Genomic DNA, 72,089 nt, shown 5'->3' with positions numbered 1-72,089 from the left:
GACCAACCCACTTGGAACGTAACTTACCAGGGAAGAGACGAAGACGGGAGTTGAACAACAACACTTTCTGCCCTATTGTAAAAGTCTTGCCTCTAATCATCTTATCATGGAATGCCTTGGTCTTCTCTTTGTAAATTCTAGCATTCTCATAAGCTTCATGCCGTATTTCATCAAGTTCACATAATTGAAGCTTCCTATGAATTCCAGCTTGGTCCACATTCAAATTGAATGTTTTGATAGCCCAATGAGCTCTATGTTCTAATTCCACAGGGAGATGACATGGTTTACCATAAACAAGACGAAAAGGAGACATACCAAGGGGAGTTTTGTACGCTGTTCTATATGCCCAAAGAGCATCATCCAAACGCAAGCTCCAATCTTTTCTATTTGGCCCAACGGTCTTCTCCAAAATCTGTTTGATCTCTCTATTGGACACCTCGGCTTGGCCATTGGTTTGGGGATGGTAAGGTGTGGAAACCTTATGCGTCACATGGTACTTCTTGAGTAAGGCTTCAATGGTACGATTGCAAAAGTAAGACCCCCCATCACTGATTAGTACCCTAGGCATCCCAAATCTTGAAAAGATATTAGTTTTCACAAAATCTGCCACAACTTTAGAATCATTAGCTCGAGTGGATTTTGCTTCCACCCACTTTGAAACATAATCAACTGCAAGTAATATGTAGTTGAAACCAAAAGATGAAGGAAACGGACCCATAAAATCAATTCCCCACACATCAAAAATTTCAACAACAACAATGGGTACCTGCGGCAATTGATCTCTTTGGCCTATATTACCTGTCCTTTGGCATCGATCACAAGCTAAACAAAAGGTTCTTGCATCTTTAAACAAAGTAGGCCAATAAAAACCACATTCAAGAACTTTTAAAGCTGTCCTTTGGGTGCCAAAATGACCCCCACTAGCATAAGTGTGACAAAAACTTAAAATTGAATGAAAATCTGATTCATGCACACATCTTCTTATAATCTGACCTGGGCAATGTTTCCACAAGTATGGGTCATCCCAAACATAAAATCTAGCATCCTTTTTAAGTTTATCACGTTGGAATTTGTTTAGGGTGCTAGGAATTTGCCTAGATACCAAATAATTGACCAAATCGGCATACCAAGGGGTACTTACCTGAATGGACAGAAGTTGCTCATCCGGAAACGTTTCTAAAATGGGGATGGGCTCTTCCTCACGCACCATTCTACTTAGGTGGTCAGCCACCACGTTTTCACACCCTTTCTTGTCCCTAATTTCAATATCAAACTCTTGAAGTAGGACCATCCAACGAATGAGTCTTGGTTTGGCCTCCTTTTTGGTGAGAAGATACTTCAAGGCTGCATGGTCAGTGAAAACAATTACTTTAGTGCCAAGTAGATATGATCTAAACTTATCTAATGCAAATACAATTGCCAAAAGTTCTTTTTCAGTTGTAGAATAATTCAATTGAGCATCATTTAAAGTGCGTGAAGCATAATAAATAACATGTGGTTGCTTGTTTTTCCTTTGGCCCAAAACAGCTCCAAGTGCATAATCTGATGCATCACACATTAGTTCGAAGGGAATGGACCAATCTGGTGGAGTTATAATTGGTGCCGTGGTGAGGAGTTCTTTGAGATGGTTGAATGCTTTCTCACACGCCTCGTTGAACTCGAAAGGCACTTCCTTTTGGAGGAGACGGCATAGGGGCTATGCAATCTTGGAAAAGTCCTTGATAAATCGTCGATAGAATCCTGCATGACCAAGAAAAGAACGAACCTCTCTCACCGAAGTAGGAGAGGGTAAGTAGCGTACAAGATCTATTTTAGACTTATCAACTTCAATTCCTTTTTCAGAGATTATATGACCCAAGACAATACCTTGTTTAACCATAAAATGGCATTTCTCCCAATTTAACACAAGGTTTGTTTCAACACATCGTTTCAAGATTAAAGTGAGATTATCCAAGCAATTATCAAATGAACTACCAAATACACTAAAATCATCCATGAATATTTCAATAATCCTTTCAACATAATCAGAAAAGATGCTAACCATACACCTTTGAAACGTGGCCGGAGCATTGCACAAACCGAATGGCATGCGTCGATATGCAAACGTTCCAAAGGGACAAGTAAAAGTGGTATTTTCTTGATCATCCGGGGCAATAACAATTTGATTATAACCAGAGTATCCATCAAGAAAACAATAAAAGGAATAACCTGCTAACCTTTCAAGCATTTTATCCAAGAACGGCAATAGGAAGTGATCCTTCCTTGTGGTGGCATTTATCTTCCTATAATCAATGCATACTCTCCAACCGGTTTGAATGCGAGTAGGTACAAGCTCATTCTCAGCATTTTCCACAACCGTCACACCGGATTTCTTAGGCACACATTGGATAGGTGAAACCCACTTACTATCCGAGATTGGATAGATGACTCCACAATCTAGAAGTTTGATTATCTCCTTTTTCACAACTTCCATCATCGGAGGGTTAAGACGGCGTTGAGCCTCTCTAGTTGGTTTGGCCCCCTCCTCAAGAAATATGTGATGCATGCATGTTGTAGGGCTTATACCTTTGATATCGGCCAATGTCCATCCTAGGGCAGATTTGAACTCTTTCAAAACTTGAACTAGTTTCTCCTCTTCTTGTGCCGTGAGGGATGAGGAGATGATGGCAGGTAGGGTCTCATCTTCTCCCAAGAAAATGTACTTCAAATGGCTTGGTAGTGGTTTTAGTTCAAGGACGGGTGCCTGAATTATGGACGGAAGCAACTTGTTAGTCGAAATAGGAATTGACTCACGATTAGGACATTTACCATCATGCGTAGGCAACAACTCAAGGGCAGCAACCATCTCCCTAACTTCCTCACTAGGAGACACGGCATGGAGTGCTTTAGGTGTGCCGTGGGTTAACATAGGTGCTACCTCCTCATTGTTGCATTCCATGCCTCTTGTAATGACTTTTTCAAGCGCATCATCATTCAAATTGTCAAGATATCCCTGCGCCAAAGAGTCAATTATATCAATAGAGAAACATGAATGGTCCTCACTAGGGTACTTAATAGAATCAGAAAGATTGAAATTAACAACTTCCCCATCAAATTCCATGGACAAAGTTCCATTAAACACGTCAATCTTGGTCTGGGCCGTTTTCATGAATGGCCTTCCAAGGAGGATGGGTAATGAAGTGGCATGATCCGATTCATCCATGTCGAGAACATAGAAATCCGCCGGGAAGATTAAATGATTAACCTGCACTAAAACATCTTCCAAAACTCCCTTTGGATATGCATTAGATCTATCGGCCAATTGTATGATTACACCATCATTTTTCAACACTCCTAAATTCATAGATGCATAAATTGAGTATGGTATAACATTTATAGAGGCACCTAAGTCTAGCATGGCAGATTCAAAGCGAATATTACCAATGACACAAGGAATTGTAAAACTACCTGGATCTTTGCATTTTGGGGGTAGTTTTCGTTGCAAGATGGCGGAGACATTTTCACTTACCTTGACAACCTCCTTGGTCGAAATCCTCTTCCTAGTGGTGCACAACTCCTTTAAAAACTTGGCATAGCGTGGAACTTGCTTGATTGCATCCAAAAGGGGTATGTTAACTTGAACTTTCCTAAATGTCTCAAGAATGTCTTTTTCAGCTTCCTCCTTCTTTGTTTGCATGAACCTACTAGGAAAAGGAACATTCGAAGGAAAAACATTAGTAGGAACTGAATTTGACACATTCTTACCTTTATTGGACAGATTGGATGGTTTAGGGTCATTAGAAACTTGCGGCAAAGGGAGTTCCACCCTTGCTGTGGGTTTGGTTGTTTCCCCCTCTTCAAAGTGCAGTTTTTCATCCTCTTTGTGACCTATTTGTGATGAAGAACCTACCCCAACTTCTTTTCCACTTCTCAACAATATGGCTTTTGCACTTTCGAACCCTCCTTTTGGATTTGGAATGGTAGAACTAGGGAGTTGGCCTTGGTCTCGAAATTTCCCTACAAAATCTGCAATCTGCCCAATTTGTTTCTCCAAATGATCCACCCTTTTGTCATTGTTTTGCATTGCCTTGGCTTGATTTTCTTGCCCCTGAGACAAGTTAGTTAGTAATTTAAGAAGTGTATCATTGTCCAAAGTGTTACCTGAACTTGTTTGGGCAGATTGTGGAGGTGCTTGTGTGGGTGCGTATGGCTTGTTGTAGAAGCCCGGGGGTTGTTGCCTAAAGCCTCCTTGTGATTGGGGTTGTTGTGGCTCCCTCCACTTGAAGTTTGGGTGATCTCTCCAACCGGGATTGTAGGTGTTGGAATATGGATCGTTCCTTGGTTGATTTTGGCTTTGAAATCCAATTGCATTCGTGCTCTCCCATCCACCATTCTCAATAAGTTGAGGACACTTGTCAGAAACATGTCCTTGAATAAAACATACTCCACACACCATTGGTCCTTGGATCTTCATACCTTCGGCCATCTGAGACACAATAGAAGTAAGATTAGCTAATTGAGATTGAATATCGGATGAAGAGCTTACCTCATTAACTTGTGGCCGTGGGTTATCCCTTTGTCCCATGCCTTCGTATTGTTGTGCATTCAATGCACGAGTTGCAATGAGTGTCTTGGCTGCCATGGGTGTTTTATCTACCAAAGCTCCTCCCGCCGAGGCATCTAGCATTTGACGTTCGATTGGTAGAATGCCTTCATAGAAATATTGAAGGAGCAACTCTTCCTTCATTTGATGCTGTGGACAAGAAGCAACAAGTGATTTAAAACGTTCATAATAAGTAGGAAAGGATTCACCTTGCTTTTGTTGTATGCCACTTATTTGTTTCCTCAGGAGAATGATTCTTGAAGTGGGGAAAAATTTCTCCAAGAACGCTCGTTTCATACTTTCCCAAGATGTCACTGTCCCTGGTGCTAGCTCATATAACCAATCTTTAGCTTTGTCCATTAAAGAGAATGGAAAAGCCTTCATCTTTAAGATGCTACCATCGACATTGACAGGGGTCATGCTTGAACAAACCACTTCAAAATCCTTCAAGTGCTTGTTAGGGTCTTCCATGGACAGCCCATGGAACTTTGGGATGTGGTGCAACAAGCTAGACTTCAATTCAAACTCCTCGGTCTTGCCTTGAGCTGCCACGGGATATTGAATACATAAAGGTGCGGCATTGTCCATTCCCGAGGCCGAAAACTCCTTGATTGTTCGATTGTCGGCTGCTATGATGGGTACTTCCTCAAAAGTCTCTGCCGTGCCCCTTTCTTCCTCTTCTAAAACTTGTTCTTCAAGGTCAGGTTCAGGGCTAGGTGGGTTAGACTCTTGCTGGTTCTTTTGTCTTCTCAAAGTCCTCTCAAAATCGTCGTCAAAGTCCAAAATATTCTTATGAACAGGTTGGGAACTTCGAGTCATACACTAGTACCTAAAAACAATGAAACAAAAAAATCAGTAACTAAGATAGAAAACAAACGAAAAATAAATAAAAAGAAATAACGAGGGATTAACAAAGTTGCTAATCCCCGGCAACGGCGCCAAAATTTGATGCGAAAATTACTTAACACACAAATTAAACCCTCTTATTGACAATTGTAGTAGATATGTAAGTAGGGATCGTTCTTAAACCGGGGATTAGGAGGGATTGCTAAACACTCTAAACTGACTCAAAATCGTAAAAACAAAGTTTAAACACTCAACTAGACTCAAAGAATGCAAAACTAAACTATGAAACACCAAAACAAACCAAAAAACTCAAAACAGCAAACAAACACTCAAAACTGCCTTAAAAACACTTTCTGGGCAGTTTTGAACACTATACTCAAATCTGGACGAAATTAAGTTATCACTTGACTCCAAACACTTAAAAACATCAACTAAATTGATTTCTAACTAATCTAACACTTTAAATTAATGAGGGAATTGGTTTTGACGAAAATTAAGTAAATTAAGACAAGGACAAAGGAAACAGATTTTTTAGACTAAATTAGGTGAATTGATGAATGATGGGCTAACTAGAGGGTTCTTCTCCACACATGACACACTTGCATTCAAATTGATTTCCAATTGCTTTTTCAATAAATCATGAAACTCAATACCCCAAGTTAACCGTGAACAACACTTTTTTAACTTTCAAGTTTTCCTTAAGTTATTGAATTGGATGGGAATGCGCATACAACAACTCAAAACATTCTCTAAAAGTCCCTTACGTGAAAAGCACAATAAAGGTACAATCAAAGATCATTAAGTTTCATGAAAACTATAAGTATTGACAAGGCAATTGTTACTATGAAAAGCATGAAACTTTTGCCAAAAATTCACTTAACGCGATCGTCGATAAACGACCTCCACTACTAGCAAATATAAGGTTATAACTATTAGGTGAAATTCCCTTATATTTTAGCTTCAAATCCCTGCATGAAAAACTAAGTGGCCACCTTAATCAACACACAAGAATGAGTTATCAATCAAACAGTTAAGCAAATTGAATTCACAACTTATGAAATAACAATTGGATGTAATCAATTCATCTTGCAAGCATAATCATGGTATTGAATAGCCCCCTAGCCAAAAGGCTTAGTTCCTCATGTTCACAAAACAAAGGAAAATAGGTTTATACATTGTAAATATAAGAAAGAGAACACCTAAATACTCCAACGATCCAATGTTGAATAGCTAGAATCTTCAAGCAATCTTCTTCCTCTCCTTTGCTACGGCACAAGAGGTTCTGGTGAGTTTAGGGGGTTATGGATGATGTAGAATGATGGATTTGGGTTTGGGATGGATGTAGGGGACGGCAAGGGTTGGTTTTGGGCAGAAAATATGGAGAATGGTGAAATATGGATGTGTTAGAGGGATGTGATGATTTTCTGGCGTGAATGGTGAATGAATGAAACTTTGTGGTTGCAACAAGGATGTTTATTTATAGGATTTCAGGAATTAAAACCCTAGGTTATTTAGGTAAACAGAAATTAAGTCCAAAGCTTCTCGAAATAAGAAATCAAATCAGAAATTAAAAGGAAATTGGTTAATAGGTGCGGCAATGGCATAAAACACAAAAGGAATGTGTTTTAATGCAAGGAAATAGGAAAAAACCATTTCCCTTGCACGGCAAGGGTTTGTAAGAAAAGGAATGCTTTTTATTTCTGAAATTAGGCAAGAATTTTGGAATAGAAAAGGGTATGTGAGTTATGGCTGAGATTGGTATGAAAAAGGAATGTGTTTAAATGGTTTAAAACAGGAAACAAGGCCCTTCCTTGCACGGCAAGGAAGGGAAACACAAAGGGGACACACGGCAATGACTTTAGGTTTGCAAGGGACATTGTTTTATGACCTAGAATAGGTAGGAGCCTTTGATATTGCTGAAATATGGAGTCCTTAAAGATTAGGAAAGATTAAACCAAAATAGGAAACCTTGGCTTACTTTCCTACTTCAAGTAGGAAACCTTCTTTGACTAGGATTCCTCATTTGATTAGGAATCGTCTTGTGATTAGGAATCCTCTTGTGATTAGGAATCCTAACTCAATTTGGTCTTCAATTTCGTCCATTTCTTTTGCTCCAAACATAAGCTATCCATTCCAAGTCCAATTTTGCTCCAAAATGCACCATTTTGCTTCCTTAGCCATATGAACCTAAAAACACACAAAAGAAGCATAAAGGACTAAAATAACTAAGGAAACACAACGTAAGTGCACGAGAACAAGCCAATTAAGTCGCATAAATATGCTCCTATCAAATATTACATATGCTTTAACTGATGAAGAGTGGATCTTGGCTATGCAGGAAGAGCTGAATCAGTTTGAGAGGAATGCAGTCTGGTCCTTTGTTGATCATCCATCAGACACTAATGTTATTGGCACAAAATGGATTTACAAGAACAAGTCTGATGAGTCAGGAAATGTAATTAGAAATAAGGCCTGGCTTGTTGCTCAAGGATACTCTCAACTTGAAGGTGTTAATTTTGATGAAACCTTCGCTCTTGTTGCTCGTCTTGAATCTATCAGACTTCTTTGTGATATTACATGCCATTTAAAGTTCAAGCTATTTCAAATGGATGTCAAAACTGCATTCCTTAATGGATATCTTAATGAAGAAGTCTACGTGGAACAACCTAAAGGCTTTGAAGATCTTCACAATCCTAATGATGTGTATAAACTTAGAAAGGCTCTTTATGGTCTCAAGCAAGCTCCGCGTGCTTGGTTTGAAATGTTATTGTAAACACGAAAAATTCTTGAAACAAGAAACAAGAATACGTGTACAAAATATATTTTTGTGCTTAATGATTTTGGGGTTACAATCTTTTTGTAATTTGATCCTCTGATTCTATCTTCGTAGGGTGTAGGTTTGTGGATGAGCTGTTGATCCAAAGGGCCGTCGGGGCTTGATCTAGGGATGAACAGTTGATGAACAGATCTTCGAGGGCTTTTGGGCTTGATCTTGAAGACTGGGTGTATGGATTTCTTCAAGGGCTTTTGGGCTTGATCTTGAAGGTTGATGGATGAGCGGATCTTCAAGGGCTTTTGGGCTTAATCTTGAAGAATGATTGGATGTGTGGATTTGTTGAGGTTGTTGATCCAAAGGGCCGTTGGGGCTTGATCTTAGGATGAACGGATGATGAACACTTTCTTCAAGGGGCCGTCGGGGCTTGATCTTGAGTCGGTGGAAGTTCTTCAAGGGCCGTTGGGGCTTGACCTTTGAAGGAGGGTTTGACGAAGAACGAAGAGTGTTTTCTTGATCCTTCGGGATTTGCTTGAGAGCTTTAGAGTTTCAAGGCTTCAAGGTTTTGGTGTGATGTGAATTCCCTTCTTTCTTTCTCTTCTTCCTTCTTTCTCTTCTTCCTCTCTTTTTCCTTTCTTTCCCCCCCCAAAATGAATGCCTTGGCTTCCTATTTATAGAATTCCAAAACTTGATTTTTGGATTTAAATAATCAGATGAAATAAATCATTTCTGCCAGGTATTGACATGTGTCCTATTTGATGACCTTTCCAATTTATTTCGATTTTTCGTTGAGTCACACGCTACATGTAAAATTTATGTGACACGTGAGCGTTGAAATTTTAATTATTGGTCAACATTCATTTCACCGAAATTTTGATGTCTACAAATGCCCCCACTTCAAGGCGCGTCGTAGACATGTGCTTGTCACGTGTAGAAGATGCGTTTTGAAGTCCCTTAATGTAGATGTCAACCCAAGGGCCGTCGAGGCTTGATCTTGAGTTCGACTGGAAATTTCTTCAAGGGCCATCGAGGCTTGATCTTGAGTTCGACTGGAAGATTTTCTGGTTTCCTCCAATCGTTGATTTTCCACAAGCTTAATCTTGAACTGGGCTGGAGATTTCTTCAAGGGCCATCGAGGCTTGATCTTGAGTTCGACTGGAAGATTTTCTGGTTTCCTCCAATCGTTGATTTTCCTTTGTGCTACTCTTGAACTGGGCAGCAGGATTCTTTTGGTCTCCCCCGAAGGTCTGAGCTTACTCCTTTTATCTGTTTCTTTGTTCAATCTCTCCAATTCGTATTGAAGAGGGTTAGAGGATAGCTCAGCATATGCAGTTGTTGCTTGTCTCCACATGCTTCAATGTATCATTTTCACTTGCTTTACTTGCTCCCCTTTGCAGAAGTGGTCCCTTCTCTGGAAGTGTATCAACCGTTGAAGATGACTACTCGAGAGCAACGCAAGGTAAGCAACCAGGGAATAGATTCCAGGCAGTCGGTTCCAGATCGGAAAACTGACTCCAAGTGCCGGCTGATTGCTTCTTTCACTTTGCCATGCAAGTAAGAACAAGGACAAAGGAAAAGATAGGGAAAAAGCATGATATGAGATACCTTTGCTTTCAAAGAAGCAGCGAATGAATCAGCACATATATTTGTTGTGCTTGTCTCCACATGCTTCGATGTATCATTTTCACTTGCCTTACTTGCTCCCTTTGCAGAAGTGGTATTTCCTTATGCAGGTTTGGCATATTCTCTTGTAGTATTTGTCCTCTGATGCAGGAGTTGAATGCAAACCTTGCATTTGAATGGACCATCACTTCTTGGTGGCAGCACAAGTTTGAGTGGAGGTTCCGACATATTGCTTTCTCTGTCCTTGTCCTGGCAGGTGAGAACAAGGGCAAAGGAAAAGACAGGGAAAAAGCATGATATGAGATACCTTTGCTTTCACCCTTGATGATATGAGATACCTTTGCTTTGGAAGAAGCGGCGAATGAATCAGCACATGTATTTGTTGTGCTTGTCTCCACATGCTTCGATCTACCGTTTCCTTCTGGCTCATCTGTACTCCAGGTATCTGGTATCTTCTTTGGGGAAGAAGAAAAAATTGAGTATTTCGAGAGGCTTTGCTGGGAGTGCGCCCTCAGAGGTGAGGAAGAATTGAGCATTTTTTTTTTTTTTTTGCAGGTCTGCCTTGCCATAAAAGATGAAGGTCGACATATATAGGGATTTCTCAATAGCAAGTGGTGGTACTGTTCTTTTACCCTTGTCGACCAACGTCTCTTCGATATCTGAACGACGCCTCTTCGATTTCTGAACGACGCCTCTTCGATTTCTGAACGAGCGCCACTTTTGACAAAGTTGCACGCGTTTTTCTGAAAAGCAGAGAAAGCGTTGCCGAACTTTGCGCTTGTCGGCAAAAGATGTGTAGTTGCGATGATGGCCTCCACGTGTTTTCAACTTTGTCAGATATCTTTTGACAAAGTTGAACGCATTTTCTGAAAAGCCGAGAGAGCGTCGCCGAAATTTACGCAGGAAATTCCGGTTTTTTGAATCGGTGGTCGTGTCGCCTTGGCTTTTTATAGAGGTATCGATCACCTCCATCATGCACACTTTGAAAATTTCCCATTTGTGAAAATCGTCTCCGGCCCTTTGAGAATTAACTCCATCCACCCCTTCTCTTTGAACACTTTTGAAAAATGGCAAACCCATCGAACCTTAGCTTAGACTTGAGTCTCAGCAGTGATACGGGCGCGCCGCGTCAAGGTAACGTATGGCGCCCTTCTTTCTTATCTTCTAACGGTCCTCTTACAGGTGAAGACTCCGTGATGCAGGACGCCACAACAACTACAATAGTAGCTAGGAACCTCCTCACTCCAAAAGATAGTAGGCTGCTGTCAGGACGGTCCGATGAGTTGGCCGTTCAAGAGTCCCTCGTTCTTAGTGTTCAGTGTGCGAGCTCTGTGTCCAACATGGGCCAACGCCTGCTTGCTCGGTCTCGTCAGGTGGAATCATTGATGGCAGAGGTGGAAAATCTTAAGCAGGAGATCAAACAGCTTAAGTACGAGAATAGAAGTTTGCACGTGCTTGCAAATAACTATTCGTCGGGCATGAAAAGGAAGCTTGATGAGCTGCAAGAATCTGAAGGTCGAATTCAAAGTGACCGTCAAAAGCTTGCGGCTTATCTCCAGAGGCACCTTTTTCCTGGGTCATCTAGCGTCCCACCCAGTATTGAGGCCTGGAATGCTCTAGCTTCAATGTCTCCCGCTCCGATGCCTTCCGCTTCTAGAGTTTTGCCAAGTAATGGGGCTTCACGTGAACATCATTTGTGAAAGCTCCATCTTTTTTTTTTTTTTTTTTTTTTTTTTTTTTTTTTTTGTACACACTTGTAATTTCTTGGAGATTAATGGACATGCTTTATTTTATTCAGTGTATTGTGCTAAATACAGATAAAACATATACATCACCGTCCATCATCATTCCTTTTTATTTTATTTTATTATTTTATTTTTTATTTTTATTTTTTTACTTTGCTTTGCTTTCGGTGGCACTGATCCACCATTCATTTATATATATATATATATATATATATATATATTTCAGATGGTGCCAGAAGCACCATCATTGTTTTTATTATATATATATATATATATATATATATATATATATATATATATTTATTATTATTATTATTATTATTATTTTATTTTATTTTATTTTATTTTTTTGGATGGTGCTGTCCATCCAGATTCCATCATTTTTTTTTTCTTTATATGGTGATCTGCAAGGCTGAGTTTGTGGGTGAAAACCCAGGCCGAGTTCGAGAGAAGACGGAGGAGATCTTTGGGTGTGAGTTGACAAACTTTGATTTTGTCAATCACATTCAAAGGCAGCAGCAGAGGCAAGCAGACGGATGAGATCTTTGGGTGTGAGTTGACAAACTTTGATTTTGTTGATCAAATTCAAAGGCAGCAGCCATGGCGGAGGTGCAGAAACAGAGGCAAGAAGACGGATGAGATCTTTGGGTGTGAGTTGACAAACTTTGGTTTTGTTGATCACATTCAAAGGCAGCAGCCATGGCGGAGGTGCAGAAGCAGCCAGATCTTGAGGCAGAGTGTAAGGCGTCGAGTTTGAAGACCGGCTAGTCGTTTGACAGCGGTCAATGAAGCTCTTCGTTGATTTTGATCATGGTGGCCGGAGTGAGGAGCTTGAGGTTTGTTGGCAGCGTGAGGAGACAGAGGAAGAAGCTCCACCATCACCATTGAGCACAGCCTCACAGACCACCGATTTTCCACGACCTTCGATCCAGTTCACCGCAGCGGGCTTCCTTCAGAGGGAAAGGAGAAGCTGGAGGAATTGCAGCACAAATATGAGTGTACAAATTCCGGCGACAGTGGAGTGCCACCCAAAATTCACCATTTTCGTTAGTTCTGACATTGTCTGGAAATCCCCGCAGCACTGCAAATACTTCTGAAGTTCCTGCTTTTTTACTTTTCAACCAGTACTTGCGTAATCTGCCCACGGCTCCTTTACAAAAGAGAAAGAAGGAACCATCCTTGCTCAGGGACAGACCATTTGGAAATCGGATATTCCTCTGAAGAACAGTTGTTTCCTTTGTGGTTGGGTTGTATTTTAGAACCCTCCCAGTGTCCTCCCCGGAGAAAACCAATTGCATGAAGTTCCTCCTCTGGTACATGGTGCTACTATCTGTAAAGTAAATATTCCCTTCTTCATCAATGTCAAGATCATTAGTAAACCTTAGCGGCACCCCTTCTGCCTCTGTCGTAAGTGAAGTTGCCAGACCACCTTCTGGCCCCACCTTCAATAGACCAAGATATGCATCTGCGATGTATAAATCACCTGTTTTCTTGTCAAAGCGTAGCCCCAGAGGCCTTCCGCAGATGTGCTCATTCTTCAAGTAACTCAAAGGTGATGGCTTTGGGCTACATATATCTGACCTGTGAGGCGAAGTATAGGCGAAATCAGTCCAAGCTTGGCCATTCCAGAACAAGACTCTGCCATCAGCAACGCCGGTGTAAGGTCCGCGGCCAAGCGGGTCAAAGGTGACACTCTCAGGGCCTTGCACTTGGTTAAGGAACTTAATCTCCGATTTCTGCAGGAGGTTCTCGGTGTCTTTGTCTTCCGGAACCAAGGACCACGGCGGCATGTCCACCTTATGGGCTTGGAAGTCCGGGAATTCCACAATTGTACTGTGCTTAAAAGGGTCGATTCCGCAGTAGACAGCCACCAAAAGGAACAGAGCCGCCAGTACTCTGCTGGGCTTCATCGTCTCCCACCTCCGGTAGCAGCTAGAGAGAGAAAGAGAGAGAGAGTGCTTGTGAGATGCAGGTTCTGGTCGCGCTGGAAGCCTTTATTGCAGATCTTACACACGAAACGGTTCGTTGCGAGGAGAGTCGTCGGCGACAGCGCGATCACCTCCGCTTCGGGATCTGGCATTCCGGGAAGGTTTCACTTTTTCTTTTGCGGCGGCTCCGGATGAGTCATGGCTTCGTGAGCGGAGGACGTTAAACTGGCTTCGCCGCCAGAAGCCGTTGAAACCGTCAGTAACGGCGATGAGGAATTATCCAGCTCCCCCATGTTTGCTTCCGAATTTTTAAATCTCTGAGCTCAAAGCCTCTCAAACAAGCTAAAAAAAAAAAAAACTGACTACTTAAGGTTTCAGTTCTGATTGATTAAAATAAACAAAAACTTTCTGTTTGTTTCCAGGGGAAGTGAAAATTTTCCGGGAAAACCCGACAAAACTGCTCGAGCTAAATTAATGGACCTTTTGAACCGGTACACGGAGTCAACTCAGTCATCTAGGTCGCAGACGGAGAGCCAAAGTCCCATTAGGCGGCGCGCCTCCGCAGCTGGAAATGGAAGAGAGGGAGAGAGGAGTTCGGGGACCGGGTTGGATTCGGATAACTCGGTGAAGGCGGCGAGGATAGGCTCTCTCTCCGAATTCTTTAGGCCTTGAGCTGTGTTATGGAGAACTGCAAGTCGAAGGGACGGATGAAGGAGCACACGCAGATTGGGCTTTGAGAGCCGGGCCTGGCGGGAGAAGAAGTAGAGCTCCTTGCACAGCAAGCTCAAAACAATTGTGTGTTTGAGAAAAGATGGGCCTGGCATTTGGGTTCCTCTTTTTGTGGGTCTCAACTTCTGTTTTCTTTGATTTGGCACAAGTCTTAAGTGTAGAAGGACTCCCTCTAACATGTATAATTTTTTTTTTTTTTTTTTTTTTTGAGTAGAGAATATATATATATTTTTTTTAATACATAGTAACATATATATTTTTTTTTTCTTTTCTTTTGTAATAAAATTGACTTTCTTTAATGAAACATTTATTTATTTATTTTGATGTGACTGTACTTGAAGTTTTGAAGTTTCAAGTTGCCTACGTACTCTTCCAAAGAAGAGATCAAGTCATAACGTAGTTCAAATGAGTGATGGTTTTTTTTTTTTTTATGATGATTTTGCCGTACACAGTTTATGCTCTTGCGGGCCAGGAGTTTTTGGTGCCATTTGCAGTTTCAGCTCATGCAAGCAAGGAGCATCTTGGTGCCGTTTGCATTTTCAGCTCATGCAGGCAAGGAGCGTTTGTTGTCGCCTTTTATGCTCGTGCGGACAAGGAGGTTTGGTTGTCGCCTTTTAGGCTCGTGCGAACGAGGAGCGTTTTTTTTTTTTTGATGATTTTGTCAAACGATCTTAGAGAGGCATTCCTTGCAATCTTCATAGCAAGGAGTCTTGACTGAGTGATTGAAGAAGTCTTTGGGGAAGAAATCGCGCATCGTGATGGCAACGGACGATCTTTGTGTCATAACTTCATCATCCTCAACACTTTCATGTAGCTTTGAAGGTTGACGGTAGCTGCTTTGCCCCCTTTCCGACTGGTGAACTTGTGGAGGAGACCTATGTTTCTTGTGCATTTTCTTTGGAGTGACATAAGTCCATCCTTCAACTTCACTTGACTTGACTGACATGGTTTTGGAGCATGCCCCCAGCGGTTGAGGTGAAGATTTTGAGTTCAAAGAGCCAGAAGTGACAGTGGTATAGTTTGACTTCACCACATCATTAAGATCTAGCTCGATGATCCCTTTCTGAGCCAACTTCATGATGAGATCTTTTAGCACAAAGCACTTTTCCGTCGGATGACCAATGAAGCGGTGGAATTTACAGTACCTTGGACTGTCAATACGGTTCATATCTTCTGGCCGTTTGCACTCAGGTAGGTCGATCACCTTTTTGTCAAGCAAGTCTTTCAACATGGCAACCACGTCAGAGTCGGGGAATGGATAAGTCTTCTCCTCAAGCTCTTTCAAAGTGCGTTTACGTATCTCTTGATCACGAAAAGCTTCGGTTTGAATTGCCTTGCTTCATGTATGGATTTTGACTGGAGTTGTGTTGACCGTCATTGCTTCCTTGGTGGGTTTCCACGCAGCCTTATCCACCTTTGGCCCCAAAACTTTGTCATTCTTGTAGTCGGCGATCTGTTATTTCTTCCCATGACGGGTGATGCTTAACTCCATATCATGGGCGCGGGTGGCTAACTCCTCAAATGTTCGTGGTTTGATGCCTTGAAGGATGTAGTGTAGGTTTTAGAAAGCCGATCTTTGCAATCCAGACTTAAAGAACGCCATCTATTTATGTAGTCGACGACAGCTTCATCTTTCCACTGTTTCGTACTGGTCAGCTCTAACATGCTTACAGTACGACGAGTGCTGTAGAAACGGTTGAGGAATTCCCTTTCTAGCTGGTCCCAACTGTTGATAGACTCAGGTTCGAGGTTAGTGTACCAGTCAAAAGCGTTACTTTTCAGCGAACGCACGAACTGTTTGACGAGGTAGTCTCCCTCTGTCCCAGCATTGTTGCAAGTTTCAATGAAATGGGCGACATGTTGCTTCGGGTTGCCTTTTCCATCGAACTGCATGAATTTTGGGGGCTGATAACCCCTTGGCATCTTCAAAGCATCAATCTTCTTGGAGTAAGGCTTTGAGTACAGTGCGGAGTCATGCGAGCTTCCTTCGTACTGTGTCTTGATAGTGCTTGCAATCATCTCCTGTAGTTGCTGGATAGAGAGAGATCCCATGGACGCTGTTGCTTGGTCTAGCTTCGGCTTCTCTTCAACTTTCTCCGCTGGTGGCTCCTCTTCTTCGTCGCCTTCTTTTTTTAATAGGCCAATAATTGGGTCGACTTTCACGTCGGGCAGCGCATCTAGTTGGTTGACAAGTGCAGCAATCTGCAAGTCCTTCTCTTCCACAGTCCGTGTGAGCTTTGCGATTGCTTCATTCATCTGAGCTAGCTGCTCCTCGATTGAAGTTGCTCCAGTGGTCATGACTTGCATGGTTGTACTGCCGCTCGGATCAGTGTCGGAGAGTAGGGACTCTGAGTATTTCCTCGGGCTTTCGTCTTCTTTACCTTCTTAAACCGTGATGTAGAAAACATCTTGGATCTCCTCTTCAGTGCCGTTCTCTTAGGTTTGTTGGCATGAAGATTTGCCAGTGTGGACGATGATGCGCCTCCTTACCTTCAGTGGTCCTTTTGTGTCGACCTCTAGGATTGCTTGGCGCTTCATCCTTGAAGGAATCAAGCTTCGAGCGTCGTCTTTTTCTCCTAACCCATCGAGCTTTTCTTCCTTTGGTGTTGTCTTCCTCTTTCCAAAAGGCTTACCATTATCTTCAAATCTTTCTGAAGCTGATCGTTGCAGAGGAGAGATAGCTGTGTTGCTTTGTTTCTTAGGCTTTAACAACCTTTCAAAAACAAAGTTTTGGGATGTCGGCGCGTTAAGCCTCTTTAAGACAGAAGTTCGGTCTTGACCACCAATGCGATTAAGCACTGAAGTTCTGGAGCTTGAATGGCTCATCCTATCGAAGACCGACGTCCGAGGGGAGGGTTTAGGCTCTTCTTGGTCTTGTTCAATGCTCACGCTGATGTGTTGAGCGCTAGCTTTCTTCACTTTGCTTGAAATCTTCGCGGGTGCATTTGGTGTGAAGCCAAGTCCAGCTTTGTTGTTGTCAACTCCATAATCATGCTCCTTCAACTTCTTTTGAGTCTCGGTGAGGTCGCGATCTTTGTCGTTGACGGTGTTTGAAACCTTCTTTCCAAGATTTGAAGAGGAAGCAAAGTCATGCCTAGCCTTTGACATGAGTTCGTAGGCATTTGGGTTAAAGCCTTCTTCGGTCCTCTTAGTTGGAAGAGAGCTTGGTTTCACTTTGACGCCATGCTGTGCCTCCAGACGGTTGATGAGTCCAGCGGTTTGCAAGTTTTTCTCCTCTGCAGTCTTTATCAGCCTTGCAATTGTTTCCTTCATCTGAACCAGCTGTTTTTCAATGGAGGTAGTGCCGATAGTCATGACTTGTTCTTTGTTTGAAGCCATGGACTGTGCTTGAATATCTTGAACGGAGACAGAGATGAGAGGTAGAGATTGTCCCACTGGGCGTGCCAAGTTTGTAAACACGAAAAATTCCTGAAACAAGAAACAAGAATACGTGTACAAAATATATTTTTGTGTTTAATGATTTTGGGGTTACAATCTCTTTGTAATTTGATCCTCTGATTCTATCTTCGTAGGGTGTAGGTTTGTGGATGAGCTGTTGATCCAAAGGGCCGTCGGGGCTTGATCTAGGGATGAACAGTTGATGAACAGATCTTCGAGGGCTTTTGGGCTTGATCTTGAAGACTGGGTGTATGGATTTCTTCAAGGGCTTTTGGGCTTGATCTTGAAGGTTGATGGATGAACGGATCTTCAAGGGCTTTTGGGCTTAATCTTGAAGAACGATTGGATGTGTGGATTTGTTGAGGTTGTTGATCCAAAGGGCCGTTGGGGCTTGATCTTAGGATGAACGGATGATGAACACTTTCTTCAAGGGGCCGTCGGGGCTTGATCTTGAGTCGGTGGAAATTCTTCAAGGGCCGTTGGGGCTTGACCTTTGAAGGAGGGTTTGACGAAGAACGAAGAGTGTTTTCTTGATCCTTCGGGATTTGCTTGAAAGCTTTAGAGTTTCAAGGCTTCAAGGTTTTGGTGTGATGTGAATTCCCTTCTTTCTTTCTCTTCTTCCTTCTTTCTCTTCTTCCTCTCTTTTTCCTTTCTTTCTCCCCCCAAAATGAATGCCTTGGCTTCCTATTTATAGAATTCCAAAACTTGATTTTTGGATTTAAATAATCAGATGAAATAAATCATTTCTGCCAGGTATTGACACGTGTCCTATTTGATGACCTTTCCAATTTATTTCGATTTTTCGTTGAGTCACACGCTACATGTAAAATTTATGTGACACGTGAGCGTTGAAATTTTAATTATTGGTCAACATTCATTTCACCGAAATTTTGATGTCTACAGTTATCTTCCCATCTTCTTGCTTATGGTTACAGACGTGGCTTAGTTGCCAATATATTGTTTGTAAAGAAGGTGAAGTCTCATGTTGTGATTGCTCAAGTGTATGCTGATGATATTGTTGTTGGCTCCACCTCTGATTCTCTTATGAAGCAATTCATTAATATGATGACCAATGAGTTTGAAATGAGCCTTGTTGGTGAACTAAACCACTTTCTTGGAGTTTAAGTCAAACAAGAAAATGATGACATTTTCATCTTTTTAGCCAAATATGCTAAGAATTTAATGAAGAAATTTGGTCTTGAAGGGTCAAAAGCTGCTAGATCACCAATGAGTACTTATGCCAAAATCCACAAGGACTCCAGTGGCAAGGATGTTGATCAAACTTTGTATAGAAGCATGATTGGAAGCCTAATTTATTTGACTGCAAGTAGACCATATATTGCTTTTACAGTTGGGTCTGAGCTTAGTTTCAAAGTTGTCCTAAGGAGTCTCATCTATTGGCAGTTAAAAGGATTATCAAATATGTGGGTGGAACTACTGATTTTGGGCTACAATATACGCATGACACCAATAACAACTAGGTTGGATATAGTGATGCCGATTGGGCTGGGTGCATTGATGATCAAAAAAGTACTTCTGGGAGAGCTTTCTATGTTGGAAACAATTTGGTAGCTTGGCACAACAAGAAGTAAAACTCTGTCTCCTTGTCCACAACTGAGGCTAAATATGTTGTAGTTGGAAGCTATTGCACTCAATTAATGTGGATGAAGCAAATGCTTAGTGACTATGGTATCTCTCAATCCACCTTTCTTGTTTGTTGTCACAATATGGTGTTATTGATATTTCCAAGAACTCTGTCCAACATTCAAGAACCAAACATATTGATGTAAGGCATCATTTCATTAAAGATCTTGTGGAAGGTAAAATTCTTAACTTAACCTTTTTGCCGACTGAAAAATAGCTAGCTCACATATTCATTAAAGCCCTAGATAATCGAAGGTACGAAGATCTTTGATAGTCTATTGATCTTTGTGATATGAATTGAATAGGTTGTATAACCTACTTCCAAGAGTTGAATATTTTGTTGAGCCTCTATGCATGTTTTTGTGTAGACAGTTATCTCATCAGATAATCTCATTTTGCTCTCTGTATGCATCTCTTATCTGTCATACATTGTTAGAGATATGTGGATTAGCCTTGGATAATTTTTCATTGTGATGTCAAAGGTTTTCCCAATTATTTCAGATGGCCTCTGAAAAATATTTTTCCAATCATCCAAATCTAGTGGTGTTTTTTAATTTAATGTGCTTTGGTCCTAAGTGAGTGGTAGTAACTTACTCTATAATTTGGACCATGTCCCAACTCTCTTCTTTTTGTCCTCTCCCCAAAATCAAAACAAAAAAAATCAAATGGGAGAGTGTTTTATGAAAGGGGTCTTCAAAAGAAAGTATATATTATCAAATGGGAAAATCCCTTCATTTTGGCCTTCCATGCTATGTTATGTGTAATGCTTCAAGATCCCCCTATGTAGGTCATGTATCAAATTCTCTTAAATATCAATGGTGATTCATCAAATTTTCACCTTTATTCAAATGACCTTGGCATTTCTCAAATTGGTGCCTTATTCAAAGTTCCTCACCAAAGTTGGTTTTTCCTTCAAGGCTTATACCTTACTTTTTGCAAGTCTTGCCCATTGTCCATATTATGTAGGAAGTGTTGTTTCTTAAGGTCAATGGATTATTAAAAGCTTGGTTAACTTTGAAAATGCTTTTGAGATTAAATGCTTGGTTTTATGATTTCAAGAGGCTGTCACCAATCTTATACCCTTACCTTGTCACATCACAGTTGCATCATGAGCAAGTGTTCATCTCTGTATTACTGTCTTTGTATGCCCTTGAAGAGTTGTCTCTTGAGAATTGCATTGCATATTATTTTGCCAAACACTTGTCTTATCAATATCTCTTGGAAGTTTATCGATATTCAAACTATTTTTTCTTATCCCTCTCATGGCTTGTGCTTTAATTGTAGTTTATTTTTGCAAAGATTCAACTGTTATCTTGATTTTTATCATCTTAATGAGCTACATCCAATTATTTGGGTACATTTTTCTATGCTTATACTCAAATTTTTCTATTGAGTCACTGTCCCTTGTTAGATAAATGAAGTCATGATTCAGAATTATGGGGGAGTATGTTTAAATGAAAAGCATCAATTCTAGAGGAGTTCATTACCATTACATGGATCCTTTCTAAGGGAGTTGGATACTTACATGTGCTTATTTGTTGCTTCACTTTGCTTGGACATGCTCATATGATATATTGCCCATTCCTTATTCGTTGTGCTTTTGTTGTTCTTGCATTGTGATATGCTGCAAATTTGAAAATTGATGTGATACTTTGCTTTCTCCTTGTCTTACCATGACAAAATGGAGGAAAAAAATTTTAATTGTGTTTTATTACTTTGCAAGCTAGCCACCTATGATAAATTTCACTTGTTCTTGTCAAAATTTGTTGTTTTGCAAGATCCATTCCTTTGTTCATTTCTTGAGTACGGGTGAGTGAAATTAGCTTTAGGCTGGGGGTATTTTGTCAAGGAAAGCCAAAGGGGGAGATTGTGAAGTCTAGACTTTTAGGTTTGGCTTTCCTTGTCAACATTGTGAAGGCACCACATGCTCAATCTAGCTTTAGGATGTTCTCTGTTTATGGGTTGTGTCTACTATGAAGAAAACTAAAAGGATGGGACGCATCTCACTTCAAAAGGTTTATTCATGCATGTGCATTTCACGTCTACATTCCTGCTTCATTCGGACTAGCTTAGTTGTCTAGTTAGGCTTGCGAGTGGATTTCCAGCAAACTGAGCATGCAAATTAAGATTTTGCTCACATGGGCTGACTAACACCTTTTTACTAGCTTTTAGTTGTGGATCTACCCATATTGTTTTGTAGTGTGACACATGTCTCTTGTCCTTGCTAGCTAAAATGAAACATCCTTTTTGCTTATATCTTTGGCTAAGGTTTCTTTTCTCTCTTGGGGTTTTCAAATTATATTTTTTAGAGAGAGAAGTTAGAGAGAGATAGAGTAGTTATTCTTCCTCCTCCTCATTTATGAAATCCTAGTTGCAAAACCTTCCTTCATGCATTAAACACCCAATCATTGAAGAATAAGGTTGCACTGTCTTTGATTTTGCATTATATTTATGGTCAAGTGTTTCTAATTTCAAATCTTTAAAACTAACTCATTTTAGGATTCTCGTCGGTTTCTTCCTTCAATAGTTTACTGGAGAAACTTACTAGACATTTGAATCCAGATTTGCACATCATTGCCATATCATCATATGCATACTTCGTGTGTTGGGCCACAAGGTGAAGAGCTTAAAAGGAGCTGACTTTGTGAAGACTGAAAGAATCCATCTTATGTGAGGCAAGGTTGCATAAAGGTAAAGCTGCTCCATAGACTAGGTCTAGGAATTGAGTTTTGCATGGTACTTTGTAAGAACCTTGATTGTACTTGTGGATCAGACTCAGTGGAGAGTCATTGGTTTTTTAACCCATAGGTGGGTTTTTTCGACAAAAAATATCTTGTATTATTTATAGGGTGCCACATATCTCACATAACTACATTCTACATGTATTAGTTGAGTATTTAATTAGTATGTGCTTACAATCTTGCTCAATTGACACATTAATAACTTGGAACGAACTGAGGTTTTCCTTACTAGGGTAGCTTTTGCTATTTGAAATTGACTATTAAATCTTTGATTTATCGATTAACAATTCTATCTTAGTTGACTAGTGGGCTTGACTAGTTATGCTAACAAATTATCATTTTTATATATAGGATATTCTGCATGGTACCAATTTTAGGTATGGATCTGCTTCAGCAAAGGCTTACTGAACAGACCCTCCAACTTTGGCTGGAGCCTACCGAAACCCATGTTTGGGTCTGTCTCGATCAAAATCCAATTTTGAGTTTGTTTTTACAACATATGATAACATTAAGGCCTGTTAAGGTGTGGCATCATGCCTGAAGTGTGATCCTTGGCACCTAAGACCTAAAACTTCAAGAATAAAGGATACTATTCCCGAATCTCAACCCTACAGAATCTATTTTTTTTCTCGATGGAATAGATCATTGGTTATACACTTGTTCTTGCCCCTACAAATGTCGCTAAGGAGTACCATTCTTGTACTCAATTTGTGAGACTGATTTTGCTCCACCAAACACCATTAAAACAGCAAAATTTTGACTTGAATGACCTTGTTGGCCAAATCCTCTTAGTAACATTGGTTTACTTTGTGAACAATTTTCTATGTTCTTCGATTCTCATTTGGTGTTTGTTTTAATTATGGATATGTTATCGATATTGTCTTCGAAAATGAGGTAATTGAATCATGTTTCTTGTATACATGTGACCAAATTCAATTAAACAAGTGATTAGGTACGAATGTGGGAAAGTTAGTTGTCTGGATAAATGCGATACTAGGCACACTAACTTATACCTAAATCACATCTCTAGCAATGAATAAAAACGAAATAAATGATAGATAGCATCAATAGGTAGGATCTTGTGCCTAAGTGTCCCAAATGGATAGAAACGAAATAATTAAATAAATAGGATGAATAGGTACGAAACAAGACTCCCTAAGCTTTCCGATAATGGATAGATGGTGTGGATTCTCTATCTCAAAATTAAAGATTTTCTTACAAACTTGACTTTTGTAGTAGGAACTTGAACTGGTGTTGTTACCCTTGATATAGCGTCACCCTTGGATCGAGCTGACGCTCTGATACCAACTGATATAGGGTGTAATGGATAAAAATGAAGTAAAATGATAGATAGGATGAATAGGTAGGGTCCACTATCTCCTAGTGCGAAGAGAGACCTGAAAACCTTATAAAATTTAGTTCTAGTACCAGCCTATGACGTAGACACTAAAAACAAAAACTGAACAATCTCACAAAGAGAAAGGCACGAAATTGAAATAGAGAAATACTTTGAGTATTTTCATTAATAAAAAAAGTCCAACCTCCCCACCATCTAGCAAGAAGTGGGTTTTATCATAATTTGTAACTTATATTTAGAATTTAAAAGGACCTTAAACTTAATAACACTTAAAATTGAAAATTACATAAAGAAAGGCTATTATCAGCCATAAAAACATCATGGTTGTTATAAGCAGCCAAAAAAAGCTCCTAAGCTATTATTGAGTTTATTAAGTCCTACTTAATAATGTTAATCAATCAATTTATCCTAACGATCCATAAATGAACTAGCCATCATATCTACATCAGCCTACAAGCACACTTTGCCAAGTTGTGCCGCCGCAGTATATGAATATGGGTTCTCAAAGAAGGATGTGAATCTTTGTCAATCATGATTCTCCTTCACACTAGCTCTCTTAGAGCCCTTGCATGTGATCTTTATACCACTCATTTGCGGATTGTCACTTCAATGAGACAGTTTTTTCGTTGTTAAGGGGAGATAAGAACGTTAAAGTTCCTATAGAATGACGCGAATTTGTGTGGACGTTGCCCACTATGTCTCATCTCGATCCTCATACCTCACAAATGCAATGAGCAAGTGTGATGAATTCTAGCTTTCAAAATGTTTCTCCAGACATACTCCTATGATCTAGCTAAAGTGATGAGATCTGATAGGAGCATATTCATGCGACTTAAATGGCTTGTTCTCGTGCATTTACGTTATGTTTCTCTAGTTATTTTAGTTCTTTATGCTTCTTTTGTGTGTTTTCAGGTTCTAAGGGCTTAGGGAGCAAGAAAGTGCATTTTGAGGCTATTTGGAGCATTTTTGGGCATGGATTGGATAACTTATCCATGGAGCCAAAGTTTGGACGAAATTGAAGACTTGAAGTAGGAAAGTTAAATCCTAAAAAGACCTCATGTTTGAGCATCATTGAAAACTCCTACGCATTTTAGAACACAAAAACAACATTCCTAGCAACCTTAGGACATTGTCGTGTGTTTCCTTGTGTCTCCCTTCCTTGTGTCTCTCTTTGTTGCTATTTCGTTTCTGCCTTATTAGGTTGTTTAGTTGTTATTGTTTGTTTGTTTATTAATTGTGTGAGTCTATGATTGTAACATTGAGAAAATGTTTGGTTTATTGATAGGCACTGCTAAACAAGGAAAGATGGAGCCTTCACAAAAGGCGTTTACTTGAAGCCCCACTACTGGGCAAAATTCTAGAAGCAGGAGGCGTCGAAGCGGAAGGCATAGATGCGGGAGGCATAGAAGCGGGAGGCATCGGAGCAGGAGGCATCGGAGCTAGAGCATTCCAGGCCCCAATACTTGGCCAAACGCTGGACGAGCCAGGAAAAATATGCCTCTGGAAGTAAGCCGAAAGCCTTTGACGGTCAGTTTGACGGTCACTTTGCATCCGACCATTGGATTCTTGTAGCTCATCAAGCTTCCTCTTCATACCCGTCGAATAGTTGTTGGCAAGCACGTGCAAACTTCTATTCTCGTACTTAAGCAGTTTGATCTCCTGCTTGAGACTTTCCACCTCTGCCATCAATGATTCCACCTGACGGGAGCGGGCAAGCAGGCGTTGGCCCATGTTGGACACAGAACTCGCACACTGAACACTAAGTGCGAGGGACTCTTGAACGGCCAACTCATCGGACCGTCCTGACAGCAGCCTACTATCTTTTGGTGTGAGGAGGTTCCTAGCTACTATTGTAGCTGTTGTGGCGTCCTGCATCACAGAGTCTTCACCTGAAAGAGGACCGTTAGAAGAAAAAAAAGAAGGGCGCCATACATTACCTTGACGGGGCGCAACCGGATCGCTGCTGAGACTCAAATCTAAGCTAAGGTTCGATGAGTTTGCCATTTTTTTCAAAAGTGTTCAAAGAGAATGGGTGGATGGAGTTAAATTTCGAAGGGCCGGAGACGATTTTCAAGAATGGGAAATCTTCAGAGTGTGTTTGTGGCGGTGATCGATACCTCAATAAGAAGCCAAGGCGACGCGTCCACCGATTCAAAAAGCCGAAATTTCCGGCGTAATTTAGGCGACGCTTTCTCAGCTTTTCAGAAGACGTGTTCAACTTTGTCAAAAGAGTTCTTCTTTTCAGACAACACGTGGAGGCCATCATCGCAACTACACATCTTTAGCCGACAAGCGCAAAGTTCGGCGATGCTTTCTCAGCTTTTCAGAAGACGCGTGCAGCTTTGTCAAAAGGAGCCGCATCTGCACTACCACGTGTCGTTCAGAAAGCGAAGGGGCGTCGTTCAGAAATCGAAGGGGCGCCTGCTCAGAAATCGAAGAGGCGTGTTCAGAGATCGAAGAGGCGCCATTATTTCAAAAAGCCGGATTTGCGGGATCAAAACGTTTGTCGACAAAGGTAAAAAGTACCACCACTTGATATTATCTCTATATATGTCGACCTTCGTCTTTTATGGCAGGGCAAACCTGAAGAAAATGCCCAACTCTCCCTCACCTCTGAGGGAGCACTCCCAGCAAAGCCTTTCGAATTACTCAATTTTTTCTTCTTCCCCAAAGATGATACCAGATGTCTGGAGTACATATGACCCAGGAGGAAACAGCACAACAAATACATGTGCTGATTCATTCACCGCTTCTTCAAAAGCAAAGGTATCTCATATCATCAAGGTCAAAAGCAAAAGTATCTCATATCATGCTCTTTCCCTGTCTTTTTCTTTGTCCTTGTTCTTACTCACATGGCAAAGTAAAAGAAGCAATCAGCCGGCACTTGGAGTCAGTCTTCCGATCTGGAGCCAACTGCCTGGAATCTATTCCTGATTGCTTACCTAGCATTGCTCTCGAGTAGTCATCTTCAACGGTTGATACACTTCCAGAGAAGAGACCACTCCTGCAAAGATTGAACAAAGAAACAGATAAAAGGGATAAGCTCAGACCTTCGGGGAAGACCAAAAGAATCCTGCTGCCCAGTTCAAGAGTAGCACAAAGGAAAATCAACGATGGGCGGGAACCAGTTCGAGAGTAAGCCTGTGGAATCATCAAGATCAAGCCTCAATGCAATCAACAAAGAGAAGATGGAATTTACACTCCATAACCAGATTTGCGTCCCTAAACTCTTCTCTTTGTTAATTACATTCTGCCATGTTTAGTATGTTTAGTTGTTGTTTGTGTGTTTACTTATGTTTTGTATGAATCTATGCTTAAAACATTGAGGACAATGTTTGATTTAAGTGTGGGGGGGGGGGGGGGGGGGGGGGGGGCTAACTAATGTTGTTAATGCAAATTCGTGGGATTTTATCGCCCATAACTTCAAATGTTGTTCCTTACTGTTTTAAGGTGTTTTTAAGTTGTTTTAGAGTGTTTTAGTATGTTTTGTTTTTATAACTCCGAAAATACCATAAAAATTTGAAAAAATTGTTTTGAAAAGCCTAAAAAGAGTGTTTTGAGTCGTTTTTGTGTGTTTGTGTCTTAGGGTACCTTCCAACACAATAATGAGGATTTGGTTTGTAATTGCATGACTGTTAAAAAAAGTTATAAACATGGATGAAAGTTTGATTTACTCTTGGTATATGCTTGGTTATGGTTATAATGTATGACTTCACATGCAATCATAAAAGAAAAATTCGTTTTTGTAACATGCTTGAAGGAAGGAACTCAAACAAACGCTACAACCCTGAAAGACTTGAGCCTATAACGTTCTTTGGAGAGTATAATCTGTGATTTCTTGTTTTCTAAAGTCGTTGCATGATCTCATTATTCCTTGCTTGGTTACTACTTAGAATGCAATTGTATCATGATAGAACTAAATGCTAGAACTTATATCCGTTTCATTCAAAGCATGATATTGATTGCATAACATACAATAAGATGAAGTTGTTAGCAAAGCCAAAAAGCCTATCCCTTTTCACATGTATTGTAGGATTACCCCTTTTGAGCCTTTTCAAGCTTATTTTTCTTTGTTAACCCCTTGTTCTTAAAGGATAGTGAAGCATGACTTAGAATGAACTCCTTTTGATCAATATACTGCAGAAAATAAGTGTGGGGGAAGATAATAGGGCACGGCCAAAGAATGAAATAAAGAAAAAAATTGTTGAAAAGAAAAAAAAAAAAAAAAAAAAAAAAAAAAAAAAAAAAAAAAAAAAAAAAAAAAGAGTTGAAAAATAAGTGAGAATGATCTCACAAGCATTGGTTATTGAAACTAGGGTCCAAAAGAGTGAATTTGACCCTAGTTGTTGCATGAATCTTCCCTTGTGTTTAAAAGTTGATTTCTGCCATTAAAAGTGAGTTTAAGTGTCAATTTCATTACTTCGCTTTCTATTACCTTTGTTTCACTTTACCTTTCTTTGTTAAACCATTACCCTTAGCCCCGTTACAACCCTCAACTTCTATCTTGATGTTATGTATTCAATATGTGGAGTTTGGAATTGATATGAGCTTATGGAATCACTGGTTCTCATTCTAAGTAGTAGCATTCCATTCATGAGATCATATACATGTTAATAATTCCAGAAAATGCTTTCCTTGTTATAACATATGTGAGTGTTCGTCTACATGTTTACATCAATCTTCTCACATATACCTAGTGTAGGGAGTGTAGTCAGAAAATCTGTGTGAAAAACGAGTGCATATCTTGTAAGGATTTGAGCAAATTCTCTAAGGCATGTTACTACATTCAAAACATGGTTTTAAATGCTTAATTGCGAACTAGTATGTGGTAACTATGATTAAGAATGTACTTAAGGGTAAAGATGGCTAAATTCTGTGGGAATAATGATTTTTAACTTGTCATGTGCATTGGAAATCCCTGAAACGATTGTTGGAAGGTGTAGGTTGTGTTTTACGTGTTTAGTGTCGTTTTGTTTATTTGTTTTTATTCTGTTTTGCTCGAGGACTAGCAAAAGATAAGTGTGGGGGAGTTTGATAGGAGCATATTCATGCGACTTAAATGGCTTGTTCTCGTGCATTTACGTTATGTTTCTCTAGTTATTTTAGTTCTTTATGCTTCTTTTGTGTGTTTTCAGGTTCTAAGGGCTTAGGGAGCAAGAAAGTGCATTTTGAGGCTATTTGGAGCATTTTTGGGCATGGATTGGATAGCTTATCCATGGAGCCAAAGTTTGGACGAAATTGAAGACTTGAAGTAGGAAAGTTAAATCCTAAAAAGACCTCATGTTTGAGCATCATTGAAAACTCCTACGCATTTTAGAACACAAAAACAACATTCCTAGCAACCTTAGGACATTGTCGTGTGTTTCCTTGTGTCTCCCTTCCTTGCCATGCAAGGAAGGGCTTTGTTCCCTATTTTAAATACTTAAACACTACCACTTATCATTCACCACATATCATTCACCACTTATCATATCATACATTCATTTATCACTTATCATAATCATTCACTTATCACTTAACATATCATACACTTATCACTTATCACTCATAATCACCTACAACATCCACCTACTTCACCTACAACATCCACCTACTCACCTACAACATCCACCTACTTCACCTACAACATCCACCTACTTCACGTACAAATGACATAGCCATATGTTCCCTCCACTACTCCTATAAATACCCTTGCATTCATTCATTTAGGGAGGATCTCATTTTCATACACAACATACCACAAACACTTCCATCTTCTCCCTAGCCGTGAGTCTCTCCATTTTCTGCACCATTTCCTTCCCTTTCTCCTCCATTTCTTCCATTTCCATAATCCCCCAATCCATTCAACACACCAACAACATCCCTTAGTCCTTGTGCTACAACGAAGACGAAGAGAAGAGGGCCTAAACGTTCATACAATTCACGTTTGAGTTGTTGGAATGTTTACGCGTTTCTTTGATTTCAATGTTTAAATTCAATTCTCTTTGTTTTGTAATATGAGGAATGGAAGAGAAGAGTGCCTAAACGTTCATACAATTCAAGTTTGAGTTGTTGGAATGTTTAGGTGTTTCTTTGATTTCAAAGTTATGAGGAACTAAACCCTTTTTGGCTAGGGGTGATTTCAATACCATGATTATTTATGTGATATGAATTGATGAATTCCGGTTATGAACTCTTGATTCGTGAATGCAATTGGCTTAACTATTTGATGATTAACTTATTTGTGTTTGTTGATTGAGGGTCGACACTTAATTAGCATGCATGAATATGTGGCTAAAGTTTAAGATGTTTCACATAATCGTTACTAACTTATACTTGAAAGTAGTGAAGGTCGCTTGTCACGATCGCGTTAAGTTTAATTCTTAGCATGAGTAACATGATGTCATAGTTGCAAATGCTTTGTCAATGCTTATGGTTTTCATTATTCTTAATGATCTTCGATTGTATCTCTATTATGATGACATGTAGGGAACTTTTGAGAATGTTTTGGGTTGTCGAATGATGCCATCCAATCCAATAATATAAGGAAAATCTGAGGGTTAACTAGTGATGTCACGGTTAATTTGGGGCATTGTCGTTCATAATTCAATGAAGGAATAACTGGAAATTGATTCATATGCATAAATATCATGTGTAGAGAAAGAACCCTTAGCTAGCTTCCCATCCATTCATTTCCGTCAAATCCATATTTACAATTGGTTTTGTTTCCAAGTATTCATTTTAGTTTAAATTCGTCCAAATCCAATTCCCCCCTATTTCGTTGAAGTCTTAGTCTTAATCTTTCTTATTTTTAGTTTTGCTTTCTTCGAGCATTAAATAGTGTTTTATATTGTGTTTTTATGTTTTTAAGTCAATTTAGAAGGTTTTAGCAAGCCCTCCTAATCCCCGGTCTAGAACGATCCCTCACTTATCCATTCTACTACAATTGTCAAACGAGGGTTTAATTTGTGCGCGTATAAATCTCGCATCAAATCACTTCAATGAGACAGTTTTTTCGTTGTTAAGGGGAGATAAGAACGTTAACGTTCCTATAGAATGACGCGAATTTGTGTGGACGTTGCCCACTATGTCTCATCTCGATCCTCATACCTCACAAATGCAATGAGCAAGTGTGATGAATTCTAGCTTTCAAAATGTTTCTCCAGACATACTCCTATGATCTAGCTAAAGTGATGAGATCATATACCAGGTGAAAACTTGCCTGCAATGATAGACATACCTAATAGGCGTTGAGTCAACATCCCCGAAGGGTGTGCCACCCTTATTGGATGGTTTGGCCGCCCTTGTTAGACGGTCCAGTACACTGATGAATAGCCAATCAATTTGTCTCAGCCTGAAACACAATAGTTTACTTGGTTTATATGATTCACTTCCCTAGAATAGAAAGGTCATGGCACAAAATGAATCTATACTCGATGGCTATTTCAAATCATTTTCATCCCATGAGATTAATCCGGATTACTCCTTAGACTTGAAGTCTTGGTCTAGTATACTAGTTTGGATGAGATATGGAATAGGAATAAGATTATCATCGATGATATTTTCACTTATACAGTAGCTACCGACATAAATGAAAAGAAACGATATCGAACCATGTTCTATTGATTAGTGACAACGTAAAACTAATTGGACAACTGAAATTACAATCCAGGTTAAATTCCTTACTAAAGTGTGTTTGGACCTATCGTTCCTATACTACCAAAGGTAACCTTGCTGTGTTACAAGTGGGAAAGGAAGCATAGTGAGATGAATGAAATAGTGCAAAGTAATGCACATCTTACGGTACAAGGTTTCTCTTAAACGCTCTGTGATTGACCGCAGCATTATGAAATATGGTTCGTGGAACCCAAAAGACCTTTATAGGAAGAAGCTTTTGCACAAACGGTTCAAGCTAACATGCAGTATCAACAAACAACCACTCAACTTTTGCAAATTCTTCAGCAAGGGGAGCAAGCAAATAATCGAGCAATAGTAAATTTGAAAAAGCAAGTTGGTCAAATTGCTTCGATATTGATTGAAAGAGACCAAGAAATATTTCTAAGTGAACCTGAAGCTAATCAAATTGAGTAAGATGTGTGCCATGAACAAGATAGTGCCATCACCATATTGAGAAGTGATGAGGACATGGTATAGTGCCATCACCACATTGAGAAGTGAGGAGGACATTGACAACCATCTGGTTAAACTAAATGAAGATAAAGAAAAGAAAGAGAATTCAATGTTGGAGGACCCTCTGCTTGAGCTGACTAGTTAAGTTATCACCATCAAGAATTCACTTTCTCAAGTAAAACAAATTGTTGACAGGGTACCGAATTTAAAAGTATTTGAAGAAAATCCATCTCCCCCAAAAAATTTCCGAGTGTTAGATATTCTTTGACTCCACTAATCTTAAAGTTCCAAATTCATTCTTTCTGCATGCTTCCATGGATCCACTTGAAGTTCACTTACCAAAATATGGAAGAAATTTTGGAGTTGAACCAAAAATTGAAGTTATACACGATCAACTCAGTTTCATTCCAATGGCTAAGATATGGTGGAAAAGTCAACGGACAAAGGTGAAGAAGAAAAAGATGTTTGGAGCTTTGAAATTGAAGAAGCAAAAATATCCAGTGCCTAATTGTCTTCCATTCACACTAAATTTTAAAGCTACAAGGTGGAAGGCAAGGAAAATGAAGAAGATTGATGGAGTTGTTCCCCATTTGAATGATCCATCATCCTTCACTTAATTTCGACATAGTCTGGCTCATGACTATAAAGAAGCGTCTAAATATTTCCTTTGTTTCATAGTTTTCATGTTGTTTTTGGAGTCAGTTTTAATTTCCTTCATGATTTCAGGAACAATGGTCAACAAAGATTCAAGTTTGGGGGAATTCATTACAAGGCATGACTCATCATGCTTCATCATGCATAACAAAGATTCAAGTTTGTTATGCTTTCTTTGTTTTAAACATTGAGGACAATTTTAGTTTAAGTTTCGGGGGTGGAGATTTAAGTTTCTAATTGAATTAAAGCATGAAAAATCATTGCCATATACTTCATTTTTGCCAGTTTGAGTGTGACATCCCGTCCAAAATTTATATATTTTATTCCCTAACCTAGGAAAATTACGAATATGCCTCTGAAGGACTAAATGGAAATCCTTCATGGATATTGAATCCTTTTTACTTTTTGTTTCCTTTGCACATCTTCTTAGGTAGCACGTGTTCTTACGAACACATGAAAATGAACGAACAGTAAATCGGACAACTTATGCATGTTTCCCAATGAGGGGCAAAATGATAATTTTGCACCCTCGGGAAGTTATTATTTGTTCATCAAGACAACAGTGAATTTTCAACTTTACGGGCTGTAGACTATAATATCAATGGCTTATTTGTTGGGTTCGTTAAGCAAGTAGGCAAGTAAGCCTATCTACATTGGTATTTTATTATTAGGCCTCATTCCTAATTAATTATTATTTGGGCTTAACCCAAAGACACACATATATATTCTCATAGTACTCGACAATACGAATGCTTGGGCGCAAACGGAATCGAATTTGCAGTCACAATGAAGATTTTATGAAACATCGAATACTAAGGGCAAATTGGTAATTTCATGTTGGGAAGATATTTAGTGTTTTGTTTTGCGAGCCACCTCAGGTCCACACCCCACTCCTCCCTTGTCCCTGTGTCCCCTTCCAGAACTCTCGAACCTCTCTTTTCATTTCCATCATTTCAATCTTTTTTTTAACTCTCTCATTTCACTATCTATTTTCTATCACCTCTTAGACTCTCATTTCCCTCTCAACTGTCGCCCCTCTTCTCTCTGTGCACAGATCAACACAGAAGCCATCAACCTTCACCACTGACATCCATATTTGAAGTAAGTCAAATAACACATAAAACTTAGACCCTTCAACCTCTCATTATCTTCTCTCACCTCTGTAGGCACAGAAAATGCAGACTGCGGAAGCTACTGTCCTTCCACGAATCCAACGAGGCTACCACCATCTCCGGCATTGGTAAGCCTCGGGTCACCTCCCTCAATGCACAGAAGCAAATAAGGAGACCACTGTCGCCATTTTTCACTGTAAACTCCACTATGCACAATTAGGGTAAGCCTCAGGATTTTTCAAATTCTCTTTTTAATGATAATCTGGTACTATTTATAACATTTGTATATGGTTTGGAGGAAGGTTAATGCAGAAAGGATGAAGGGGAGACTTCCCCACTTTTAGGCCATTTTTTTGGTCAATTATGATCATTACTCGGTCTCGAAAATGTATAGATCTATTCCTTACATTCCTAACTCCACCTTGGTTATTGAATCATTGATTTTGGTTGAAAATTGAGCCAGAAATCAACTCTGGAAATCAGCCTAAAAATTGGCCAAGCCCCTGTCTTCACGAGGAAGACGAGTACTATTGTACTTGCGAGCATATGAGGGGCACATGGTGGCTGGTGAGTGTAGCACGTGGCTACCTGTGCAGCCACCTAGTGGTAGGATGTGACAACGTGTGCAGAAACCTAAAGTCCTTCCTTAGGTTTCTTGATGTGCTGAATTCGAATTCGAATCTGAATCCGCCCTTTGTTTTATGAAATTCAACAGTTTTAAAATAGTTCCTTTATTAACCATACTTTGTACAAAAATGCGTATTTATGTTAGTACATTATATATTTATGTAAATAGTTTTGTTTCTAGGTGAAACGCATCGCAAGGATCTTTGATGCCCGTGAGGCAGGTTTGACTCGGCAACATGATTTATGAGTAGGTTTTTGCTTTTAATTAGTATATATTTATTTAGTTTTCATAAATATTTAATAATGATATTTCTACGTGCTATAATTAAATTAAGGTTTACAAGAAGTGTCGTAATAATGAGAATTATGAAATCATCATAAATCCTACGGGATGCACAAGTATGTGTACTATTTGGGGATGCCTTAATTGTATTTACGGCCATGAATAGTATTATATTGACTAGAATTATCGAATTACCGTGGCATGATCATATTTATGTTAACTGCTCACCATGCATGCTACACTAAAGTTACTCGCCTAGGCCAGGGCCAACCTTCATGTGTATGTTTACATCGCACCGATATGCTTACTTTGGATCCATTGTAGGTGTCAGTTCTCCTATATTGCTATAGGAAATTAGGACTCGTATGTGACATACATAGTGTCAGTCTTTACGTGATTGTAGTACTATAGTGTAAATCATTTTACACCTAGTGCTGTTCATGTCAGAATATCTCTGCATGAGCTCATGTGTCAGCATATGTCGATGAGCACTCGACTTTTATATGTTTGTTTATGCGATATATTGTGATTACCGAATGTTATATGTTTTATATGTTAAATATTGTGATTTACCGCATTTATGAAATATTGATGTTTATAGTAGTTGTTCTTGTATTATACATAGTACAATATATATATTTGGAAACTATACTTAGTTTACAGTGAGGGATTATACATTTTTGAAAAGGATTTTACAAAACTTTATTTTTTAGGCTCACTCACCCTTATTTTTCGCCCCTCCTGAGTTTAGTGGCAGAGCTCTTGTGTCGACGAGGATTTTTGGGAATGGTTGATATAAGAGACTATTTTCGATGGTATAATTCTTATTTTATTTTTACTGTACCCTATTTATGCTCTGACATCACATGTGAAATGGGTTCAATCTCGCTCACATGCGCACCCTTGTATTTAGTGACTTTTAGGTTTAAGTTTATTCTCATTTTCCACATCACCACTCTATATGGCTTCATCACCTTTTTGGTATCAGCCAACATAACTTGATTTGGAGTCCAGATGAACATTCCAGATCGGGATGTGTCATTGAGTCGAATTGGATGCCCAGTTTTCCTTTGTCTAATTGAATTTGGTTGACCCAAAGTCACATGTACGGTGGGTACAAGAGTGAGAGTCAAAGTCAGTCAAAATTGGTTAAATCAGGTTTTGAAATTTGTTTTTCTTATTGATTTGGTCATCGGCTTCTTTATTCAAATTGAGCTATTTGTGTCCATATTAGGTAGCTTAATTAGTCGTTTGGCCTTTTGGCATTACTTGTAAAAAAAAATTGTCATGAAAATTAACCTATAGAAATAAAAAAATGTCAAACAAATAAAAACGATTTTCTTTTTCTTGAGTCGTTTCTTTTAATTAGACCTTCCATAAGTCAAGGTCACATTCTTATTTGAATTGGTTCTTTTTATGTGAAATTTTAGTTGCTGTATATGGTTAATCAAATTCTTACACGATCATTCTCAAGTTTATTTTATTCAAACAACCAATGTTAGTATGACTAACTCTTAACTTCGAGAATTGTATGTAGATTTTTGGGTGAAAACTTATTGAACCCTTGTGAGATTTTGAGCCTCTTGCAGATCCTTTTTCTGTGAGTTTCATGATTGCATTATCATTCACTAGAACTTGCTTCAATATCTCTTGAGGCGAAATGCTAAGTCATGCAACATTAGGGAGATGATTTTGGCCATGTTTGGATCATTTGAGCCTTTCTAACCAACCTCTTATATTATATTATCCCTAGTTACCCTTTGAAACCAAACACTTAGCCTTTTCTTTCATCACCCACAATCATCCTTACCTATTTAACTTATATTAGCCATACATTATAGCTTAGGAGATACTACGATGATAGGGAAGGAGATAATGGTTGAGTTCTACAACAAAGAAGTGGCGCGTATTGAGGTACCATGTGTCATATTATTATTAATATTATTGTGTTAAAAAAAAAAAGAGAAACAAACAAATCGAAAAAAGAAGAAAAGAAAAGAAAAGAAAAAGTATCGAAGAAATTTAAAAAGTGTGAGTTCAAAATTTGTTCCATTCTTACAGCATGAGTCCTGGACGCCAATAATCGAAAATAAGTTTGAAAAGATAGTCGACCGAATTACATAATGAATATATCTTGGTATTTCTTAAGCTTTTGTTTTTCCCTATCCTTTCTTGCATAGCCCATACCCTAGCCTAATATTACAACCCTTGTAAAGACCTTTGATCTTTGATGTTGTAATTATTTACATTAGTGGAGGGTTGATATGAAGAGTAAGTTTAAGGGGTTTATATTGCTTATCATGATTTGAGTGAAACACTTTGCTCCTTAATGTGTGATCTTTTTTGCGAGTGATATTCATGGTGGAGGATTTGAAGTTGGTTTGCATATACCTATCCAGGTTGAGTAAGTTGTATTGATATTGGTTATTTCACTCATTACACTTGAGAATGTTATGTAAGGTTTGGTTAATTCTATTTGGAAAAGTATTTAATTCTTTTAAGTTTGGTGACCTTTTGTAGATCGCACCAAGTCTAATTTATGGAAGGTCTATTGTTTTTCTTGATGTCTTTTATTTTTGTTTTGCTCGATGACTAGCAAACATTAAGTTTGGGGGTATTTGATAGGTCCATTATTTCTCATATTTTCATGTTAATTATCCCTAAGTTTTGTTAAGGAATTGATTATAAAAGAGCCTTATTACTTTGCTTTCCTTCATTTCAACCAATCTGCGTAATTATGACGTTTTTGGTGATAAATCGACTTTCCGAAGGAATTTTGATGCAAGGCCAATTGGAGAATAAATCTAAGAGGTTGAAGATCATTGTATCCAAATTTCATAATTTCCCATGTAGTCGTTCATTCTAGTTTTACAAGTCAATCTCGCAAGAGTTGCATTCTCGTCAGAATTACGCAGTTGTGCGAGAATGAAGATTGCGAGCCATTCCCGATTTTTCCTAGTGGCATACGATATGTGCTTGGAAAGATAGGACATAACATTATGTTTCTTTTCCAAAAGATAAATTGACCCCAAAATTGGTGTGCAAGACAGAAGATGTGTTTCCCAAGCCAAAAATGATTTTTTCCTAGTTTGTGTCTTTAATTGTTTAGGAGTTTGTTTTATTGTTGGAGAGTTTCTTCAATACCTTTTAGGGCTTTCTTTGTATAATTAAGGTGTCCTAATCTCTCTCTACAGATCGACGCACACCATTACACAATTCACCATCGCCATATTTCACGAAGAAGAGCTCAGAGACTTGCCTTGCCATGGACTCCGGGTTCTATCTTTCTTTTATTTTTACTTCTATGTGTGACTAAGTTATTTTCTAAGGTTTATGGTGAAGCCATGACATGAATATTTGCAAAGTACTTGTTAATTGTTATTCGATTATATGTCATATTATATTCTTAATCCTTGTGCGTATTTTACTTCTGATTTGATTTTCTAATGACTGATCACATTTAGGAATTTTGCATCTAGATATTTGGATAAATATATGAGGATGACCGATCAATTAGTTTTATTGGAATTAAGATTAAGAAGAGTAGACAAACTAGTGAGGATGACCAATATCAAGCTGGTCCTACTTGGTTGACATGATTCTTCTATGCATAATGGGTTTTTATGTGTTTAATTGTATGCCAAACCAATAGGATATAATTATATGTAGAGGTACACGAGTTGATGCCTAACCACGGATTAATTCATACCTTAGAAAGAACAACCTTTACATTGGCATGATAATTGGATGGTAGTTGGCTCTAGGAAAAGTAAATAGGATTGTTGTTGGTGGATTCATAACCTTAGACTTCCATTGTTTCTCAATTTCTTCTTGTGTAGTGTGTTTATTTTAATTAATTATCTTTTCCTTTTCTTGTTAAGTTTAGTCTTAGTCAATTATTCAATTCAATATATCCTTTGTTTGTTTAATTAATTTAGCATGATTAATCGGTTCAATTGGTAATAAAGCAATTCATGTGCGATAGACCTCATATTTGTATATATTATTACAATTGATTCGTGCGTTTGCAAGTTTAATTTGATTTAAATTAATTTATTATTTAGGTTAGTTTAAATACACATCAATGAGCAACAGAAAATTGAAATATTGGCCATACAAAGAGATTGGCTAAGAAGGCAAGCTCAATTGTACATCAGCTGCTCAAACTAACGTACAAGTCAGCCTATAGATTGGACTGTCATGATTTTTGGATATGTTATAGAAAAGATGATAAGGAGAAACTATTAAGATAAAGTATTTTTGTTTGAGCTCAGTAAGTTGGAGTTTTGAATCTCCAAACATGACTGCAGGGTTTTCTGTGGGTTTTCAAGGCTGTGATAGTATTTTGATGATCTAGAATGAATGGACCAATTGGATCTTTCTGGGATTTGGATATGTTATGGTAGGGAGCAATAGGAAAAACTTTTATGAATTAAGTGTTTCGATTTGAGCTACAGAAAATGGGGTATAGGTACTCATAATATAGTTGTCCAGTTTTTAGCGGGATTGGAGACTGGGTTGGTATTTCACACATTTAGGATCATCTCACCTTGGATTCTTCTGAAATTTGGATATATTTTAGGTACTGGGCAAATGAACAACTTTCATGAACGAAATATTTGAATCTGAGCTACAGATGATGGTGTTTTGGTTGGTTAAATAGGTAGGACGAAATTCTAGTTTTTGGATATCTTTCTTTTGAAGAAGATGAAAGTGATGGTGAGTTTGGTGGAGATACTATTAGGTAAGCTTGAATGCATTTTCTGCGATATTTCTTTCACAGATTCTCAGGGTGGAGTAAAGGTAGATTTTCGATGGTTTGGTGGGAGTGCTTCTCATGGCAATGATCTCAAAATGTAAATCTATAAACAACACAAGGTTTAAGTAGTTCGCCAAATCGACTACATCCATTAGGGTTTGCTTTCATTTGTATTTCACTATATATGAGAGACTTACAAAACTCAATAAAAGATGGCTTAAAGCCTTTACATAAGGTAAAACAATGGATGATGAAAGAGGAATAGTCTCAAAAGGAAAAGACTTCATCTTGCTGGTGCGATGTTGTTCTTGTGTTCTTCCCCTAGTTCTTTTTATGGAGAAAGAAATGAAATCTTCAATTAAGCCTTCAATGATACGTTTCATACTTTGTGCTACACTTGGACATCTAGCATTAGAAACATTAGTAATTAATGGTGCTTATAATCATTATCATGCATGTGGACAAATACTCAAAGGCCACATCCATACTATATGAGATATAAAATCCCACCTCAACCTATCTAGAGTAGTGATTAACCCCTTCTCTTAATTCTCTAATGGTTGCCAAAACACCACTTAGCCTTTGTTAGAAAAATCAGCCAAACTCGTATAATCCCATCTTAATCTTAGCTCTCCAATTCAAACTAAAAACATGTCTAATTAAATACGAATATGAAATAATACTAGCTAGTTCTGAAATAATTTTGTAACAAAATGATCTTACGTTCAGACAAGTTTACATATCGAAAGTATAGGTTCTTGTATAAAAGAAATCTAACAAAACCGTTACATTTGGAATAAATACAAGTACCTACACACACACACACACACACATATATATATATATATATATATATATATATATATATATATATATTATAATACGGGGTGTTACACTTGCCACCACTTTGACTCATCTTGATCCCCAAACTTTACAATGAGAAAACGAAGTGTGTAGAATCCTAAATGTTCATAGTGTAGCTCAGAACCTACCATATGCCCTTACTAATCTAGTGACAGTCACAAGATCACATATTCCTCATGCAAATGTCCCTGAAATGTTCCTAACGAACGAAAAATGATATTGGCGGCTAACAATCATCCCTGAAACAAGGTAGCCTAGTTGGTTTGAAAGACAAGCTTTCCTGGAAGAGCAAAGTAACAACAAATGTAGAGACATGGTCAGTCATCTCAAGTCTTGCTCCTTCTATTACTACCTCGTTTGTTCCACAACTTGACATTGTTCTAGATCATGGGAATGTCCTGGACACAGGACCTTAAAATCTTGATCTCGAGAACTTTAAGATTTCTGTAAACTATATTTGTTAGTAAGACATCTGGAAACTGAACGAGATCATCATGTGTTTGTTTATGTGGTGGCAACCGAAATAGAAAAAGAGCGATGACATTGAACCATGATCAATTATTAAAGCGAACATCGATTCGACTGACAAAATGGAAAGAGACAATCTAGGTCGAACTTGATTCCTTAACAAAACGTCCCGTGTTCAGACCAATTGTTCCATCACCTTTGGACGTGAAACCCGTAAGCTTCAAATGGGTATTCATAAGGAATCGTGATGAGAATAATGAGGTCGTACCATATAAGGCCCTTTTCGTGGCATAAGGTTTCTCACAATGGCCTAGGATTGATTACGAGGATACATATTCTCTCTTAATGGACGTTATTACATTCCACTACTTAATTAGTTTAGTTTTTTTTTCCCAAAAAGTGAATATGCAGCTTATGGACATGGTCAATGTGTATCTTTATACAGATCTAGATATGGAGATTTATATTGAAGTCCCAGAAGGACTAGTTATACATGTGTTTCCAACCATGGAACACTAAGGTTAAAGCGTTCGTTATATGGTTTGAAATAATTTGGAAGTATGTGGTACAAAGTTTAAGTGAGTACTTGATCAGAATGAGATATGTGAATAACAAATTGTGCCCATGCGTGTCCATTAAGACAACCAATTTTGGTTTTGCGATAATTGCAGTTTATGTCGATAACATGAACCTCATTGGAACTTCAGAAGATATCCAAATGACTGCTATACACTTGAAAAAGTAATGTGAGATGGAGGATCTAGGTAAGACTAAGTATTTATTGGCTTGTAGATTGAGCACCATAAAAAGGGGATCTTAATCCACTAATCGAACTACACTAAGAAATAGTTACATCGATTTAACTTCTTAGAAGTAAAGTCATCTAGTACTCACATGGTCTTTTGATATTTGGATCCAAAGAAATACCCTTTCTGTCCTAAGGAAGATGATGAAGGCATCCTTGGATCAGAGTCCCTTATCTTAGTGCAATTAGAGCTTTATTATACTTAGCCTCTTATACTAGACCAGACATCTCATTTGCTGTGAATCTTTTGACAAGATACAATTTTGCGCCAACACGCCACCACTGGAATGACATCAAACACATATTCCAATCCCTTAAGGTACCATGGATATGTGCCTGTTCTATAACTGCAGATTCAAGAAGTCTGATGCACTACTTATTGGATTTGTCAATGATGGGTACCTGTATGACCCTGACAACACATTTGGGTCTCATCTCGATTAGAGAGATGGTATAAATGATGGTACAAATAGATGATAAGATTAACATTTACATGTTGGGAATATAATGCATTTTGAATTTGTTATGTTATTGGTACTTATAATGATCTTTGGCACCAATTGTTTTTCAGTACTGACATGTTATTATTATTATTGTTAAACTCAGATAATTTTGGGTTGTGCAGGAAAATTACATAAGATAAACCATTAGATTATACATCAATAAAAGGCAAAGAGTCCATATGATAAACAATTTGTGAAGTCAACTAGACGGAAAAAAAAAATTCGAGAAGGGATATCATTCACATGTTAGGAATCTTCCAAATCTGAAAAGACCACTATACTCTTGAGTTAGACAAAAAAAGAAGACAAATTTGACCGAAAGACCACTCGTGCAACATAGAGTTAAGTTGGAGAATGGGAGAAACTAATATGAAAGTTGAGGGGCAAAAACTAAACATGGGTAAAGTTGATGAACCTATGATACCGCACACCCTTAAATAAAAAAAGGGACCAAACTGGTCCAACAACCACCTCTCTTTCTAGAAAGATTTTTCAATATGCTCGGAATACAGAATGATACGCCATATATTATTATACAGATGAATTCTTTTCCTCGTGTCCCTCTATTTGTACAATAATAGTGTTCTAGCCACCCTTAAAAATCTCTCCTCTTTATTAAGCATTTCTAGCTCGTGGCAACTCGAGGGGGCGTTTGGGGTGTACAAAAGGTGCAGTGGCACAACGCCCAAAATTTGTATAGGCCCTCAAAATTTTTGATCTTCGTATATGATTATTAAATATGCATATAAATTTTTTAATAAAAAAGTTTTTGACTGAAAAGAGAAATTACTATCATATGATTTATTTATATTGTAATTGACTAAGTAGAGTTTATAGTTAATATATTGATTTTCCACTTTTCTCTAGCAATAAAAACCTTGTGTATTACTTTCTTCAACTTTTCTTTAACAATAAAAAAACTAACTTATGTATTACTTTTTTTACAAACAAAAATGTATTTTCGTAGTTCTCTTTCAATCGTGCTGCATTTTATTTTTATTTTTTATGAATAAGCTCCTTTAGGCCCGGCCAGCCCGTAGAGTTTTTGGGGTTTTCCGACTTTTCCTAACTCAAGTTCAGGGTCGTTACGAATAGGACAAATATACACTAAGCTTTTGAAAGATTATTCAATTAGTAACAGTGAGGTGTTGATTTTTCATTTTTTTTTTGGTATTATTTATAGGCTTGAACTCTAAATCATAACTTCATGGCAATTGAAGATTATTCAATTAGTAATAATGAGATGTTGATTTTTTTTTGTTTTTTTTTAACAAACGATATTATCTACATCCAGGGGGAGGGCTTAGCCTCACAATAGGTTGCAATAATGTGGTTCAAATTCACCTTTAGTGAGAATCGAATCTATGACCTCTCACTCACAAGTAAAGAAAAATACCAGTAAACCGTAATACTAAGTAAGTAGTGAGATGCTCATTTTAATTAAATTTGAATATTAATTGTTGATTTACCTATAATACATTGTCCAAAAAATATTTTTTTTCTAATAATGATATTTTTTGTTAAAGGATAATGTTAAGAATACTAAAATTTTGAATTAAATGTGCAAACCAAACGATTATCACTAATTTATCAAATGTCAGTAACGGCCCCATAGCAACTAGGTTTCGAAGTTCAGTTTATCGGATTGAAGATAGATAGAGGGCTCCTCTGTCAGCGTCTTTAGCCATCTCTCTCCTACAGCCACCTCTCTTTCTGAAGCATTTCCAGCTCATGGCTTCAACAATTGTTAACGTGGGACCCATCCAGGGTCTGGATCGTCTCCGACCCGCAAAACCTCTGAAACTAAATTCGGGTCGGATCCAAATCAAGACCACCCGCCCACAGCGCCTGTCCACCATAAGAGCCAGCGACGGCGACGGATCTTTCGGGAAGACCCGGCTCAGCGACGCCGAGTGCGAGGCCGCCGTCGTCGCAGGAAACGCGCCACAAGCACCGCCGGCGCCTCCTAAGCCCGCCGCTCCATCTGGAACTCCGGTGGTGTCTTCACTTGTGAGTAGCTGAACCTTCAAATTGCGAAACTTGGGTTGTGGGTTTTGATGGGATTTTGTTTTGCATCAAATTTTGATATAAAAATGTGAAATTTGGGTTGTGGGTTTTAATGGGTGTTGATTTTTGTGTCAGCCGATCGGTCGGAGGCCTCGCCGGAACCGAAGGTCGCCGGCGCTAAGAGCTGCGCTTCAGGAAACAAGTTTATCTCCTGCTAATTTTGTGTACCCACTTTTTATTCATGAAGGTTTGCTTGCTTGCAACCCATTTGTTGCTATAAAGTTTTGCATTTTACAACGTGTTCATGTTTAAACCTCTGTGAATTTTGCAATTTTTGTGTAAATCTTTCAGGTCAGGACGACACGCCGATTGGGGCTATGCCAGGATGTTATAGGCTTGGTTGGAGACATGGACTTGTGGAAGAGGTGAAGTAGCTTGGCTCTATCTGTTCTGTTTAAGCTTTTTGGCACTGGCTCTGAGGTTTTTCCGGATATGATGTTTTTATTGAATTTGGGAATTACTGTTTCGAAGTATGTCTTGTGTGGAGCAGGTTGCAAAGGCTCGAGATGTTGGTGTCAATAGTATTGTGCTCTTCCCCAAAGTTCCAGATGCTTTGAAGGTTTTACTCTTTATCTCGTGCTTTTGCTCAACTGTTTTGTAGAATGATGTAGTATAATTGGATAGGTTTCTGCCTTTTAGAATTCAACAGGTGACGAAGCCTACAACGATAATGGTTTAGTGCCGCGAACAATACAGTTGCTGAAGGACAAATACCCTGATCTTGTAAGTTTACGTAGCTCATTTAGTCTTTTTAATCAGCTTGGCCTTATGTATTTATGTGTTCTTATGTGTGGAAGAATGTCATTTTGCTTAATTGTCTCGTTCGTCAGGTTATCTACACTGATGTTGCTTTAGATCCATATTCCTCTGATGGGCATGACGGTATTGTTAGAGAGGATGGTAAGTCACATATGCCATGACTCATGAGAAGTGCTCTTTCTAGAAGAGGTTATGTTTCGTTCATATATACATTCTGTTATTGATCGCAAAACTTATTTTTGGTGCTGTAGGAGTTATTATGAATGATGAGACGGTACACCAATTATGTAAGCAAGCTGTTTCCCAGGTAATTGTGGCAGTCCTATATGTGTAATTTCTCAATTGTAAATTTTGTTCAATAGAGATATATCAGTAACATACTGTTTGCCACGTTCACCTCTTACCAATAGGCCCGAGCTGGAGCAGATGTTGTCAGTCCCAGTGACATGATGGATGGTCGTGTGGGAGCTATTCGAACTGCTCTTGATGCCGAAGGTTTTCAGCATGTTTCTATCATGTCTTATACAGCAAAGTAATTCGATCTTGTTACTACACTGTTTCTTTTGTTGATCATTAAAGGAAATTTCATTATTTTTTAAGACCCCACAAGGCATGCACTTTTAGGCATTTCTTACGTGAACTTTCTCGAGTTGCACTGGGTGAGATTTATACTTGGATTGAAGAACGTCCTTGTGTTGCGAACAGGTATGCAAGTTCATTTTATGGTCCATTTCGGGAAGCCTTGGACTCGAATCCACGTTTTGGTGACAAGAAAACGTATGTAGCTCATTGGAGTTAAACCTTTGCTAATTTCATTTATATTTGGGCTATTGCTGACTTGGCATATAAAATGTGGCTGGAAAAACAAAAGTTATCAGATGAATCCCGCAAATTATAGAGAGGCTATGGTTGAGGCAAATGAAGATGAGTCTGAAGGAGCTGATATCCTCTTGGTTAGTGTTGCTTTAAATATTTGTGTGAAGCTACTTAATGGCAGAAACTCTAGTTCTAAAACTATGGAATAATTCACAGGTGAAGCCTGGTCTACCATATTTAGATATCATAAGATTACTCCGGGATAACTCTCCTCTGCCAATAGCTGCATATCAGGTGAGTCTTGTCATAAATGACCTCCTTATTGTACCGTTCTTTCCCGAACAGGAAGTTTTTTTACTCCATATTAAGCTTTGAACACACAATGCACTCTTCTTGAATCAACACATGTGAGTCTTGGAAACATGTCATGTTTATTTGAAGGTAGACGATTGATAACTGTAGTGAGTAGTAGAAATGTTATCGTTTCCTGTAATGTGCTGATTGATTAATTAGAACTCCACACCTGGCCTGTCTGTAAAAGTGTGCTTATTTTCTGGAACATTATCAATGCAGGTTTCCGGTGAGTATTCAATGATCAAGGCAGGTGGGGTTCTGAAAATGATCGACGAAGAAAAGGTTATGATGGAATCGCTCATGTGTCTCAGAAGGGCCGGTGCTGACATAATCCTCACATATTTTGCCCTGCAAGCTGCCAGAAGTATATGCGGTGAGAAGAGGTGAGACTTGTAAACTAGGAAATGTTTGTCGACGAAAACCACGGAAGATTTCTGGAGCTTGTTTTGTAAGTCGTAGAATGAAGTTCGTTTGTAAAAGCATGATTAACCAGAGTTTGTTATTCAGACAATAAAGGAGTAATAGTAGCTTGAAACTTGGGTGTTTTATACCTTGTTCATTGTCTCAAAGTTTAATGTGCACTACCAATATCACTACCCTTTTAGCATTTAGTGTAAAAAGAACAGAAAGAAAACATATTTGTTTACTTGGTACAGTTTCACATCTTTTAAGAAAAAAGACATTTTTTTTCCGAATGCGTTTCTCTTGTTTATGTTTGCTCATTAACCAATTAAAGTACAGACATGGTTACTAGTACGAGGGTGAGAAAGAATGGATACGAGATAAACATACCTCTTGGTTATTTTGTACCTTCATTTTTCATGTGTGTGATACCTAAAGTTAATGAGATTCACCTACTTTTTCGTTCATTTGGTTGTTAATAAAGCACAATCAAATTACACTCATTTCTTCCCATTTCATCTCTTATAAAGTAACATGCCCTTGTTAGATTTGTGGTGATTTGAGTCATTTAAACCGTTGGTGGTTTGAGTAAAAATGCAATGTGTAAAATTCAAGGCACTGGTGAGATGTGACATTGGATCAACTTTGTGAGTGTTAGTGGATTTTGGTGTAAAAAGAGATGATTTAAGAGGAATCCCACTTAGTATGACGGTTTAATTGTATTCTTCTTCATTTATAAGTAAAAGGTTTTACGTTCGATTTTTTCCAAATGTGAATTTGAACACATTATTATGGCTAGCCTAGTGTGAGACTTAGACCACTCTCACCCACTTAGTGTACATCATATCGTTTGTTAAAAAAAAACAAAAAAGATGAATAATGACTCTTCCCTAAAATTTGGAGACCGGCAAACCTAAAAATTAACATAAATATAGGAATGTGTTATTCACACTCTTTTTTACTTCTTACACATCCCTTGTTAATCTGTCATTTGATATTCTTTAATTCATTCGATCCGACATTCGAAAGTTAGAAGGATGTTTGGGAAGTAAAAAGGGGTGTGTGGATATCACACCCCTAAATATATTACAACTTACAAAAATTATTAGGCAGAACATGCTTCTTCTTCTAGTAGATACCTTTACACCAAAGAAAAGAGGGACAAATCTTACCCTGTACTTAGTCCCTTAATCCTAATTAAGCACTAAAATTTAAAGAGCACATCATCCTTTATTCCTTGTGCCTAATTGAGACAACAACATCATCAATAATATTTGACCTAGCCGCTCGATTTAACTAAACCACCCGTCTGTGATCACCCGCGACCGCTCGTTGAGGTACCTTTCTGCAATTGTGGCATGAGTTGCAGCCCCAATGGGCAAAACATCTTCGTCAATGAAAAAATAAGGAGAGTGACCTGTGTGTGTGGAACCCAAGGTCTCGTTTCTGATCCCGATGTAGAAGAAGCCAGCAGGGATGACCTCCGAGTAGAACGAGAAATCCTCCGCCCCCATCATGGGTGGCACCACCCTGAAGTTAGTGGGGCCCAGCAAATCGACGGCCACTTTGGTCACATGCTCATGCATTTTCTCATCGTTCACTGTTGGTGGGTATATGGTGTTCTGGTTTTTGAAGAAGTCTACCGTTGCTGAGCATCTGTAAACGCTTGCTTGCTCCACAATTACCTGTTTGTCAAATGCAGATTAACTGTGTCAACTTTGAATCGATGCCAATGATTAAAGATAAAGAAAATAAAGTATCTACCCATTAGAATTGAATGACCTACTTAGATTGCGTTTACTAGTGTAGAAGAACTTCCATGCAACTATAACATCGCAATTGTAGAATGTCAAGTTCATTAGATGAGAAAGTTAAATATGATATTATGTGATTACTCGAAATACCGTTATTATGACATCCCAGGTGCAAGTTTATCTCTTAAGTAGAAAAAAACTGATGTTGAATCGTCATATCATATTATCCTTCCCATTTTTATAAGATAAGTAGAGAAACATTCATGTCATAGGATTACTCCACGCTTGTCATTCATCTCTCTCGTTCCGTGAATGCCTAGAACCAAAATTGGAGAAGATATAAAAGGTTACAAACCTCTTCAATTCTTTGAAGAATTCTGTACAAACTTGTGTTGGAGAAAGCCCTGAAAGTACCGCCAAGTACCACAGTGTTTGGTATCATCCCAAGATCATCGCCTCCATTGAATGCAGTCACAGAAACAACCTGATTGCATGGTAAAGCGACATATGTTAAAGGTTTGTCACAGTTTTCTTCTCAAATTAACAGTTTTGCCATGTTGAAGGATAACTTAACGTACCTGAGAGTCCAAGGGGTTTGATTCTCGAGACACGATGCCCTGCAAGCTGATGACAGCTGCGGCAGCAGCCAAAACGGGGTCAGTAGAGATATGGGGGCTTTCAGCTTGGCCTGTGGTTCCACTGATAACAGCTCGGAAGAAGCCACAGCCGGCTAGGAGAGGTCCAGCCCTTGATCCGATGACGCCAGTTGGGTGCTCATGGGATACATGAGCTGCAAATATGGCCTCCACATCCTCCAAAGCGCCATCTCCGATCATTCTCTTTGCACCATTACCGGCTTCCTCTGCCGGCTGAAATAGCAATATTACAGTTCCCTGTGTTTGCAACGGTGTAAATTGTCAAACAATATGTCAAGTCGAATGACTCGAATCAAACTTGAGACTAGTATAATTCAAAGCATTAACTGCTTCAAGAATAAATTATGTAAAAAACCCAAAAATTGAATAACGTTAGAGAACGGTTTATGTGTTATTTAAAAGTTGACGATAATAATTAAGTATATCGCTTGTATTTAATAAACATAAATAAAAATTGCCGATAATAATTGTTTTTGTCTAAAATAATAATATACTAACATAGTAATTAATAGTCCAGTTAAAATATGAGATATAATAAAAAAGTGGTGTTTAACTTTTTATTTTTTTATTTTTTATTTTTTTTATATTTTTTAACAAACAATATTTTCCACTAAAAGGGTGATGGAATGGGTTAAGCGTCGCAATAGATTAGCAATAATATAGTTTAAATTCGTTTTTGACGAGAATCGAGTCTAAAACTATTCACAAAGAGGAATATTACCGTAATACTAAGTAACAAGTAGTGTTTAATTCTAACTTATGTCATCTTTAACGGAAACATTTTGTCAATCATCACTGTTATGTGACGACAAACAACCCACAAACGTTTTTCTTGGTAAAAAAATGTGATTCCAGTCCACAAAATTAGGGGAATCCAAGGAAACGGTATACAAAGACTGCTAACAACTTAATTTATTCTCCATTTAGATAGAACAAGCATCTTGACTCAAATTATCAAACATATTATTGTATTAAGCAGTTGTTTAAGCCAAAGCCAAATGGGTACGATTTTTTTTATTTTTTTTTATAACAAAAATATGGTTACGTTTTAAATATTGTGTAGTTTACATATGACAAAGAGGTTTTTTTTTGAAAAAAAATTTGCCACATTATATGAATGGGTACAAATAAAAGTTTAAAATATTGGTACCAAAGAAATTAAATATATGGGTATGAATTCAAACTAAAAATAAAATAGATACAAATTAAAAAAAAAAAAAAAGTTGCAAACTAAAATGATTACAAGTTAAAAATAAATAAAAATATAATACAAAATTTAACTATAAATATAAATGTATCAAATTCAACGTTTCTAACATCAAATCAAATGAATGTATTTAAAAATGATTAATAACCTTGTTATATACACACGCATGTTATATGATTCCAACATTTGACCCATCAGCTAGCCATCGGTTTAACAATTAGAGTCGTATTATTAGACCTAAGACCAACGACACCAGACAGGGATAAGGATTATTATATCTCAATCGATTTCATATCTTCCTTACTTAGACAGGCACACCTTAACTGATCCACATGCTCCACTCACACTCCAACACAAAAACAACTGCTAATCTCTATTCATTACGGGAGTTTTTTTTGCTCATCATCATAACTACGGTGTATGTGCACCATACACTTAATCATTTGTCACATATCCTTTCACCTAATTCTAGTTAATTTTCACATTAAATATTACTGTTTCAAATTTGAAAAAAATTAAACAAGGTTAAATGGATAGACACGTGACAGATGATTAGATGTATGATGAGCATACACCATAGTTTATGGTGGTGAGCAAAAATGCTCCCGTTCATTATAAATTAACACTTTATATTTTAGAAATTGATCTCATGTGTTCTATTATTACATATAAGGTGCTTTCCATACTTGAAAAGTCTAATATACCTTCATATTTCTTTTTTGAACAAACAATATTATCTAGACTAAGGGAAAGAAGATAGGTTAAGTCTCACAATGGGCTAGCAATAATATGGTTAAAATTCGCATTTGACGAGAATCACACTAAGATCTCAGTTACTAATGAAGATAAATATCATTAGACCATAGTACCAATTAGCCCCTCATTTTTATGAAAATAATTATTAAACTACATGAATAAAATCACAAAAAAAAATTAAAATTACAAGGACCAGAGCGTCCAAAGTACACAGACCAAAACTCATAAGTACCTTATTTTCTGCTCCTCTTAGGATACCTACGTGCACATGTTATGTACAAGGGAATATTTGTCCTTATGTCAAATTTCAAACCCAACAGGAGAGGGATGTGTGTGATGTTATACCCAAAATATCAAAGTAAAAACAACTTTAAGGACACACCCAATTCCACAAGGAATCTTAAAACCATCTGAGTGATCCTTTGTAAACCAATATTGTCCATAGAATTCGAATATGTGATTTATTTCTAGTACTCTTCCTAAGATTTTTTTTTGGCCATAAAATCGCCCACACGAGGAAAGGAAAAGGAAAAAGGAAAAAAAAAGAACAAGATTAGTTTGCTACGTGTTTAATAATTGAAAACTAGTACAACATCCTATAATTATTCCACTAATTAAGTGAACGTTTAGGAATAATAGAAAGAAAAGAAAAAACCCTTTAAGCCAATAAATGTCAAAATGTAGGGTTTTTTTTTTTCTTCTCAAAAGTGAAACTCATTTATATTTAAAAACGTGAAACGAAGTAGAGTACACTAGATTATATAATATCACATAAAAAAGAATGATTTCTATCCAACTCAAACATGAAAATCATGATATGAAAGTGCAATTTAAACTAAAGGATTTATGTGCTGCTTGATTACAATCACGTAGATTATATTAAAAAACAAACATAAGGAAATTAAGAAATGAAATGACAGAGAAAATGCAATAATATAGTTTAGTAATATTTATTTTCACTTGTAAGTAAGAGGTTTTAGGTTGATTCTCGTAATAAGTAAATTTGAACCATATTATTATGGTTCACTCACTGTGAGGTTTAACCATTTCCTCCACCTCTTTAATAAAGATAATATCACTTGTTCGAAAGGAAAGGATAACTTGAAGAGAAAAGTAAGTTTATCATTTCCATTTTTTTAAGATTTAATTTCATCTATGGAAGAACCAACAAAAAATACTTTGAATAGAAGCACGTGAAAAACGAGCTAGTAAATGACATTGGGAAACGAGTTCATGGCCCGAGATTCTAGGGCAGCCCTACCCCCTCCCTGGCCTTTAGCCCTACAACTGTAGTCAAGTAAAACAAGACAAATTCTGACATATTTGGTTTTAACAAATTATTAAAGGTTTTCATCTGATATAATTTTAATTTTTAACTAATTAAGGATTAAGTAAGCAAGTGTTGCAAGAAATTATTGATAATGTGTTGAAACTAAATTACCTTGAGAAGGTGCTCACGGCTCTTCAAGAGCTTGGCAGCGCCAATTAGCATAGTCACATGCGCATCGTGCCCACAAGCATGCATTTTGCCGGCTACTTTGCTCTTGTGCTCCCATTCCACAGCCTCCTACAATTACATGAGTAATATTCCCCAAATTATATATATTTTTTCTTCACAATCTGTCAAGACGACATTTCAAACAAATTGCATTCGTTGACAAACATCATATCTTTGTTGTATTTTTTTTTGGTCCATCTCTTAATCACATATCCTTTATTGTCTATGTACTTCTCTGACACAAATATCTAATACAAGAATCTAGAACAAGTACATGTGTTTTCTTTATAAAAATAATATTTATAAGAAAGGGAATAAAAAAACATTTGTAAGATCTCCGAACTTTTGTTTTCGCGTGACCATTAGAAAAGAAAAATAAAAACCTAAATACATTATGTTATATTCAAGATTTTAGCCTAAGATGTCTCGTGAAATTGAAATTTGTATCTCTTTGTCAAAATTTAGAATTCAAATGCAAGTGTACGGCATGCATAACCAATCTAAGAAATACTCTATCTAATTCTTTTCAAATTTTGAAATTAAAAAGGATTTATTTTTTTATTTTTTTATGTATTTTAGGGAAAAAACAAAAGAGAGAAACAGAAAGAAGAGTTCAAGCTTCATGTACGCTGCAGATACCTGTAAGCAGCTTCCAGTCGAAGCAAAAAGCATAAAAAATAAATAATAATAAAATACCTGAATTGGAAGAGCGTCCATGTCAGCTCTGACGGCGACAAACGGAGGACCGCCGGTTCCGATCCAAGCTCGAATTCCGGTCTTCGCCAAAGGAAACCGGTAACCGATGTCCAACCGGTCCAACTCATCCCGAACCAACCGGCTCGTCTCGAACTCCTCGAAAGCGAGCTCCGGATGCTCGTGGATCCTCCGCCTCACCGTCTTCAGCCACTCCATATTCTCCGGCCGCTTCGCGAAGCTCAAAACAGCTTCCGAGCACGCCTCCGTCCAAACCTCGCAGCTCGGCCAAGGAGACGGAGACGACGTCGAGGGTGACGGCGGAGATGTTAGCCCGTGGAGGCTCAGATTCTTTCGAGCTTCGGGGCTTGGCTTGCATCTGGGGCAACAGTTATCGAGCTCGACGAACGGGTGGCTGTGATCGCCGGACGACGTCGGTTCCGCGGGTGAAATTAACGAACCGAAGAGGAAGACGGAGATTATGAACACTGAATTTATGGAAAATAATTTTATTTTTATTTGATCAAAATTCATTTTTTTAGAGAGAGAGAGAGAGAGAGAGAGAGAGAGAGAGAGAGGGTTTGGGTTGGGGATGGAGTTATGGAAAAATTATGTGAGAGAAAGAGAGATGAGGAGAGTTGAATTCATCGGTGGTGCGGTGGAGGGAATTTGAGCACGTGGGGATAAAAGGGGCAAATGAGGGAGGAGGGGAAATTGACCACGTGGGGTGGGGGGTTTTATTGTTTAACGAAGGAGCTGGCTCCTGAGGAGTGAGTGTGGCGTCGAAATTCCAAGGCCAAACTGTCGGGGCCACCACTTTCAGGATCGGTTAGTCTCGTCGACGCCCAGCTTGCTATCGTGTCTCTCTTTTCTACTGTAACTTCCATCGTCGCAACTTTTCGCACCAAAATGTTTATCTCAGGCCATCTTAAAAAAGATGTTAAATTTTAAATAAAATTTTAATTTAACAGCTTACATAACACTTTGATATTTAAAAATTTTTTTTTTTTCACGATGTTAAATTCTAAATTATTATAAATGCTTTAAGTCAATAAAAAGCATGGTCAATCAACAATCACTTATAATAAATGTTTAAACCAATAAAAAAACTAATAAAAGTAATTTTTTTGGGTTCAAAGTACGACATTCATTTATAAAGGAATTTGAAATTCGTACAGTACATGGAGGATATGGTGCAAAATAAATGGCCTCAATAACAACCTTATCGAGGATTTCAATCTAGTCGAAGGGAAAAAGAGCGTCCCACACCTTAGTTACAAAGATAAACTATCCTTCATAAGGAGATCTTAATGATATCAGGGGGATTCTTCAAACCACACTCTTCATTACTCACTTGAACGTCCCAAACGTGCCAATCGATGAGCCACTTTATTGGCCTCTTTTCGGGTATGGAGAACTCTTGTTTTGGGGATGAAACGGAGAGAATGTCTTGTGTCATTAATTATATGCCCCATTGATGTATCATCATCTGTTGTCATTTTACAACAACCCCTTTACTACCAGTCCATGTCATGTCAAATAGAAATTGTCATTTCGGTTGGAAAACTATTACATGAAATAAAAAGCCTTTGGGCAATCCAAATACAAGCATAGCCCAAAAGAAAATACAATAGAAATGGCCAAAAAGAGCAAGCTCACAGCATAAAAAACCTAGATCTAGAAGATTGTTGACCCCATCACAATAGCTATGCGGCCATCGTCGATCCGCCACTAAGAGGAAAAACCCACGAACAAGCTAGATGAACAAAAAATGGGAGTGAGTGAGTGAGCCATCCGCATAAAAAGCACTCCCATAATCCTATCAATTAGTGCTAAAAATACTTTAGCAACCACTACAAGAAAACATGGCTTAGGTGGTGACAGACATTCATCACATAAACAAGAAAATTCGTCACATTTGACTATATGTGATGAAATTCTAAGGTCACCAATTGCATCACCTCTACAACGTCACCTATAGTCCATGTGACGAATTTTATTTTCGCCACATTTTTTTAGTATATGTGACACAACATTCATCACTTAATAACAATATGTGTGACGAATTATACATCAAAAATTAACCATATGTGTGACGAATTATACATCATCAAATACAAAATTACGTGACCTATTTTTTTGTCTCGTATCAGGTTTATAAGTGATGATTTTGTAGTCATCCAATATGATACCAAATAATATAGTTTACACTAAGTGACACTAAAAAGGTCACATATTCCTTTATATGTGGCACAACTTACATCACATATGTTTAAATCAAATACCTTTCTAGAAATAATAACAACGAACTAATTGTTTTTCTTGTTTCGTAATCTAGAATTGCAATTCATAACAATTATAAGGTAATACCTCACATTTTCATTAATCAACAATTAAAACACATAAGTCAAATACATTCACCAAATGTACATCCCAAAAGTTAAAGTCATGGTGACCTATCTCAAAAGAGAAGTTTAAAACAGCTTGAGGTGCCTAATAAAACATAGCTTGAGGTGCCTAACAAACAACAGCTTGAGGTACCAACAAAAGAGAAGTCTAAGCTAGAATAATCAAGAATAGTAACACCTATATATAGATATCTTGGGTACTAACAAATGACAAGTCCAAGGCACATTTAGGTGCTAATTAACAAAAGAGGTGCTCTATGTGCTAACAAAAGAGGTGTACCATGTGCATACTTGAAACTAAACACAAAAGACACAATATGGACATCATTCCTCTTCCAAATCATGTTCTTCCAGCTCAGGATAAGTATTTTCACCCTCTGAAATATCACCATCAGATTATGAGAGTTGTTGGTCTTCTCTTGACTTGCAGCAATAAATGCCTTGATTTTTGTGAACAGATTTTCATCATCATTACGTGAATCCAATCGAGCTCTCAATTGTTCATTCGCTTGTTGCAATTTGAGGAAATCATCTGACAGAAGCTTGATCTAAGATCTCATATCAGTTAACTCGGAACTTGATGCCATAGAAGAAATGTAACCAGAGGTATCCATACGAGGAAAAACACCTACACCATTAATTGATTTTCCCTTCCTCCCGAGGTTTTCAGCCATGATTCCAAACTCATGATCGAATGGCATATGTATGGAATCTGATGGTGTACCTTTAGGTGCTTCTTAGATTAGCTTCTCCCTTATTTCATCCTTCCTTTTCTTCATGTTATCCTTTCATAATTAAATAGAAACAATTTAGTTTCTTTCAATTCCAAACATTTCAGCTATAATATGCTTAAGAAAACATAACTTGACCACTTGTATGTTATCCTTATCTGATGCAGAAGCAAATCACCATGCAAAACCTGTATGTAAACATGATTTGTAGTTTCTATTTGGCTATGGATTAAATTGGACTAGGCACATATAATGTTTTTCTCAACAAGTAACAAATGCAAAGTTAGCATAAGATATATTAGTGGGACAAACAAGTAGTATCGTGTCAATTTTGCATGTTTATTTCAACTGTGTTTCTTAAGTTGTATCTTGTTAATTGTAAAATTTTATTCTCCGGTGCATTTGAAATGACAAAAAATAAGTGGCCCATGAATGGCTTACATATTTTTCTCAAGCAACATCATTGATCCACTGGTCGTTCTTGTCTTTGTGAAAAGCACCCCAATTGTCAATCACTGATAATGAATATCCTTTCTGTTTAATAATGAAGATACAAATGTGAGAGTGCATAATGAGTATTATAAGTACTTTAGTTTCATTACCTTGTGAGCTGTCATAGCATGTTGGATGAATATCCTTACTCCTTCCTTGTGGTGATACTTCAGTTTCTTCCTATTATTAGCATTTTGCTTTGAAAGCTCCTACATTACACAAGTGGTACGTAACAAGCGAAAGAAGAGTTAGTATTGTAAAGGTGTACAATTTGGGAAGCTCCTATCTCCTCGACTTATACATATTCATATATTTGAGTTGTACAATTTGTTCGAATGCAATAGAATACCACTATCTAACATCTTCTCCAATCAATTAGAATCTAATTTTCATAAACACTATATCCAATGGTTTTTGCTCTCGTTCTCTTGTAGACGTTCTCAAATTTTACCAACCTGAAATGTAGAACTAAAAGCAATGAATAGCCTAATAAATGCAAACAAGCTTTGCATTCGATTATGCCTAATACCAATAAAATACATGTAAAAGCATGTGAAGAAGTAGAGGTTATTTATCAGTGAAGAAGCAGAGTTTATTCATCAATAACATACATGTACAAGCTCTTCATTATATATATATATATATATATATATATATATATATATAAGCTCACCAGTGAAGAAGCATAGCTTATTTATCACATGCCCTGCATTCGATTATTTATCACAAGCTTATATATATTAATACCAACAAATACATGTAAAAGTTAATATATTCTTATATATTAACTTTTAATATTAAAAAAAAAGCACTATTCTATGCTCATTCCATTTATTACAAAATCAACTTGTGATAAAAAAAAAAAAAAAAAAAAAAAATTGTTGTTCAACAATATAAGAAAAGGTTGGCATCTAATTTGGACGTATATTAGAAAATGATGTATAGAATGCATACCAAAAAGTGGGTAGTAGTGTAAACATTATCTCATAGCTAGTCCCGGTGACTCTTAGGTCTCCCATTCCATATTCGATCATTTGGTAGATTGGTTCATCTTCTTGCAGGTGTTCCACATGACAAGTAGTACTTATACAATTGGTGCCTAAACACAGAGTGCAACTTTGCCGTCTTCTTATCAACATATTCAATTATCTTTGGATGAGATAAGTCCACCACAAATAATACCTATATTATCAAGCACAAATATATAAAAGTGAGTGCTTGAAATTTTTATGAATAAACTAAATTAAAATCAAACTCACAAGCAACTTATTCCGCAGTGTCCTCTTTTCTGAAGATGGGACCTTCATTCATTTCTTATAGCAAACTGACGAGTGAGTCCGAACAATATTCCCTATCTCGGTAGTGAAAAAACCTGATACTACCAAACCACTTGGAACTTGAAGTTTGAAATCAAATATGATTGGCATCTTCTTCCCATTATTTGCCTCCAAAATATCGTGGAGGCCTTTCCCACATGACTTTCCACGTGTCATCTTTTTGACATTAAAGTTAAAATTTGTCTCTAAAAATTAAAAAAGAATATATGCGTTGATTAATTTTATGACTTGTTTAAAACAGCATTAAAAAATCAACTCCTAAATAAAAATGTTGAAAGAATTGTAAGTAGCCATTCTCAAATACCTAAGTTCATGTTTGCTGGCTCTTCCGGTGAAGAAACAGGTGGTGGAGGAGGTGGTGGCGGCGGAGGTGGCGGAGGAGGTGGTGGTGGTAGAGGCGGAGGTGGGGCGTCCCTCACCGTTTCACCCTCTTTCCTCATTGAGTAGGAGTTGTCATCTAATAAATTTAAAAAAAAAATTTATGTATGTAACAGACTAACACCATAGATAAATCATTATAACCATAAAATAATAAACATTAATTTGTTATAAATAATATGACTATTAGTAAATATATAAGCAAATAGACTATTGGAGAATATAAATATTGATTTATAATGTACAGATCTCACCATAATCATCAATCAATATCTGTGTCACAAGTTGCAAACCCTTCCTCCGTCTCCTCCTCATCCTCATCATTTTCCTCTTCCTTCTCATCCCCCTCTTTCTCCTCATCCTCCCCCTCCTTCTCTAGCCCTAACATTCTTCGTACCTCTTTGTCATTAGCATCAAAAGATTCAAAATCAACATCATCTCTAGATAATTCAATATTAACTTCATCATCCTCGTTCAGGATTGGTCTCATGAAAATTTCATTTTCATCTACATAATCATCATCGTCTTCATCATTATCATGGTCCACACTATCATCATCTTTGTCAGGAACATCCCAAACGTGCCTATGTTGAATCTTCTACACAACTTTCCAAGGATGGCCCAACTTTAAGTCATCAATGTAAAATATTTGATGTGTTTATCTAGCTAGCACATATGGATCACTATCATACCACCGATTATTTACATTGACTGATATAAGATGATAATCCCGAATAAATCTTTTTCCTCTGGTATCTATATTGTACCATTGACATTTGAAAAGAATCACCTTATAACCTCTTATAAATTGTACTTTAATGACATTAATTAATTTGCCATAGAAGTTACATGGTTCACCGTTGTGCGACCCTGGCGTCATTACCCTACTGTTATGCGTTGTACGATTTTGATCAACTTGTGTGACCAAATAGCGAATGCCGTTCATAATACAACCTGTGTATTGGACAGTACATCGATCTGGACCTTGGGCTAATGAAAAAATTTCTTCACTCACCAATCTAGTTTCTTGATAATACAATGACTTGACCCGCTGCCTAAACCATTCAGGAAACAACTGTTTATGTCTCAGTTGTACATTGACATGATTATCTCTTTCCAAAATCTGGATATGATCACTGCATACATAAATATATATATATATATATAAGTTAAAGTTCTAGAATTATAAATATTTTTATTAGACGATATGGGGTGACTGATGTTGCCAGATTTTATGTTCCTTCTTTCCATGGGATTCTCTATTAAGTCTAATCCCTTAATTTGAGGAAGATTGACATCTAGATGACTTGTTGATAGTTGTGTCTTAGCTACATGCTGCACTCCCTTAATCTAAGGAGTGACAGCTTTAGGGTTTACCGAGTTAATAGGATTTGCCAAGGTAGGGTTGCTTGTAACCTTCTACCTCATTATATATCCCCCCTGTACATTCAAACAAACTTAAAGTTTTGGACAATTTCAATATATGTAAAACCATTACTATCACATACCTCTTGAAGTCTTCTATTTCTTTACAATGTCTAAGATATACCAATATGCCACTTCTATATCTTCCCTCGAAAGTTCAACTAGTACATGAGCTCCAAATGGACATGCTTTTTGTGTAAACACTGAGAGCAACAGATTGGGATCACCACCGTCATCGTTTCTTTCTAGCCAAGTGAATGGAGTCTCAACATCACACAAATACACTTGGCAAAAAGTTGAGGACTCGTATGCCAAGTGTGCTTCCACAATAGAGCCTTCAGGGCGAGCTTTGTTACATATAGATTTTTTGTACAAGCCTAACAATCTATTAAATGAACAATTATCAGTATATAGAAAGACACACTTAATGCAATTAAAGTAAATCTGATGGCATTTTACCTTTCTACAGGACACATCCATCGGTATCCGACTGGTCATACCAATTTTGCTTCATATGGTAAGTGTACTGTTCAGTGAACCATGGGAACAAAGAATGCAGGCGGGAATATTTTCTCTAGTTTGCACAAATGTGGATAATGTCTTCTTCCAACTTATCAATATCAGAAACAATCAGTATCTGTGCACATATTTGTTGGAAGAAAATTAACAGCTTAACAAGTGGGCCATATATCTGTTTTTTCAAATGTTTTCTAACTCCCACTGGAAGCACACGTTGCATCAACACATGACAATCATGGCTCTTCAAACCTAACACATTCCTTTCATCCACACTCACTTTATGAGATATATTTGTTGCATAACCATCTGGAAAATTGATTTCAACCAATGCAAGAAATCTTTACGCTCAGATGGCTTGAATACATACTGAGCCAAAGGCTTATCCAATATATTACGTGCATTTAGTTTCAAATGAAAACTTTCCCTGATATTCATGTCTTGTAAATCCATCCTCACCTTGAGGGTATCCTTTGACTTCCCTGTATTCAGCAATGTCCCAATCAAATAATCAAATATGCTCTTCTCAATATGCATAACGTCAAGATTATGCCTAATCTTTAATTTGGACTAGTATTCCAACTCAAAAAAAAAAAAAAAAAAAAAAACTCTCCCTTGTCCAATTTAATTCTTCAGCATTCCGTTTCCTCTTCCTATCTTTATTGCTATCATGTTTACCAAACTTATGGGGTACAAGGTAATCAAATTGATCAAGTATATCATTGCTTGAGAATTCTCTTGGACAATGCCTCATCTCTCAACGACCATTAAAGTATTTTTGCACCATGAATGATTCATAGGTAAATAACGACGATGACCAATATGACAATACTTACTTCTCAACTTGGTGTATGATCCATCCTCATTGCACACCGAACATGCTAACTTACCATGAGTGCTCCAACCTGATAAATTTCCATAAGCACGAAAATCATTAATGGTCCACATAACAACTCCACGCAAATTAAATGTACTCCCAGTCATCTTATCATGAGTTTGAAAGCCATTTTCCCACAATTCCTTAAGCTTGTCAAGTAATGGGCACAAATACACATCAATCTCATTTCCAGGTGCTTTTGGCCCACGAATTAACAAGGTTAAAAAAGAGAATGGTTTTTTCATGCATTTCCAATGGGGCAAATTATATGGAAATATAACAACTAACCACATACTGTATGACTTACTTATATATGAAAATGGAGTAAACCCATCACTTGTAAGGCCCAATATGATATTTCGTGGGCAAAATCAGGGTACATTTGGTCAAATTCTTTCCATGTGTTAGAGTCTACTGGATGTCTTATTGTGTTCGGATCATTAACTCTTTTTTCCTTGTGCCACCTCATGTCTTCACTTGTATGTCTCTACATGAACAACCTTTGTAGTCTGGGTTTAAGTGGAAAATATCGTAACACTTTTCTTGGAACCTTTTTTCTTTGCTCATAATGACTATCTTTATACATTGGCTCATTACAAATTGGACATCTATCTTTCTTTTCATGTTCTTTATAGAACAATACACAATCATAATAGTAAGCATGTATATTCTCACACCCTAATCCAAGACTTTTCAATATCTTCTTGCACTCACGGAACAATTCGGGAACACTGCTTGGTTTGGGACACATCTTCTTCATCATTGCTAGCATCTTATCAATGGCCTTGTTTGTCATGTGTTTATCAACTTTATTGTGAATTAACTCAACAACATAAGACAAAACTGTATATTGATTGCATCCGGGGTATAGTTCCTTTTAAGCTTCACGAAGCAACATATCATAAGTATCAACATCTACCCTAAGAGCATTGGTCATATCTCCGCCCCACATGGTATCTTGGACCCCCATTGTATCTTGATCATCATCATCATCATCATCATTATGCATTCTTCCAAATGCATCATCCATCATATTAAACATGTTGACATTAGAATTATTAATCGGCTCGTTATTCGTAGACATTGAAGACTCTCCTTGCACTTGATTAATATTCTCACCATGATTTATCCATATATCATAATTCATATCTATACCAGAATTCAATAAATGGAGATGAACATCTTCAGCTGAGTGAAAAAATCTATTATGACAAACTCTACAAGGACACAGTATCTGATTATTCTGGTTCACATGGTAACAAGCAGCATCAATGAATGATTGGACCCCTTCTCTATACTCGAAACTAAGGCGATTCCAACAACGAATCCATTGTCTATCCATAACGTCAGATCACTTCAATACTACTATTGGGCCAAACTTTGATATATTCTAATAGGTTGCCATAAAAATTTTAAAAAATTTCTTAAGATAGGCATATAATATAGCAAAGATGAATTTCAATAAAACAAAGAAAGCAACGATAGGCATACAATATTGCAAAGATGTATTTCATATAACTGGAAATTCAAGATCAGGAAGATAAGCATTCACACCCATCTAACTACAATTTTTTTATTTTTTATTTATTACATTTTTTTTTTAAAAGCATGCCATTTAAGTATTCACACCCACATTGTAAACCGTAATTTAGAAATATATATCAACTGTAAGACTAAGTCCTAACTCCTCATCCAAAAGAAAATCTTAAGTTGTTACTCGGTCAACAATTTTATGTTGGACAGGTTTTATATTTTTGAATATTTGTTTTTCAAAGATTATTGTGATTAGCTTCCATCGTTTAATCTAGAGGTGATTTTGAATTTTGAATTGTAGCTTGTAAATAGGATTTTCAATGATGTAATATGTATTGAATTATAAATACATGGCACCCTACATTATTAAGGGTATGCAAAACCATTGAAGAAAACCTTGTTCATTGTTTTTTTTTAGTTTCCTGCAATTTTCTACTTTTATAATCTTCTATGATTCTCTAGTTCTTTATGGTACTCAGAGCCCCATAAGTCCAATGATAGAAGATAATTTTTTTTTTCTACCCATCATGTTCTAGATTAATCCCCCACCTGCAATCCATACTGCAACTATGTCTTCCTACATGACTACTATTGTGAACATCAAACTATATAGGACTAACTATCCGTTGTGGTTAGCCCTGATTCTAGTCGTGATCTTATGGGCTATGTCGATGACATCATCGTAAAATTTAATTAAACGACAAAAATAGAAAAATCTTCTACCTCAATAACACGAGTGAGATTTCTACTGCTAGGTTTCTCTTCTCTGCACATACTTAGAATGATCTATTCCACCCAAAAAAAATTCCTTACCAAAGATGGCCAACAGGGCCGACAAACCCAAATTCGAACAAGCTGGTAGTACCCACTCTTCTCCAGTTGATCTTTAACTCTTCATCTTCACCCTGTACACGAAGACAAATAAGTTAGTCTATTATCGTGGGAAACTAATTAGCAGCATATTTGATAGCAACGTCTTGCAGGCATACATTTGATCATTTAATATAAAACAAAATGTTGAGAAATTCCAAAACTTCTATGTTATATTCTCTAATATATGTAGCCTAAAATTGGGGACTCTGCACAAGGTGTTATGCTTAACAGCTTTTTCAGAAAGTGTTTGGTACATTTACAACAGAAAAATCGTTTAAAAACATTACCAAAACATATCCTGTTTCTCTAAACTAAGAAAAATATACACTATGAAGAAGTAGTTTAATATCCTCTCCAAAATATGTGATCCTCCAAATCATGAGATAAAGAAAATGCAGTTACCAAACCTTTTCCCTAAACATGGAGAAAGACTTAAATTGAACGGGTTCCCTGCCACTTACACATGGAATTGTATTATTGAACACCATGCGACAGTGAACCTGCTCAATGTAAGTTGCTCACAAGAAACCATATCCGCTTGTGCCACATTAACCCCATTATTAAGCAACAGATCCGACACTTCTTAAAGATTAAAAAATAACAAGCACAATGAAAGTCTTTTCAAATCTCATGGCAACAATTCAATAAACATTGACAAATGAAATAAACAAATACAGAGGTCATCCCAAGCATGAAAGCAATTCCACAAACATAGACACATAAACACAAGCACAAGAGGTAAAGAAGAAAGTAACCATTCTTCGAACAATGAAACAAGATATTTCAAATTTTTTGCAAGACACAAAAGAAACTAAGTAGGTGTTCCCTTGCATTTCTATAAACTGATGATATTTTTGTTTTCACATAATGCTCTTACAGAGTCTTTAAGTTCTACTTGAAAAATACTCCACTCTCATTCCCATATTAACTTTAAAAGACAAATGTGCACTTGTGGAAATTTTAAGTTTGTTTGAATGTATTTTTCATAGATTGATTGAATGTACAGGGAGGATATATAATGAGGTAGAAGGTTACAAGCAACCCTACCTTGGCAAATCCTACTAACTCGGTAAACCCTAAAGCTGTCACTCCTTAAATTAAGGGAATGCAGCAAGTAGCTAGCACACAACTATCAACAAGTCATTTACATGTCAATCTTCCCCAAATTAAAGGATTAGACTTAATAGAGAATCCCATGGAAAGAGGAAACATAAAATCTGGCAGCATCAGTCACCCCATATCGTTTAATATCTATATGCAGCATCAGTCACCCCATATTGTCTAATAGTACTAATTAGCCAACAGAAATCATACTCCATGCGCTAAATGCTCTCATAAATATCATTTTACATTTCAAGAACATACCACCAGACTCTTCCCCAACAAGTTCATCAACTGGTTAATCCTTCTTACTTAAATAGCACTTGAATAAGAAGATTTTGGTCCGTCCCACACTAAGCGAAGAACTTACTCCATAATAATGGAAGAAAAAAAAACTCTAAGAAAATGCACCTAATATCAAGTAAGGACCTATATATATTGTACTTCTTAAAAATTAAACTTGCGTTGTGCTGATATTTCAAAAATTTGTTCATCGTAACTTGTAAACATAGATAAAGTATCATTATCAACTTAACTAAAAGGCAAATCGATTCAAGAACTACTAAATATATGACCCTATATCACAGAGCTTGCTTTGATTGATTCATCCTTAATACCATTTGGTAAAGGCCATCCCAAGCATGAAAGTAATTCCACAAACACAAACACATAAACACAAGAACAAGAGCTAAATTATCAAATGTAGGAGAAAACAAGAGAGATCTACATGGGAAAACAGTGAATAACATAGACCAATTTAAGTAAAATTTCAAATTTTCACAGTTGAGACAAATTTACAAGAGTGAAATCAAGAAGAGTGCAGTAATTTCAAGAGATAGAGAGAGATTTGAGTACCTTTTGAGTAGAAATTGGTAGAAAGGATAGCTAAGAAATTAGGTCTTCTTAAATAAAAGAGAGTAGAGTACGAGTGCAAGCAGTTGAGGTTTGAGGAAGATGAAAGCGTGATGCAGTCATGGCCGCCAACAATCCGTCATCGGCAAAGTTGAGAGACTAAGAGACGAAGTGGGGTGGAAGTAGAATAGATGAGTTTTAATTGGGGCTTTGTTTTTATGTTTTTTTTTTTTTTTTTTTTTTTTTAATTTTTTCCCTCTGCCTTTAGTAAAACAAATGGTGATAAATTGACTTTTCTTACATACATAGGTCACCTAATCTTAGGTTATGTGAAGAACCCAATCTTTTCATCACCAGTGAAAACAATTGGGCGCCAAAATTTGGCGCCAAAAAATTTGTGAGGAATTTAGGCTTGCTATGTGACGAACAACTTTCCAAAATTGTTTTGTATCCCACAGTAGTATGTATGTGACACTTTTTTTTGTTTAAATTCCTCACCTATTATACTAAAATGTGATGAATTTATAGGCGTCACATAAAATATCGTCACCTAATCCATGTTTTCTTGCAGTGAACAAACTAGCACCAAAATGCATCACCAATGAGAAACAAGCAATGGGCTAAGTAGCAAAGTCGGCAGTGGAGGACTAACGACGTGGACAAGCAACGGAGGAAGAAAGAGGCATAAAAGCCTAGATATAAGACGTGCTCCGGGAGGTTGAGACAAGCTCAATGAAACTAGAAATTAAGAAGGTTATCGAAAACAAGGAAGAGAAATAAACTAGGAAACCTGGAGCGAGGGGACCAAAATATGGGAGGGAAGAGTGAGGCTGGGAAGAAGTAGGGGGCGCAAGACTAGATGGGGGAAGGAAGAGGATTTGAGGGGGGGGGGGGGGAATGGGGTATCAGGCCAGAGAGGAAAAGGAAAAGGAAGAGCAAGGGTTCTGTGTGAGAGAAAAGGGGGAGCCACTAAAGTTTGTAGGATTCGAAAGTTCATTTTGGGAGGGGGGAGGGGGGTTGGGTTCTGTGCGAGAGAAAGAGGGAACGGTTAGGGTTCCTTGGTTCCTTGTGTAAGAATAAAAAGATAGGAAAGTGATGAACAAGCATAATTGAAGTAATATAATACCCCATAAATAAATAATTATATAATTAAAAACCTATTATTTTCTATACATTCACGGAGCTCAAAGTACCTCACTTTTAATTAAATTATATAAATTAGGAGAAATATCACTAGGTCAACAAATAATAGTAGTTTAATGAGAGAAATTTTTGTTCGAAAAAATGAGAGAAAAAAAAAACCCAAATCGACAAATCAAGAATAGTATCACTAGTCATAATGTTTTTTTTCTTTTTCCTTTAGACATTAATTTTATGTTAATGGCTTTTTTCTTTTAGATACCCCGAAATACCTTGTCGCTTTTGTACTTAAATTTAACTGAAAAATAGAGAGCATGAGCATCTCCGAAAGAGATGTTACATAAAATAAGTCAAAATTTTATTTAATTGTTGATATGACGAATTGAATATAAATGCTAAATCGTCTTATTTCAAATGAAGGTGTCAAATATAAATTTATTAATATATTGAGCCCATAATTACATTAACTATTAAAATACAATTAAAATTAAATAGAACCATGCATTAAAAAAAATAAAATAAAATTAAAGGTGCCAATTAATACTATGATTTAAAGGTCTTAGGTTTGATTCTCGCCAATAGCAAATTTAAACCACGTTATTACTAGCTCATTAGTGTATATAATATCGTTTGTTCAAAAAAAAAAAAAAAATTAAGCGCATTTGACTCCATCTTTGTTTGCTATAAAAGAAGGTAACTAGAAAGCAAAGACTCAAATGACTCAACAGCCATGTCATATACGACATCTCCTTTTGAGAACACCTCGATGTCTTTTTGTCCGAGATGATGTAGTTGACATCTACTTTGGAGACTTGGAATAGAAATGTCAAAATTATAACTGATGGCTGATGTGGCAATCTAAAGTTTTATGTCAAATTTTGTGTTTCTTTAACCAAATTGTCAAATATTATTTTCTTATTAATGTAGAGCTTTACATGGTTGTATTTATTAAAAAAAAATTGTTGAATTAAAATTTTTATTAGTTGAAATGTTAGTGGAATAATGAGAACTTCCTAGGAAAATCCATTAGGTAAATTGGTGGCAAAATTCTGGTGGAATGGGGTCGACGAGGCTAGGAAAATCCATTGGGTGGCCTAGGATAAACTCTACTTACCAAAAGCTGAGGGTGGCTTGGGTTTCAGGAATCTCTATGGTTTCAACCTTAGTTTACTAGCCAAACGAGGTTGGCGGCTCGTTCATGATCATTCATCTCTGGTGGCTAAAGTTCTCAAAGCCAAGTATTTTCCCAAATTTTCCTTCTTGGAAGCGAAGGTGGGTAACAAGGCATCTTACTGTTGACACATTACTTGTTCTGCTAGATATATCATTAAGGTGGGATCCAGATGGCAAATTAGGACGGGAGTGGATGTTGACATTTAGGCTAATCGCTGGGTGCCCCTCATTCCAAATTTTGGGTTCTTTCCCCTAAGCCTAGCAGGTGCCTTCTTTGGTTGGTTGATCAGCTTATTGTGGCCTAACAATGGAGATATAAGCCTTCTCTACTCCCTATTTTCAGATGTCAAGGTGGAGGCAATTCTCTCACTCCCTCTCAATGTTCGGAAACCCAATGACTTTTTAATTTGGCATTTTGATTCCAAAGGCTCATTCACAGTTTAAAGTGTATATCATGTGTCGCTGAACTAGATCAACTGGAATTCTTCATCCCCTGTGAGGCCCTCGACTGGTTCTAGCATATCAAAACTATGGAAACGCATTTGGAATGCTAAAGTCTCGCCTAAAATCAAGATCAGTGCTCGGCGAATTTGCCACAACATCATCCCCACCCAGGCTAACCTCATTCGCATGCATATTAGTTCTGCTTTGTCTTGTGTTTTGTGCAATTCCCTTTGTGAATCTTCCCTCCATCTGATGCAGGATTGCCTATTTACGATCTACACTGATGGCTACCCCACTTGGTTATGTTCTCGTGGATCTGCACACTTTGTCCATTTGTGAATGGGGTCTTTCTCTTGTTGTAAACCTCAGTAGAACCAACTTCGATACTGTTCTTATGATCTGGTGGGCCATCTGGGGGGCCAGAAACAATCGGCTTGGAAATGATGTTATTGATTACCCCAACATTGTAGCAACTAAGTCACTAAACTATGTGCTATACTTTGTCATCTCCACTGTTTTTCCCCTATCTCTTAGTTCAGAGCTGCCGTCTGCTAGATGGTTTATTCCTCTATCGGGTACTCTTAAGATTAATGTTGATGGTGCTTGGAGTGAACAATTGAGATTTAGTGGTGTGGGTATTATAATCAGAGAAGACCATGGGGTTTTGTGGTTGCACGGGCATTGGGGTTTGACTTTATTTTCTTTCTTCTCCAAGTGGAAGCTCTTACAATTAGAGAGGGTTTGTCTTTGGTGTTGGAAGGTGTCTCAATGCAATTATTATTAAGAGTGATTTTCCCCAGATGGTAAAAGCGCTACTCGAGAGCTCGACTCATATGTCCATTGTCGGTTACATTATCGAAGACACTAAAGTAACTCTTCTTGGGATCACTAGAGCTTCAGTTGCTCATATGGTTTCAACCTTAGTTTACTAGCCAAAAGAGGTTGGCGGCTCGTTCATGATCATTCATCTCTGGTGGCTAAAGTTCTTAAAGCCAAGTATTTTCCCAACTCTTCCTTCTTGGAAGCGAAGTTGGGTGACAAGGCGTCTTACTATTAACACAATACTTGTTTTGCTAGATATATCATTAAGGCGGGATCCAGATGGCAAATTAAGACGGGAGTGGATGTTGACATTTAGGCTAATCGCTAGGTGCCATTCCTTCCAAATTTTAGGTTCTTTCCCCTAAGCCCAGCAGCTGCCTTCTTTGGTCGGTTAATCAGCTTAGTATGGCCCAACAATAGAGATATCAGCCTTCTCTACTCCCTAATTTCAGATGTCGAGGTGGGGGCAATTCTCTCCCTCCCTCTTAATGTTCGGAAACCCAGTGACTTTTTAATTTGGCATTTTGATTCCAAAGTCTTATTCATGGTTAAAAGTGCATATCATGTGGTGCTGAACTGGATCAACTAGAATTCTTCATCCTCTATGAGGCCCTTGATTGGTTCTAGCATATCAAAACTATGGAAATGCATTTGGAATGCTAAAGTCCTGCCTAAAATCATGATTTGTGCTTGGCGAATTTGTCATAACATCATCCCCACCCGGGTTAACCTCGTTCGCAGGCATATTAGTTCTGCTTTGTCTTGTGTTTTGTGCAATTCCCTTCGTGAATATTCCCTCCATCTGATGCGGGATTGCCTATTTGCGATCTACACTAATGGCTACCCCACTTGGTCATGTTCTCGTGGATCTGCACACTTTGTCCATTTGTGAATGGGGTCTTTTTCTTGTTGTAAACCTTAGTAGAACCAACTTCAATATTGTTCTTATGATCTGGTAGGCCATCTGGGGGGCCAGAAACAACCGGCTAGGAAATGATGTTATTTATTACCCCGACATTGTAGCAACTAAGTCACTAAGCTACGTGCTATACTTTGTCAACTCCACTGTTTCTCCCCTATCTCCTAGCTCGGAGCTACCATCTGTTAGATGGGTTATTCCTCTTTCAGGTACTCTGAAAATTAATGTTAATGCTGCTTGGAGTGAACAATTATGATTAAGTGGTGTGGGTATTATAATTAGAGATGACCAGGGGGTTTTGTGGTTGCACAGGCATTGGGTTTTGACTTTATTTTCTCGCTTCTCCAAGTGGAAGCTCTTGCAATTAAGGAGGGTTTGTCTTTGGTGTTGGAATGTGTCTCAATGCAATTATTATTGAGAGTGATTTTCTCCAGATCGTAAAAGTGCTACTCGAGAGCTCGACTTATATGTCCATTGTCAGTTACATTATCGAAGACTCTAAATTAACTCTTCTTGGGATCACTAGAGCTTCGGTTGCTCATATGGTTTCAACCTTAGTTTACTAGCCAAACGAGGTTGGCGGCTCGTTCATGATCATTCATCTCTGGGGGTTAAAGTTTTCAAAGCCAAGTATTTTCCCAACTCTTCCTTCTTGGAAGCGAAGGTGGGTAACAAGGCATCTTACTGTTAACACATTACCTATTCTACTAGATATATCATTAAGGCGGGATCCAGATGGCAAATTAAGACGGGAGTGGATGTTGACATTTAGGCTAATCGCTGAGTGCCCTTCCTTCCAAATTTTGGGTTTTTTCCCCTAAGCCCAGCAACTGCCTTCTTTGGTCGATTAATCACCTTATTATGGCCCAACAATGGAGATATCAGCCTTCTCTACTCCCTGTTTTTAGATGTCGAGGTGGATGCGATTCTCTCCTTCCTTCTCAATGTTCGGAAACCCAATGACTTTTTAATTTGGCATTTTGATTCCAAAGGCTTATTCACGGTTAAAAGTGCATATCATGTGGCGCTGAACTGGATCAACTAGAATTCTTCGTCCTCTATAAGGCCCTTGACTGGTTTTAGCATATCAAAACTATGGAAATGCATTTGGAATGCTAAAGTCCTGCCTAAAATCAGGATCTGTGTTTGGTGAATTTGTCACAACATTATCCCCACTCGGGCTAACCTCGTTCGTAGGCATATTAGTTCTGCTTCGTCTTGTGTTTTGTGCAATTCCCTTTGTGAATCTTCCTTCCATCTGATGCGGGATTGCCCATTTGCCATCTACACTGATGGCTACCCCACTTGGTCATGTTCTCATGGATCTGCACACTTTGTCCCTTTGTGAATGAGGTTTTTCTCTTGTTGTAAACCTTAGTAGAACCAACTTCGATATTGTTCTTATGGTCTGGTGGGCCATCTGGGGGGCTAGAAACAACCGGCTAGGAAATGATGTTATTGATTACCCCGACATTGTAGTAACTAAGTGACTAAGCTACGTGTTATGCTTTGTCAACTCCACTGTTTCTCCCCTATCGCCTAGCTCGGAGCTGCCGTCTGTTAGATGGTTTATTCCTCTCTCGGGTACTTTTAAGATTAATGTTGATGGTGCTTGAATGAACAATTGAGATTGAGTGGTGTGGTATTATAATCAGATATGACCAGAGGGTTTTGTGGCTGCACGGGCATTGGGGTTTGACTTTATTTTCTCTCTTCTTCAAGTGGAAGCTCTTGCAATTAGAGAGTGTTTGTCTTTGGTGTGGAAAGGTGTCTCAATGCAATTATTATTGAGAGTGATTCTCTCCAGATCGTAAAAGCGTTACTTGAGAGCTCGACTCATATGTCCACTGGCGGTTACATTATCGAAGACTCTAAAGCGGTTCTTCTTGGGAGCACTAGAGCTTCGGGTGCTCATATTCGTCGCCAAGGCAATGGGGTTGCCCATTGCTTAGCTTGTTCTCTTTACCTATGGAATCTACGTCTTGTCCTAGTTTGAGGAGCCATCGAATTTCATTAGGAACTTGGTAGACTCTAAATGTTTATGATGTGGCACTTTTTGCTGGCCTATATGATGTAACCTGGTTAAGGCGTTACTTTTCAACTCATCGTGTCTCGTGTTTAAACTCTCATTTTTTTCGTTATGTAATTATTGTAAAATATGACTTGCATTAAAAAAAAGCCAATTGTTATGTCAAAATTCTAATGTTTCACTTCAAACTTTTTATATTTAAAAAATACATTTGTGAAAAGTGTAAAATGAAATTTTTAGAGTGTCATTACTAACTCTCCAAAAACTGTACTAAAAATATCTTGTTGTAGGTGGGGTAATAATAAAAGTTGCCCCTATAGATAGTACCATGCATAGGCGTAAGGTACCCACACATATACAATGGTCTCTTCATATATATAGCAGAATCACATTTAAAAGCCAATAACTCGTAGAAAGTGTTAGTGTAACCGTAAATCCGTTTGACTACTTGTGAAATTGAAAACGGCACCTAACTTCCTTAACGGTGCGATGATTTGTCACTCGTGAGGACCCATGATCACTATAT

General features: G+C 37.7%; 4 protein-coding genes, 1 long non-coding RNA gene and 1 pseudogene across 6 annotated transcripts in view; 3 read left to right on the top strand and 3 right to left on the bottom strand.

Annotated features, from left to right (window-relative positions):
- Positions 1-2,913: 2,913 nt before the first annotated feature.
- Positions 2,914-5,149, bottom strand: LOC148695052 (uncharacterized). The gene is made up of 2 exons (XM_088698295.1): positions 4,433-5,149; positions 2,914-2,952 (listed from the first exon to the last, which is right to left on the bottom strand). Exons 1-2 carry the CDS (start codon positions 5,051-5,053, stop codon positions 2,914-2,916), a joined length of 660 nt encoding a protein of 219 aa, XP_088554421.1. The 5' UTR covers positions 5,054-5,149.
- A 7,316-nt stretch (positions 5,150-12,465) lies between these two features.
- Positions 12,466-14,105, bottom strand: LOC148695051 (protein STRICTOSIDINE SYNTHASE-LIKE 3 pseudogene; annotated as a pseudogene).
- A 19,000-nt stretch (positions 14,106-33,105) lies between these two features.
- On the top strand, positions 33,106-37,562 carry LOC148695050 (uncharacterized). Of its 2 annotated transcripts, XR_015965709.1 has the most exons (4): positions 33,106-33,231; positions 33,297-33,463; positions 34,051-34,116; positions 37,347-37,562. It is a non-coding gene; the product is annotated as an uncharacterized LOC148695050 (long non-coding RNA). The 2 variants fall into 2 exon arrangements; XR_015965710.1 differs by lacking the exon at positions 34,051-34,116.
- A 2,518-nt stretch (positions 37,563-40,080) lies between these two features.
- LOC137717619 (delta-aminolevulinic acid dehydratase, chloroplastic) lies at positions 40,081-46,097 on the top strand. Its single transcript, XM_068457037.2, has 12 exons — positions 40,081-43,561; positions 43,694-43,805; positions 43,910-43,983; positions 44,109-44,177; positions 44,258-44,341; positions 44,449-44,518; positions 44,629-44,684; positions 44,788-44,909; positions 45,083-45,154; positions 45,249-45,330; positions 45,410-45,487; positions 45,767-46,097. Exons 1-12 carry the CDS (start codon positions 43,283-43,285, stop codon positions 45,932-45,934), a joined length of 1,266 nt encoding a protein of 421 aa, XP_068313138.2. The 5' UTR covers positions 40,081-43,282; the 3' UTR covers positions 45,935-46,097.
- An 828-nt stretch (positions 46,098-46,925) lies between these two features.
- LOC137718445 (IAA-amino acid hydrolase ILR1-like 6) lies at positions 46,926-53,168 on the bottom strand. The gene is made up of 5 exons (XM_068457999.2): positions 52,517-53,168; positions 51,764-51,889; positions 48,282-48,596; positions 48,059-48,187; positions 46,926-47,634 (listed from the first exon to the last, which is right to left on the bottom strand). The coding sequence occupies exons 1-5, from the start codon at positions 53,045-53,047 to the stop codon at positions 47,242-47,244; spliced, it is 1,494 nt and encodes a 497-aa protein (XP_068314100.2). The 5' UTR covers positions 53,048-53,168; the 3' UTR covers positions 46,926-47,241.
- Positions 53,169-68,076: 14,908 nt separating this feature from the next.
- The window catches only part of LOC148695049 (uncharacterized), a 4,460-nt gene continuing 447 nt past the window's right edge, over positions 68,077-72,089 (top strand). Inside the window, exon 1 of the mRNA XM_088698294.1 lies at positions 68,077-68,428. Within this exon, the coding sequence (XP_088554420.1) occupies positions 68,077-68,428 (352 nt within the window). The remainder of the gene's footprint in view (positions 68,429-72,089) is intronic.

This window comes from Pyrus communis, chromosome 8 (assembly GCF_041283825.1).
Source record: "Pyrus communis isolate YQ-2024b chromosome 8, ASM4128382v1, whole genome shotgun sequence".
NCBI classification, from domain to species: domain Eukaryota; kingdom Viridiplantae; phylum Streptophyta; class Magnoliopsida; order Rosales; family Rosaceae; genus Pyrus; species Pyrus communis.
This window is presented reverse-complemented; position numbering and strand designations above follow the sequence as displayed.

Coding starts and splice junctions, on each gene's coding strand:
- LOC148695052 (XM_088698295.1), bottom strand. CDS start 5,053: ATGGAAGACCCTAACAAGCACTTGAAGGATTTTGAAGTGGTTTGTTCA. Junction 2,953..4,432: donor TGAAGATCCAAGGACCAATG/GTGTGTGGAGTA, acceptor CGCTTGAAAAAG/TCATTACAAGAGGCATGGAA.
- LOC137717619 (XM_068457037.2), top strand. CDS start 43,283: ATGGCTTCAACAATTGTTAACGTGGGACCCATCCAGGGTCTGGATCGT. Junction 44,519..44,628: donor CGGTATTGTTAGAGAGGATG/GTAAGTCACATA, acceptor TTGGTGCTGTAG/GAGTTATTATGAATGATGAG. Junction 45,331..45,409: donor AAGGAGCTGATATCCTCTTG/GTTAGTGTTGCT, acceptor AATAATTCACAG/GTGAAGCCTGGTCTACCATA.
- LOC137718445 (XM_068457999.2), bottom strand. CDS start 53,047: ATGAATTTTGATCAAATAAAAATAAAATTATTTTCCATAAATTCAGTG. Junction 51,890..52,516: donor TGGACGCTCTTCCAATTCAG/GTATTTTATTAT, acceptor ATGTAATTGTAG/GAGGCTGTGGAATGGGAGCA. Junction 47,635..48,058: donor TTCTTCAAAGAATTGAAGAG/GTTTGTAACCTT, acceptor TTTGACAAACAG/GTAATTGTGGAGCAAGCAAG.